At 34.4% G+C, this 72,089-nt stretch overlaps 4 protein-coding genes, 2 long non-coding RNA genes and 1 pseudogene across 13 annotated transcripts in view; 5 read left to right on the top strand and 2 right to left on the bottom strand.

The window, feature by feature from the left end:
- Positions 1 to 8,812, bottom strand: part of LOC122291513 — a 19,089-nt gene extending 10,277 nt beyond the window's left edge. Inside the window, exons 1-2 of one of the 2 annotated variants that reach the window (XR_006236661.1) lie at positions 8,386 to 8,812; positions 8,268 to 8,300 (exon numbers count right to left, since the gene is read on the bottom strand). This is a non-coding gene — a long non-coding RNA (uncharacterized LOC122291513). Of the gene's footprint in view, positions 1 to 8,267 lie in introns of both variants that reach the window. The other variant, XR_006236660.1, reaches the window with a different exon arrangement.
- Positions 8,813 to 15,020: 6,208 nt separating this feature from the next.
- On the top strand, positions 15,021 to 17,359 carry LOC122292787. Its single transcript, XR_006237023.1, has 2 exons — positions 15,021 to 15,317; positions 16,095 to 17,359. It is a non-coding gene; the product is annotated as an uncharacterized LOC122292787 (long non-coding RNA).
- Positions 17,360 to 18,734: 1,375 nt separating this feature from the next.
- On the top strand, positions 18,735 to 32,521 carry LOC122292779 (villin-1). Of its 5 annotated transcripts, none has more exons than XR_006237022.1 (22): positions 18,737 to 19,814; positions 20,212 to 20,311; positions 20,710 to 20,778; positions 21,223 to 21,459; positions 22,066 to 22,243; positions 22,338 to 22,470; positions 22,823 to 22,988; positions 23,997 to 24,147; positions 24,229 to 24,314; positions 24,411 to 24,566; positions 24,875 to 24,943; positions 25,246 to 25,314; positions 25,407 to 25,544; positions 26,186 to 26,323; positions 26,752 to 26,899; positions 27,024 to 27,034; positions 27,880 to 28,020; positions 28,335 to 28,460; positions 29,061 to 29,123; positions 30,588 to 30,795; positions 30,997 to 31,063; positions 31,195 to 31,328. XR_006237022.1 is itself a non-coding variant. In XM_043101285.1 (22 exons), the coding sequence occupies exons 1-22, from the start codon at positions 19,759 to 19,761 to the stop codon at positions 32,281 to 32,283; spliced, it is 2,736 nt and encodes a 911-aa protein (XP_042957219.1). In that variant the 5' UTR covers positions 18,737 to 19,758; the 3' UTR covers positions 32,284 to 32,521. The 5 variants fall into 5 exon arrangements, 4 of the variants coding, with proteins under 4 accessions (XP_042957222.1, XP_042957219.1, XP_042957220.1 ...); XM_043101285.1 differs by lacking the exon at positions 30,997 to 31,063 and adding an exon at positions 32,170 to 32,521 and having other exon boundaries at positions 31,174 to 31,352; XM_043101286.1 differs by lacking the exon at positions 30,997 to 31,063 and adding an exon at positions 32,170 to 32,521 and having other exon boundaries at positions 18,738 to 19,814; positions 26,195 to 26,323; positions 31,174 to 31,352.
- Positions 32,522 to 37,751: 5,230 nt separating this feature from the next.
- Positions 37,752 to 41,896, top strand: LOC122292782 (non-specific phospholipase C1-like). Its single transcript, XM_043101291.1, has 3 exons — positions 37,752 to 39,143; positions 40,464 to 40,640; positions 41,372 to 41,896. The coding sequence occupies exons 1-3, from the start codon at positions 38,045 to 38,047 to the stop codon at positions 41,692 to 41,694; spliced, it is 1,599 nt and encodes a 532-aa protein (XP_042957225.1). The 5' UTR covers positions 37,752 to 38,044; the 3' UTR covers positions 41,695 to 41,896.
- A 2,458-nt stretch (positions 41,897 to 44,354) lies between these two features.
- Positions 44,355 to 46,294, top strand: LOC122292783 (annotated as a pseudogene).
- Positions 46,295 to 53,159: 6,865 nt separating this feature from the next.
- On the top strand, positions 53,160 to 54,917 carry LOC122292784 (ammonium transporter 1 member 3-like). The gene has a single exon (XM_043101292.1). It carries the CDS (start codon positions 53,362 to 53,364, stop codon positions 54,757 to 54,759), a length of 1,398 nt encoding a protein of 465 aa, XP_042957226.1. The 5' UTR covers positions 53,160 to 53,361; the 3' UTR covers positions 54,760 to 54,917.
- A 35-nt stretch (positions 54,918 to 54,952) lies between these two features.
- On the bottom strand, positions 54,953 to 58,376 carry LOC122292786 (E3 ubiquitin-protein ligase AIRP2). Of its 3 annotated transcripts, none has more exons than XM_043101294.1 (5): positions 58,110 to 58,376; positions 56,548 to 56,698; positions 56,268 to 56,334; positions 55,803 to 56,037; positions 54,953 to 55,398 (listed from the first exon to the last, which is right to left on the bottom strand). In XM_043101294.1, exons 1-5 carry the CDS (start codon positions 58,175 to 58,177, stop codon positions 55,152 to 55,154), a joined length of 768 nt encoding a protein of 255 aa, XP_042957228.1. In that variant the 5' UTR covers positions 58,178 to 58,376; the 3' UTR covers positions 54,953 to 55,151. The 3 variants fall into 3 exon arrangements, with proteins under 3 accessions (XP_042957228.1, XP_042957230.1, XP_042957229.1); XM_043101296.1 differs by lacking the exon at positions 58,110 to 58,376 and adding an exon at positions 57,378 to 58,079; XM_043101295.1 differs by lacking the exon at positions 58,110 to 58,376 and adding an exon at positions 56,891 to 57,338.
- Positions 58,377 to 72,089: the final 13,713 nt, after the last annotated feature.

Raw genomic sequence — 72,089 nt, 5'->3', positions numbered from 1 at the left:
ATGCTCCATTTCCATTCCAAGATGAATCTTATCATCAATAATTTATAACAAGTATAAAAGGATAAATAAAACTTGTATCTTAGAGATTTCAAATAATATATTGAAAAACTTACTTGATATCCAGCATCATATAAATAGAAAAATTATTGATGAGAAGAAGAATTAATTCACCATCATCATCATCATCATCATCGCGTCTCAAAGGAAACCCGTACCAAAAAAGAAAAAGAAAAGAAAGACTTTTCTTGTAATCAAATTTGGTAATATATATTGTCTACGTTAAACCCCTATTATGCCAAATAGTTAGGAGTAATGGACAACTATTTTTGATTAAATAAGACTAATGTGGATGGTAAGCAACCATTTTTGACTGGAGGTTGGTAAGCAGTCATTTTTTACTTTGAAAAGGCTCCAAAACCTTTTTTATTTTATTATTATTGTTATTTTTTTTTTCAGGATCACGTGAATGTGTCTCTTTGACAGATACGTCGTCGCCCAAGTTGTCAGACCGAACTGATAGCTCATCCATCAGTTTGAGGATCTCGTAGAAATATTCTTGTAGCAAACATCGAGCAGAGTCATCCTATCATATTCAGTACTCCATGGTTCCTTCTTAGCTTTACATATGGGCCTCCCGATGAAGTGCTTTGACTTGTTACATAGTTTATAGACATGGAGACCTTCACTTGGTGCTCGGACAAGACATAGTTTGGCACCGAGGGAAACACTCCTATTGGTTCGACCGAGTACAGTAACGAAACTGACTTCACAATAACCTTCTCGTCTCGGTTGTACAAGCAACCCAACTAAAGCGCACGATCATCGGCACGTAATGCCTGCTTAAGCAGCACTTGAACCGAGTCTGCACTTGGAGGCTGTGCGAGCAGACAATAAGAGGGCTCAGACCGTTTCTCCCCGCTCTTGTGATCATCGGTCTCTGAACCATCACACTTGGATTGATCATTCTCTACCATATTCAAACTCGCGAGCTTCTCACTCATAGTGGGCTCATTAGGGTCCTCGTCAACAAGCACTCCACCCACCGTGAGCTCTCTGCGAATATAGTTTCAGATCAGGATAGAAGATCACTACCAGATCTGAACCTTTTGCATGGAGATTCTCCTTGATCGTCTCCGCGGATCGTGACAAGCTGGATCTATGAATCTTCTAGCTCAGTAAAGGGATCTTTAGATCTATATCGATCCATTAAGCTCGTGATGGAGAATCGGTCCTTCGACCACATGCTGGGTTCTGGGGCTATCGGCTTTGCTGTTTGTGTTTTGTAAAAACTTGGAGAATGAGGGAGAGATACGGGATTAGATCTGACCATGTCCGGTGTTGGCTGTAGCAAGACCCTAGCTCTGGTGATGATATCGAATTGACCAAGACCACCGAGAGCCCCAAAGAAAAACTGGGTTGATGCTGAGAGATGGCCTCTCTTCTGGGTTTGGATTCATGGCTGTGGTTCCATGAAATCTGCAGCTTTTTTTTTTTTTTTGTTCAGCAGCAAGGTGAAGAAGAAAAAAGAACAGAGAGATGGAGATAGAAAATCAAGAACCATGCGGCAGTAGAATTTTTTTTTTCTTGAGCATCGTGCTGATAACGTGTTATAAACTGAATGAAAAGAGAGAGAGAGTTTCAAGAGATTGAGAGAGAACGAGAGAAGAGATTCTCTTATTGATCTGTTATCAAACTTATGAATTTCTTAAAGAATTCAACGCTATATATAGGCGTACAAAGGGGACTATGCTAGCTCACTATGCTAGCACTATGCACTATGCATATGTCGGCCAACTCACTATGCTAGTACTATGCTAGCACTATGCACTATGCATTTGACGACTAGATAAATGTGGTCATACAATTCAAGATAGTTTATAACATAATTTGGTTTGTTTGTAAATATCCCAAATTCCTATTTCTTTTTTGTAATTATCCCACTTAGGCCCTTACGAAATCCTTGGACCCATTTCTTCTTCCCCTTACGAAATCACATTCACCTCAATGATTCAATGAAAAAAAAGGTGATGCAGCTGCGAGATTCTCCAATCTCCATTGATCCATACTCTAAGTCCACGAGCCATAGTCGCAAGTCCTCCACAACGACGCCACCTCCACAGCCAACGCCCACAGCGGCACATCCAATTACGTCAATCTCCACAACCAACGGTGCAGCTCCAACGACGCCAGAATCCCAAATCCCCTTTAAGGCTTTAATGTCACTATAGGTATCATTTACAATTTATCCTCTGTATCTCAACTCTTGAAAATTTTTGCTACTTTCTACATGGTTTCACCTCTTGACCCCATTCATATTAAAGCCATGTCTGCAGTGTTGCTTGTGAGTAATTTATTGATACAGTATGATTTTAACTATATAATAGATATGATTTTAACTATATAATAGATCTGATTTTAACTATATAATAGATCTGATTTTAACTATATAATAGATCTGATTTGATAATAGGTGATAGATCTGATAATGTTGGTATTGATATTGATGATGAAGGTGGTGATATTGAAGAAAATATTTTGAATAACATCTCAAATGTTGATCCTTATTTTATTGATGAAGATGAATGATTATTTGTTTTAGATCTCAGAATAGACAGGTTGCAACACATATCCAATTTTGATAATTTAACTATTCCATACTCAAACTTTATAATGTTAACAATAGAATATTCTCTTTGGGCATTTAAAACCAACTTTTTTTTATCATAACTTCTCATTGAAACTGATCTTGGTCCAAGCTCAAAATATATAAAACTAAATTAAACAATACCTTAAATCAAAACTTTTGACCATGCAAACAAGCCATGATTTGATAAGTACTACATTCTATAATCAAAACTTGTGTTCATGTTTTTAAATCAGTTTGTGAACAAGTTGGCGTTAGATCGGCTGTGTTTTTGCTGTGAATCTATCTAACTATTTTAATCATTCACTAAACCATTATTTCATAAGTCTTTTATATGTTTTACCACTGACATTGGCTGCTTGTTTTTTGGATTGTAAGTATTGGAGTAATTTGCCATCACTACCATTTGCTTGTTTGGACATTTTTTGTAAATGAATAAAAAATAGGACTCTTTCACCAATTTTCTGTGGTATGCATTAGGGCCTTAGGCCATCACTTGGTTGGTCCTAATAGATCAATGCTAAATAGATTTGTATCGCTTGAGTTGAGATTGTGTTTAAAAGTAAATTTGAGTGGAGAAATGGATATATAGTCAATTGCATTTTGTGGTAGTTTCATCAATTCAATATGTTATACACTTCAAAAAAACCATTACCCACATCGTGTGACCTGGTGCTTGGATATCCCATAGAAATAGGATATTTCTACTCTCCATCAACTTTTGTATCGAATTGAAAAGTATTGTATTCTCCAAAGCCCTTTAAAGCTAGCTATTAATTTCTATATACACTGGTTGAACAGAGTGTTATATTGGTTATGCGATGTATTGAGATTTTATTTTTATCATAGGCTAGTGCACTGTGCAAATGTGTCTTCTTGATTATTTTTATATTGGTTATGTGATGTATTGAGATTTATTTTTCAAAGTTTGCATGATTTTTTTTTCTTGTTCTCCTTTTGTTTTCTCACTCTTATCCTTTCTTCACAGAAGCTCTCAACTAAGGACCTTAATTTTATGGGTCACGTATAATTGTATTTCCAATTCTACCCTAAAATATTATGTAACAGCCCGCTTGAAATTCAATTGTGAAATTTCTATTAACTTTAAGAACCTCGTGAAAACCCCATAAGTTTTCACGAATCCATTAATCATATAGGTTTTTGTCTAACTACATAGTTAGTGTTATTATTTACTATGGTATCAGAAGTGTGTTTTGATTATTGGAGATAGTTAGAAGTGTCAAAATGTATTATGGTTTGTGCCATTAGACTCGGAGGGTTATTTAAAGTCTTATGGCGCAATAACATTTTTTCATATTTTCGGTCAAAACGTCTGTTTAAAACTGTAGATATTATTGGATAAAAAGAAATATCTTGAGGTAATTTTCATGAATATTATTGGGTAAAAATATTTTGAGTTGATTTTTATAGATATTATTAGATAAAATATTATGAGATAATCTTTTATAGATATTTTGGGTAGGAGAAAACTACACTCAACTCTCAACTCCAGCCTCATCTCTTCCATATCTCATCCATAATTATCTCCAGCCACCTCTCCCCACGAAATTATCTAATTACACCTTCCAATAAAAGATTATCAAACACTCTCTCTCGGACAGCTTTTAGGAGGTCTTTTGTACACCCATTTCGAAGCTTTTGTAAGTGTTTTATCATAAAGTCTCCTTCATATAAGTTGTTCCTTTTTTAGTCTAGTTTACATGGATATCTTATTTGCCCCATTTGAAGATCATTTGGTCAGTCAAATATTGTGTAAACTATAGAAAGGTCATTCTGGGAGATAAACTGGAGAATATGTTATAGTTTGGAGTTTTTGACCAAGCTAATGGATAGATATTGGTCCGAAATTTTTATGGAGTATTGTTAACATGTATATATGACTATTGGTTGAGGATTTTTGCATGATTAAAGGTTTTGATGAAAGATTTTCTTAGATTTAGAAACTTAGAAACTGGAAGAGGAAAAACAGTTTCTGTTTTGAGAAAGTTTAACTCTTTGGTGGTCTAAACCTATTCTAATGACTTTGATAATTTTATTGGAGGATCCTAAACATCTTATATACATGTTATATTATTATTTTGAAGATATTTGATGTTAGTTTCAAAGATATGAAATTTTATGCAAAGAGATATTCAAATAAGCCAAAGTGTGGATATTCTTGGCTAAATTTATGTTTTGGTTAATTTCTAACCATGTGATCTTGAATTAGAAACTTATATATGTTTTAGGACATCTTTTTAAACCATGTGATGGTTTGGTTTGAAGATCATATATTTATAAGTCATAGATCAAGAGATTTATCAAAACTAGTTGAGGAAAAAGTTTCTGTTTTTGGACTAAGTGTAAAACCAAAAACTCCAAATGTTATTTTGTGATTTTGGTGACTTTAGTTTGATGATTTAAAGCATGGTTGATGTTAGGATGATATTATGAATATGTTAGAAGTAAGATTTTATTTTTGAAATTCTTGGAGATGTTTTGATTTAAGGTCAAAACTTGTGATTCAAGTGCTTGGATCTTTTTACAAAAAAAGTTTGGTGTTGATTATTAACTTTTTCTAAATGGATGTTTTAAGTATGGTTTTGAACTTAGGATTGGAAGATGTTTGTTGCAAAATTTTGGTTTAAGCATGAGTTTTGAAGTTGGAAGGAATTGCAACAAAAATAAAGGGAAATGACCTATGGATGTTTCAACCATAGTGTGTTCTTCATAGTTGTGTTTTGTTTTAAATTTTTCTGAGTTGATATTTAAGTTTAGGATAAAATTTACATGAGGAATGTAAATTTTAGAAACTTTTAGAGTTAGTATGCAAAATCCTTAAGTTATGGGTAAAACGGTCATTTTCCCACATGTAGAGAGTAAAATGAAAATTTTACTCTTTAAGTTAGTATTTTCCATATTTCAAATTATTAGTGATTTAGTTCTAACTTTTAGAATCACTAATTACAGTTCCTCGTGATCGCACTTGAAGTTTTATAAGAAACGCGGAGATCGAGGTAAGTTAGCTTTTAACTTACTAGCAGTCTACTGTGTATGTGTGCTAAGTAAAAGAACTACAGTGTATGTATGTATGTTATCATATGTGTCATGACATGTCAAGTTATCATGTAATTGTCTATTATACAGAATTTATTCTATCATCAATTTTTATCTGTTACATAATATATTCTGTTATGTATTACTGTACATTACAAGTACGTCATGCTAAGTATGTCATCTATTACATGTGAGTCAAGTCATGTAATATTCACTGTTGCAAGTATGTCATGTTAAATATGTTGTCTATTATATGTTATGCCATGTTACGAAATGTTTCTATCTCAAGTTGGTCATGTATTCTAAGTTATGTTCAAGTCACGTTATGTTACGTCAGGACTTCATTCCTTTCGTATTCCAGTCACATTTCATCTTGAGTACATTATGATGTGTAAAATACATGGGGCCACAACAACTGTGGAGTATGTATTTTTCATGTTAAGTCAAGTTTTTGTAGAATACATGGGGCCACAACAACTGTGGAGTATGTATTTTTAATGTTAAGTCAAGTTTGTGTAGAATACATGGGGCCACAACAACTGTGGAGTATGTATTTAACTACAATTGTGATGCGTAAAATACATGGGACCACAACAACTGTGGAGTATGTATTTTTCATGTTAAGTCAAGTTTTTGTAGAATACATGGGGCCACAACAACTGTGGAGTATGTATTTTTAATGTTAAGTCAAGTTTGTGTAGAATACATGGGGCCACAACAACTGTGGAGTATGTATTTAACTACAATTGTGATGCGTAAAATACATGGGGCCACAACAACTGTGGAGTATGTATTTTTCATGTTAAGTCAAGTTTTTGTAGAATACATGGGGCCACAACAACTGTGGAGTATGTATTTAACTACAATTGTGATGCGTAAAATACATGGGGCCACAACAACTGTGGAGTATGTATTTTTCATGTTAAGTCAAGTTTGTGTAGAATACATGGGGCCACAACAACTGTGGAGTATGTATTTTTAATGTTAAGTCAAGTTTGTATGGAATACATGGGGCCACAACAACTGTGGAGTATGTATTTACACGTAGAATACATGGGGCCACAACAACTGTAGAGTATGTATTTTTCATGTTAATTCAAGTTTCAGAGCAAGTTCATGCTAAGTCAAGTTCAGTTCATGATTCAATTTAAGCTATGTCAATTATGTTATGTTGTACGCTAAGTTATGCTTTAATTACTTATGAATTTGATTATGCATTTATGCTTTTACTGTCATACATGCATCATTAGTCTGTATGTAAGTTTTTTTTTAACTTGCTGAGATTTGTAATCAAATCTCACTGTGGTAGTCCCAACTACCATTCCCCCCGAATGGTAGATCTTGTTACAGGACCTGAAGGAGGATCAGGAGCTGACCAACTAGACACAGTCGACTGAACGACGGTGCGTCGTTAATGTTAATATAGTAGTTAAATTACTACTTGTACGATGGAGTTGCATCTCCAGTACTATTGGATCATAACTATTTTGGAATAGTGCTGTGATCTTAGTTATTCAATGGATCTTTATGTATGAAGTATGTTTCAAGTATTGGGATATTTTCAGTTTGGTGCATAGTATTGCTAAAGAAAAAAATTATCCGCTGCGAATATTGCATAATGTTAGATGCATGTTAGGATTATTGCATCTTATATGTCATGAACGGGGGCAGGTAACCTTGTGTTGCATGTCTCGACGCTTCAAATGTCCATCCGATCCCAAACGGAATTTGGGGGCGTCACATATTAAGTGTCCAGTCTTACCTCTGCTCCTATATGTTTTCTATTATCCTATACTTACTAATCTTTTCATTTTTTTTTTGGGCACAACTTGGAAGTAGGGTTGTTTGGAAGTTTGGTACATTTACTTTATTGTTGTTTGGAACATTTGTTAAGCATTCATAGGTTTGTAAATTTAGTAGGAAGTTTGTAATTTAACTTATTTTGGTGCATTTGTAAGTTTGTAATTTGTTGTTATAATCAAAAGTGAATTATTTAGTTCAGATTGTAATTTTTGAAAAAATTGAAATTTGAAAACTCACACAAAGTTTTTCTATTTTTTTTAAGTGGGTCTAATATGAAGTAAAAAAAACAAACAAAAAGGGGCCAAAATCTGACTCTGCTCCACCTCCACTCCTACAAGTCAGAGCGAAGTATGTATAGATCAGAGTCGGATGTTGGATATAGTCTCCGACTAAGTCGAAGTCAAAGGTTGGCAATTCCAACTCTAATCTGGTTGGTGCTCAGCCCTAGGCGAAGATTCCATTAGTAAAAATTCTGAAGCCTCTGAACAGAGTTTCCGTCGAGCTGGCCGTCTTCGAGCATGAAGAGGTGATTTCTGTCGAGCCCTAGGAATACATTAGGAAGCCTCTCATTCTTTCTATCTATGAGCTTTGGTTTCTATTGGAGAAAGAAGCATCAGACTTTGAGTCATCTATGAGAACATGCAAAAATAAATCTATTTTTTCATAAATCAGCAAAACACACAATTAAAAAAATGCTAGAACTTGGAAAAGAAATCAACTTCAACTAAATGAAAGGGAAAAAAATGAGTGGGAAAAAACAAACCTTTTTCATCTTGTCTTGCATTTTCATGTGTCTCTGAGCATCAGATCAAAACTAGATCAAACAAAAACCAAAAAGAAAAAAAAAAATAGAGAGAGAAATAACATGGTGAGAGAGAAACCCTAGGTGAAGATTCCTTCGTAAAAATTCTGAAGCCTCTGAGCATAGCTTCCATCGAGCTGGCCGTCATCAACCGTGAAGAGGTGATTTCCGTCAAGCACTAAGAATACATTTGAAAGCCTCACATTCTCTCTCTCTATGGGCTTTGGTTTCTATTGGATAAAGAAGCATCAGACTTTGAATCACCTACAAGAACATGCAAAAAAAAAAAAAAAATCTATTTTCACAAATCTGCAAATCACACAATTAAAAAAAATGCTACGACTTGGAACAAAATCAGATTCAACCAAATGAAAGAGAAAAAAAAAATCAATGTGAAAAAAACAAACGTGAAGAGAGAAAATGAAGACACAAAAACCAAAAGAATAGAGAAGATGCATAGAAGAGAGAAGACAAAGAGAAGGGAAAAGAAGTTTGCTTTAAGAGAGAAGAAGAAAAAGAAGATGCGAAGAGGAAAGAGATTTTGGAGACCAAAGTGAAAAGATTGAGAGAGAAAAAGAAGAAGAGAAATTGAAAAGCTAACCATCAGCCGACCCCTGATGTAGCCACAAGAAGACCAAAATGCCCTCACTTAAACGAATACAAAACAACATAACAAAAGGATAAAATAGATACAACATGACTCACACAGAATACACACGCTGCTCATTCTTGTTCATATTCAATAGATGCTAATTATTATAGAGTAGATATATAAATTATTATTAGACAAGATGGAGTTGAAATAGGTGTCAGACATTAGCTAACATGAAAAATGTTTTGACAAGAAGAGTCTCGCACGGAAAGGGTAGATGACAAGATGGGATTGTTAAATGGGTAATAAAATTTCAATTTTGTCCCTTATTCTTCAGCTTATTTACAAAAAACCATTATTTTAATGTTTGACTTAATTTCGAATTGGAATTACCATTCTGGATGGAATATCAGAATCCGACCGAAATTGATTGAAATTGGTCAGAATGGCTGGAATTTGATTCGAAACGGAACAAGTACCTACTCTTTTGTACTATCACACTCACCCATGGCTCTCTTACTCTCCTCAAGCCCTAGCCAAATATCACTACTCACCATAATCGCATCCTACTTCCTCGTGGTTAAGAAACAGCACATACCTTCTCCTTCTACAATTCTCTATCAAGGTAAGTGCTCATCTTGTGACATCCTTTATTTCCTTGTATTTTTAATTACTTATTTTACTAATTATTTTATTAGTTCCTTTATTTTAAAATAATTATTTTTATAGTATTTTATCCCTTTTACTGTTTGAGTTGTGTAATTTATTTTAATGTGCTTTTTCTTGTTATCAATTATTGCCTATTATTTATAGGCTCTTTATTTCAAATAATTTTTATTGTTGATTTTACTATTTTCTTTTACTAAGTTGTTGGTTTTTAATTGTCCTCTTATGTATCTATTCTTTTTAAGTTAGTTAATTATATGTTTAAATCCTCACCGTTGGATCAATTTGAAGACCCCAAGATGAAGGGGTTGGACTAAAACCCAAGTCCATTTCTTTATGTCTCATTTCTCTCTCTCTCTCTCTCTCTCTCTCTCTCTCTCTCTCTCTCTCTCTCTCTCTCTCTCTCTCTCTCTCTCTCTCTCTCTCTCTCTCTCTCTCTCTCTCTCTCTCTCTCTCTCTCTCTCTCTGTGCCCGTTTAGCACCCCCTTCCCTCACTGAATCCCTTCTCTTAGCCCAGCCTCGTCGTGCATCACCGAGCCTCATCGTGCATCGTCCAACCTCATCACCGCCCACCTCACCGGTTCACCCTCACGTTGGTTACCATCACCCACCAAGCCCAGCCTCCATCTCGCTACCATCCTCTCCCACGTACACACACAACTCCTCACAAGGCTCCATCGTGCACAGCTCCTAGCGCCGCCTTGAGCTAACCCCTGGCCACCACCTTACACTGGCAGCTTCCCTCTTTGGAGCACCTCCAGCCCATACCCAGCCCCACGCGTAGCTCCCTCCCTCTTTCTCAAAACGGGTCTTTTCCTCTACATGGCTTCACCATCACATGGCCATAGTGCTATTGTACACCGGTCCTAGCCCTACCGAGCACCACCACTAGCCTCCCTCCTCCCTTCCCCAGCTCCCCTCAAAGCCGCATGGCCTCCCTCAACCACACGCTCCTTCACTCTCTATCACACGAGTTTCACCCCTTAAGCCTAGATTTGCAATCGTAGCACCACCGTACATCTTTCCCAATGCCAACACTTGCCTCTCAATGCCTCCATTAGCCCCCTCGATGCCCTGCCATAGCTATCCAAGTTCTCCCTCCATTTCCCTTGCTTCAAACCCACTGCTATCACTCAAAAAATCATCGTTTCACTGCTGCTCCGCCATTTTTGGCATCACTCTTGATCTTCTAGAATTTCAATTATGCTATTGTAAGTAATTTTCGAAATAATTTTATGAGATTTACATATATTTTTACGTTAACATATTTCTACAATCTATTTGGTTGTGCCGGACCTTGGGTATGAAGAGTGAATTTTTTAGTCGGATTAGAGGTTGGATATAATTATGGAGTTTGGCAGTGTTTGGATTTTTAGATGTTGTGTATTGTGTCATGACATCTATTATTATGCTTCATGCATTTTCATGTGTTAAGAGTGAAACCTGGATTTTCATATTGAGAAATGATTTTTGGGTGCGTGCGTGTCATGACCCTAAGTCGAGATGGAGCATTATCTCGATGAAACTTCTCTGGTCATTCGGTAGTAGATAAAACTGAGTGACGCCCCATGGGTTATCGCCTGGCGACAATGGGATCGGACGAGATGGTAATGCTCTCGTGCCGACTCTGTGACCCCTCTGCTAGCGAGGACTCGAGGATGTTTGGTCATGAACGTGCTGGGCGCAGAGCTAAGCAACACTCATTACGAAATTACACGTACGATCGTTACCCATGGTGTAACGAAGGAAGTCAGGGTGTGCGGATAGTCCACATGGGAGATCATAACGCATACATGATAATCGGATATGTGGCCCATTTTATAGAAAAATTGTAGATTTTGATAAATGGATATGTGGATCATTTTCTGGAAAAATGATGGCTTATTACTTTGGTCATTTGCTGGCAAAATGACGTTTGTTTCTTTAATGGACTTGTTTTGGGCCAAATGGGATTTTTGGCGTACGTTGGAAGAATGATAATTTTCTGGACAAATGATGTTTTGGTCTCATGCATATTTCAGCATGTGCATACATACATGTTGGTTGTTTAAATGTATTTTTATCTCTTGGATTGTTTGGTTGGTTACATACTGAAATTCATAATCTCACATGGTATTTCCTGCGGTTCCGTTTTATAAAATCGTAAATTTTGATGTAGATGAGAACGTCGAGCCTGAGGCTTTGGTTTATTTTCCCTTTTGTTTATGTATTTTGGCTAGTATTGTATTTTGCTAGATAACTGTAAAACTTAGTTAAGGATATTTTACTATTGTGGTTTTGTTTTAACATTATGGTACTTAATTGTCTATCTTTTATTAATCCGTTGCGACCTTTTGTTGTATACTTTTTGAATCTACACACACTTAGCACTTGTCGATTAGGGTGCGTGACCCGTGTTGTCATTATCTCGGTGCTCACAATTCCTATGTTTCCGTACATGGGAGTCGAGGGCGTCACACCTCTCATCTCTCTCCTTTTTCATTTTCATTTAAGGGTTTGGCACACATGAAATTTGGGGATTGTTGATATTTTTGTTTGATTTGAGATTTTGATTTAAAGTTTTCGATGTCTAGATGTAAAGAAGTGTAGTTGGTGAAGTGGGTTTGATTTGGCAATGTATTAAGGGTAGATTTTGGTTACAATATTATGCCTTTCGGTTCTCAAGATAAGCTTGCAAAGTGTCTGTCTTTATGTCTCAATCAAACTATTTTATTCATTTGGTCATGATTTTACTTGCATTAATGCTCATACATTAGGTGCATCTAAAATCATGAAAAGTTGAGGCACGAGGGATTGTTTATCATGTCTTTTCCTTTGCTTTCTCTTAGCCCATCTAGGTTTAATATTGATTCTTTTGACATTGGGTATGTGATTCTTCATATGAGATTTCAAGAGAGAGCAAAGATGATGAAATGTGCTTAGGTACCCTCACCTAAGCACATTTGAGGGTACTTCAGCCCCTCCACCTACGACTCCATAGACTAGAGCATCATTTGAGCACTTCACTTCGCTTGAAGCTGAAGTAGCTTATAGAACTATCTTTTCTCTCAAGCCGATGCTTGGTAAGTGTGAAGTGAGTATAAATGATTTTCTTATTACTAAATTTGAAATCATCCATCGTATCTTTGTGGTATGACATTGGAAAAAGTTAACACACCCCTTACCCACTCTGTGTTGAAGTGGTGTGAGAGTTTTACTCAAACATTACTCACTTCAATCATGATGATTATAATATCACCTCTAGTGTTAGGGGAACCCACATGGAGATTTCCCCATCCATTATTTGAGATTTATATGAGTTACCTGAAATGGATGCACCGCTATATCCATATAAGAGCATGGGGGCCTTAACAAAGGTAGCAATGTGCAACCTCTTTGTTGGACCTCAAGGCTCGAAATGAAATCCTAAAGTTAATCGTCTTCCACTTCATGTAATTCTCCCTCAATTTAGATTGCTGGCTAAAATAGTGTTGTCCAATCTTTGGCCAATAAGCTGCCACTCTGAACTTCCTTTAGAACGTGCTTATTTTATGTATGCCTTGGCCACAAGTGTCTTTATTGATTTTCTACGACATGTTATTGATATTATACATTTCTCATGTGGAAAAAAAAAAAAAACTACACCTACCTTTTAGAAGTTTAATCACAAAATTAGCTATTAAAACCAAGGTCCCTTTTAGAGACAATGAGCCTACTATGAAGATGGATGGTTCCATTTCAGCCCATATTGTGGTTAAATATGAGGCACTTTTAACAAAAAAGAGACTCCAAACAATCAAATCAGCATGCTCTCCTCCAGAGCCATCTATTCCCATCTCTCAAGTCCGGGAAAAGATTAATCTTCTCTCCCAGAAGATTGACACTTTTACTACAAAGTGGGAGGCCAACCAGTCAAAACTAGAGCAACAGGTTGCTATTGTATGTTTTGATTGTGTACAAGCAATGACAGACTAGTCCAACTCTCTTTGGATGTGCAGCAAGTGATGGAGAGTGTTATGGATTTCGATGTGGAGTAGGCATCCCTTGACTGATCGATGATAGAAAGGGGGGAGTACAAGTAAGGGGGTGCAGCAGAGCAGTAGTTGAGGGGGAGCAGCAGTAGCCGTAGACAATCCAATCCTTGTTTTCTTCATTTCGATTTTAGTTTTTTTAATTAATATGGAATGTAATTTGAACAATGTTTTTTTTTTCTTGCATGCCTTGATTCAATTTGGTTTACTGAACATATTTTGATCGGAACTAGTACATTAGTAGACTTAGTTTATTTCTAACTTTGTGATATTGTTGAAACTAATTTTAGTCAATGTTCTAAGTCAATATGTATTTTCTTTTTAGATTATTTTCTTGAATTTTCTACTCGGTTTCTTAGTCTGCTATTTATGCTCTTTGACAGGTTTATTTTACATTTATCAAGTGGGTTTTGTCATCAATCTACTAAATAGGGAGATTGTAAATGTAAGAGTTTGGTTAGAACTAGGTGACTAAGATGATAGAGTTTATCTTATGATTGATTTTGTATTTTGGATGAATATAAATTATCTTGACTTTATCTATAACTATTCTGAGTTTATCTAGAAATTGTTTTAAATAAGTCAAGAGTGTGAAAATCGAGTCCCAAGGAGTTTATAATTATCCAGAGAAAAGTTTGACTAAGAAACTGCTACTGTTGAAAAGATTTAGTGCTAGGTGTCAACATCCTATCAGGAGAGTTCTTCGCGACAGAGTCACTCTGTCAGCAGAGTTCTATTGCAACTCAAATTGCTTCTAGATTTTTTTATTTAAAGGGTTCAATTGGATAACAAACTAAGAGATTTTGGTCAGGAAATATTGAAGAGTATATTTCGAGCACTTGTGTGCGAGAAAATTCACTTGAAAATTTTCTAGTTATTTTTCTCTCGTCTAGTGTGATCGTGCTCCATATTGGAGGTTGAGTAATTGTGATTCAACCACTAGAGTTTCAAGAGAAAAGCCAATGCTTGAAAATTGTCAAATATTCTGACTGCTACTGCAATAGAAATAAATTAATCATTTGTTATGTCAAGTAAATAAGTCAATGAGTAATACTACATACAGTCATGGAATTGCAAACGCCGCGCAATCGTTTTGAAAAAGAATGGAGTCCATGATTAAAAAGTTAGTTTTTTTTTTCATGTGAGTCCCATATTAATTCATTTTTTTCAAAGCGACTGCACGCCGCTTGCACAACCACGACTGCGAATATCATTTCTCTAAGTCAATTGACAAATATTTTGTAATTAAGACTTACTTGTACTTATTTTCAAATAATAAAATTGAATTTTATAGATTCAATTTTCCTGTAAGGTTTTACCTTTGAAGAGTTTCCCTTCTTTATTAATTTTGATGTTATGCAATTTATTTACATTATGTTATTACTTAATTATTAAATAATTACATGATTGATGATTAACCAATTTGTTAAGTAAATTGGTAGATCTAGGGCTGTGCATAACCTGCCTTGGGCCCGATCTGTCCGTAATATATCCAATATGGTCCACCCGAATAAAGTCAGTTTCATCGGGTCAAACTCAAATACAAGTTTAAACACCACATTATCGGTCAAAACCGATCACCGAAAACACCCCAGCTCTCTAGTCTCTTCTCGTCAAACCCTATCCATCGACTCCATTCCTCCCCTCTGTTAGACATCGTCATTTTTATTCGCCGTTGACCTTCCATTGCTGCTCCCATCTGTTGCTGCTCCACCTTGCATCCAGATCTGCAGGCTCTCACAGGTACTTCTCCCCTCTGGTACTTATCCCCTCTATTACTCTCTCTTCCCGTTATTTCTTTTTCACCGATCCTCAACCTTTGCGAGTTTGTAGCAATTTTTTGTTACTCCCTCTCTCTCTCTCTCTCTCATTTTAGAAAAATTCAATAATCAATCATTCATTTTGAGCGTTTCACTGCTCTCTTCATCTCTCATAGATTTTTGTAAGTTTGGCCTAGCCCCCAATTTTTTGGGCTCTCCTTGTTCTTTTGTCTACTGCAGATTTTGTTGTCTGGGAAAGTGTTTACTGTTGTTTCCTGAGAGTGTTTCTTTTTGGGTTCCTTCATTCCGGTTCTATATCTGTAATGCTGCTCTTGTTTATGCTTTGTTGTGTGCTTTTTAGGTGTTGCATGTGTGTGAGCTTGATCTGTGATTGTTGTCTCTGTTTACGCTTTTGAGATTATAGAAATCTCCCTGCTTTAAGGCTTTAACTATAATCGACTTGTTTTTTGTTTTTGTTATTTTTAAAAATTTTAGAGGCTTTACGAGAAGATTCAGTCACTATTTTTTTTTTTCGTTTTGCCCTGATTTTTGTCTCTACTGGGCATTGAGTCTTTCTTTTCTTTGTCGTGCTCTTTTTATTTTTTTCCCTTTCTTAACTGTTTGTTTAGGTAATTTTGTTGTGTTTTTTATCCTGTCTTTTGAACTTGGTTCCTGCAGTGTTTTTGCTTTTATTCTTTCTAGGACAGTTTATTTGGGTATATAACGTTCTAGCAGTTCTTTTGCCCTCTTTTGCTTGCAGCGTTACTGGAATCTCCAAGGCTTGCTCTTTCAACAGTGTTACTGGAATCTCCTTTGTTTCTCTCACCTGCAAAGTTCCTAGATCTACCAACCTGCCTCATTATTCTACCCTTTTTTCTTTACCGTCAAAACAAGGAAATGAAAAAAGAAACCCCAACAGTAATGATCATATAAACCAAAGAACCCGTCAACTTGATAGACTTGCCAACAGATGGAGTACTTGATAGACTTGAACGTGTCAAAAGCAGAGTAAAGAACGAGTTCGACCCGACCCATAATTTTTGGGTTGGGTCGATCCGCATTCACAATGCTTTTCCTGCAGGTCGGGTCTGATTGGACCAAAATCTGGGCAGGCCGGGTTGCTGTGCAGGCCTAGGTAGATCTTTATATTACAATACAAAGACATTTAGGGAATTTCATTAGGGAAGGTCATGAGAGATTCTGATGTAAAGAAAGAACCTAGTTGTAGCAATCGAGGTCAACGGTATTGTTCATGAGTTTCTGGCAAGTGATAGTTCTCATCCTTTATCCTTGGAGATCTACTATAAGTTGGATGAGGTTGCAGCAAGATTGAAATCAATTGGTTACATACCAAACAAGTCTTACCTCCTGCAACTTGTTGAAGAAGAAGACATCAAGGAGCAGGCCCTAAACCTTCACAGTGAGAAGTTAGCAATTGACTTTGGGCTTATTACTATGGTCTCATCTCAACCATTCAGGTTGTGAAGAATCTCTGTATTTGTGGGGACTGCCACTCAGTTGTTCAGCTCATATCTAGGCTTTACAGTAGAGAGATTTTTATGAGAGATCATTATCGATTTCATTTCACCATTTTAGAGAAGGGTATTGCTCATGTATGGATTATTGGTGAATATGGAAAGCATTTGTTGTGATCATTACTTCATCTAGGGCTGTACAGAAAATCAAAAAATCAGCCGAAACTGATCAGACCGGCCCTTGGAGCAAGGAACCGGCCAAAACCATCAAGAACCGGTCAACCGGCGATAGGATTTAAGTCAAATTGATGTCAGGCGGTTCGGTTGGCGGTCCGACCCAGGGAAAAACTGCCGAACCGGCCGACATCAACTATATATATTTTTTTCAAGTACATGGAAATGTAACGACGTGTCGTTTCACTTAAGTGAAATGGCGTCATTTTAAGTGAAGTGAAACGGTGTCATTTTGATGACGCAGGATACCAAAAAAAAAATACAACGGCCTCACTAAACGACATTGTTTAGTTTAGGGTTAGCCTTCGAAGAAAAATCCCCCTTCTTCTCTTTTCTTCCTTCGCCAGCACCTCTCTCTCTCTCTCTCTCTCTCTCAAACTCTCTTCTCTATTCTGTCTTTGGTGAGACCACAACCTCGCACGCGGGCATGAGCCACCACCTCCTTCTCCCTTGTCGTTGAAGTCCCACTACACCAATGGAAAGTGAAAACTGATCCCCCAACCGTCGAACTGACAGGTGCCGACCGATCAAACTCCTGCCGGTTCTCATCTTCCTTATCAATCAATTTCGGTTGAGATTGTTGGATATTTAAAGTGTCAATAGGATGGTCTCGGTTTGCTACCAAAACCGACGCCGAACCTTCGGTTTTTAACCCTAACTTCATCACAACAATAACTTTTAAATTTCAAATTTTTAAATTTTTTATATAATCATTATAATTTTTTAAATTTCAAAACAAAATACAAAAAATAATATAATTTTTTAAAGTTTCAAAATAAAAATAATATTAAAAATTATAATATAATAATATTTTAACTTTATAATATTTTTATTCAAGTTTTACTCTCATATTTTTTAAAATTCAATAAAATATATTAATTCAAATTATTTCACTCATATTCACAAATTATTTCACTCATATTCACAAATTATTTTATTATTATTTAATTTTTTTATCTGGTATCATTCTTCAAACATTCTAAATATATATATATATATATATATCAGTTAAATATACTTTATTTTTGTTATTGAGATAAAAAGATGATTTAATAAATATTTAGATACATATGTGCGCGCGCGAGAAATGAGATAATTCCTACTTCTTAATATTTTTATTTTTCTAAAAAAAGCATAGATTATAGAATAATCAAAATGCATAAAAAAGAGTCATTGTCTAATACTAAACGATCCTGCAAAGGAAAAGCAAAGATTGTCTTCTCTTTGAGATGTATTAAATAATTATAGTAAAAAGTCTTCATAATTTTAATTATTGTCAGTACTAAAAATAATTTGAATTTGTGATAGTTTAGAATATAATATAGTGATGTATTTTAAGAAATTATATTTTATAAATAAATAATACTAAAACGACAGAATATGAATTATTCAATTAGAATTATTTATTTCCCTTATATCCCCGGTTAGATACCATCCAAGTCGGAGTCCAAAGGAGCGGGAAAACACTATTCTGACACGCCACTCTGGGCAGTGGGCACAAAGCAAGAAGCACTGAGGAACAGCAAAAGCTTGTCTTTCGTGGGTCCCTTTTGTTAGCTGGACGATAAAGCCAAGCATGCCTCTCTCTCTCTCTCTCTCTCTCTCTCTCTCTGTTCCTTTCGGTTACAAACATTTTCAATTCTCCACTTTTTCAAGTATGTACAAATTCCCCCGGCATTTTTCCTTTTTTTTTTTTTTATTTGTTTTTTTTTTTCAAAGGGCCAGTAGAAACGGGAATATCCCAGTTTTGATCCTTCCCTGTTTATGACAGAGGATATTGGTAAGATTTACTTACTGAATTCTGCTTATTATTTTTTCAATTTATCTTGAACTTGATCAGACTTTCAGTGCTCTACCGTTTCATTCAGACCCACAACGATTCCACGGATCCTTGGAAATTTGTTGGCGTTGGCAAAACTGGGGTTTTCTGTATTGTCTTTCAAATTCTGTTTGTTTGTGCATGATTGCTTATGTAGATAGGGTAGTAATTCCATGCTGAAACATTGGGTCTCTGCCCGTTTCTATAACTTGCTTCTATGAATTTGGAGGAATATGATAACAGTTTTTTTTCGCAGGCTGACCTTTTGTTGGGATATGTTATTTCTGCTCACACTCCTTAATTGATGCTTAGGTTTCTTTTCGAAGATGGGTGATATCAAGGTGTAAAATATAGGAGCTACGTTGCTAAGAGAACATATGACTTCAGATATGTGGGTTATCATATACACGATGATAACCCAAAAAGTATTAAGTAGATTCAAAGTTTAAGACGGGGTTATGATGCAAATTGCGATGTATTATCATTGCTCTACTTTACATTTCTACATTGTCCAATCTCGAGATGATGATCTAGCTTTGATACTATGTTAAAGCCATAAAACCCAAGAACTTCAGGGTCCAAGTGATTGTATCATGCTTGGGCAACATATCAGAATCTTTTTGTATAATTCCGAACTCGTAGATAGACTAATCTAATTGCCATATTTGACAAATTTAGTTGATTTTCATTTCATCTAAGATGAGTTAACGCTTATCATTTGATTGGATTATAAATGAGAAAAAGCATTAACGTTTTCTCATAAAAAATATTATTGATGTAAAAAGGCGAACCTCATATCTGCATTTGCAATAGTGAAACTCAAAGCCTGGACTGCAGAACTAATTGCAAGTTTCCAGTTGTCATTTTGTGGAGTAACAAGATCTTTGTGAAAGACGATGTCTCTTCTCAGTAAAGACATCGACTCAGCATTCGAGGGTGCAGGATCAAAGGCGTATCCTTACAAGCAATTTATTTTTGCATTTCTTTATAATAAAATTCGTTTATTTTATAAGTTATAATAGAATCCATGACTTGACTTTGATAACACTTCTTTGTTTCTGATCGAAGCTTTTGAATTGTGCGACATGGTGACTTTTCTTTTCTGCTCTTATAAGAGATGCCAATTAATACTTAAATTATTTTTTAGCTTGTGCATTTGTAAAAAATACTTGCTCATGTGTCAAAGATGGGCACTTTCTTCCTAATCAAAGCAGATACAACTTCAGTTCTTGAATTTTCATTGGAGCTCTTGAAAAGGAAAATTGGCGTGGAATATGTTTTACCAACTGATTGTGCATTATGTTTCATCATTCAAGTTTATTTCTGTATCCTTGACTTTCTTATTTTAGGGGTTTAGAGATCTGGTGTATCGAGAACCTTCGGCTGGTTCGCATCCCAAAATCTTCTCATGGAAAGTTTTATGCTGGAAATGCATATGTAGTTTTGAATGTAAGTCATTGCATGCTTTGTCCATTTTATTTCTTTATAGATATTTTAGAAGCCATCATATGGAACATGCCCGCTTAATCAAGACTTGTATCGCCTTGGAGTAAGTCTAGCTTTCATACTCAACGATGTTTCTGCCCGAACTGCCAAATCCCTCAATCGTACACACTGAAATAACTTCAAAAAACTCGATCTTTTCCACAACATTTGAAGATTCAAGTTTTTCTCCCATAAATTACTACTTCTATCTTCAGTTAAAGTTCATTCCACTGGTGATTGAATTCTTTTCCAGAGTATTGTAACTTTAGTGCTGGCATATGTAAACACTGGACAAGAATATTCTTTTCTTTCATTTAGCGTGCAATGAACTTGACCTTTTCATTTATTTGTGCTTGATTCAGACAATTTTGCCCAAAAACGGCCCTCCTTGGCACGACGTGCATTATTGGCTGGGAAATGATACAAAGGAGGTATTCACACCATCCTCTCACTTTATCCATTGACTTGGTAACGTTCAACATTGCACCTACTGCTCTCCTGAGTCACATTAAAGAAATTTATTAGGTTAAACAAAATGTCAGTCGACAGTCAGAATTTAATTCCATCAATTTTGTTCCCCATTTAGACATAAAAGGGGAAGGCAGAGCAAACGTGGGTGTAAGAAATATCTGCTAAGAAGACTGCCTAAAATTTAAGAAATGTTGGTGCATACATGAGAATTATTTTTTCTGAATTTGACCTAGGAGATTGTTGAGAATTTATCGCCAATTGTTGTCCAGATGATCTTCATGTACATTATATGTAATTGGCAATATATTCGAAGGCAGTAATGGTAGAGAAAAATCAGAAAATACTTTGGATATGATGACAGATATTGGTTCTGAGTCTTTTGCTCTTGCATGCTGTAATGGCAGGTGGACTTAGCAATGGCATCTGACAAGGCACTCGAATTGGATGCTGCTCTAGGGTCCTGCACTGTCCAATATAAGGAGCTTCAAGGCCTGGAAACGCAAAAGTTTTTGTCATACTTCAAACCTTGTATTATACCTCTTGAAGGAGCATACTCTTCACAAGAAGCACACTTAAATGGTGATACGTACAAAGTCAGCTTGTTAACTTGCAAGGGAGACCATGTTGTTCACATTAAAGAAGTAAGCTTTATTTGAAGCTAATGAATGACCCATCATAATTTTTTCACTGAAGGAGCCTTCTTCTTTGCCTTAAAAGGGCCAAATCATTCTCATGACCAACTCATTTGAAGTAAATTCTTTAGTTGTGTTATGATGCATACAAAGTCAGCTTGACCATGTTGTTCACAGTAAAGAAGTAAGCTTCACTTGAAGCTAATGAATGACCCATCATAATTTTTTTGCTGAAAGATCCTACTATACCTTAAAGGGCCAAATCATTATCATGGACAACTCATTAAAAGTAAATAAATCCTTTAGTGTTTGTGATGCTCTATATCACCATTTTAATAATTCAATATGATGTAACATTGGTGACTATTATAGTATGTTTTTTATATTGAGTAATGGTTTGTCTGTGTGTTATGTACTTTAATTATGCATGTAATTTAGTTAATTTGCATGAAATCGATTTATGTGATCAAGATAAGTCTAAATAATCTGTTCTAGTTGTTGAAATTGTTTAACTTTCCAATTTTATTTTCTTAACAGATCCCAACTGTTTCTTTATTCTATGTGTCTAGTTGAAAAATGTCACGAGTATACTCTCTATGGTATGCTTGTTCGCAGGTGCCTTTTTCTAGATCATCTTTGAACCATGATGATGTATTCATTCTTGACACTGCATCAAAAGTTTTCCTCTTCAGCGGGTGCAACTCTACCATACAAGAAAGGGCTAAAGGTTTGGAGGTTGTTCAGTATATCAAAGAGAATAAGCATGGCGGAAAATGTGAGGTGGCGACTATAGGTCGGGATCTTTTTGTCTCTTTTCTTCTTTCCTTTTCTTTTTTTCCCCTTTCAATGAAAAGATATTCCATCTGCCAATTGTTCAAATGCTGCAGAGGATGGAAAGTTTGTCGGTGATTCTGATGTCGGGGAATTCTGGAGTTTATTTGGTGGTTTTGCTCCCATCCCTCGGGATTCTCCTTCTTCTTTTCAGAAACAGTCTGATACTCCTCCTGTGAAACTATCATGGTGAGTTTGCCTTAACATTTCAACATTCATTTGCTGGTTCAATCTCTTTTAATTCGATATTTAAAAAACCCAGCAATTTTTCTTAGGCCTAAGAGGAGTGAGATGTAAATATTCATACTAGTAGTGAATGTATAGTATATTCTTTGAATACTGAAAAAACAGTATACAAAATACAAAATACCTTATACTTCAGACTTAGGACTTTCTTAATATCAATCACGACTCAGAAAATGTGCTTCGTTCAGATTGCAGATGATAGAAAGTTGTTCTTGTGCGTCTTTGTCTTCTCTTAATTGATTTTGCATCGAATAGCATGCTTCTGAGTAATATTCTAAGGTATTCTTATCTACAGGATAACCATACAGGGCAAACTATGTCAAACTGGAACAGATTCATTGCATAAGAAAATGCTTGAGACAGACAAGTGCTACTTGTTGGACTGTGGTGCCGAGGTTTTTGTTTGGATGGGAAGACACAGTTCGATTTCAGAACGGAAGATATCAATCTCAGCAGCAGAGGTAAGAATTAGTTCTCCATCCTCTATCCCTCTCCCCCTCTTATGGGAGTTTCACTCATGAAAGACAGATCATTGAGTTGTTCTGAAAAGTCAACGCTTACTGAGAGAGGAAAGCTGATCAGAAAGGACAATGGTACAATAATTTAGTGAAATTGATTTGAAGCTATTGATTTAATGATGACATAGCTTTCAATAGGATGGCGTGGCCGAACAGATTTGTCATTGCATCCAAGAAATTTTTAATATATATAAACTGTTAAATTACAACTAGCTATCATCATTGTTCAGTAGTTTAACATTACGTGTTATTTGAATTCATACAATTTATCTGTGAAGTGATTGGGAATACAAGGATTTATCTTTATCATCAAAGAAAGCTTTCCTTATCATTTTTGTAAGTCAGCAAGTTGCACATTTGATGCACATGCTCAAGTTGTCACTGTTGGTTATATGTTAGCAGTCAAGAGAATTATGAAAAAAATTTGTTATGTCGTCTTCTCTGCTAATTGGCAAAAAAATAGGAAAGTAAAAGAAGTAAAAAGGAAACTGCTTCATTGGGAATTGAAATTTTAAAGAGAGGCATGGAACCGTTAGTTGGCCCTCACTTGGATTATGTGGAGCCAACTTTGTCCTAACCTATGTCATACGCTACTCTAGTCTTTTCATAAATTACTAATATATCCTGTGCTGAGATAACTGTTTTGGTCTAGACAGCAACTTAAGAATTTGAAGGCAAGTTCACAACCTTGTTAACAACAGATGGGGCTGGTTACACTTGTCCTATATCATGATATGGTTCCATCAAGGCTGATATAAAATAAGAATTTTGTACCGATACAATGGCACAATAACTACAACAAAATCAGTTGAAATAATTAAAAGCGCTTTAAAAGTGAAATCGTTGAGCATCTGTAAGTAATGTCATTGGGTACAAGGAAATTTTGTTGCATACACTTGGAAGGCTTCTTTTTCAATGAATGCTTACTGATTGCTGGTTTATTCCTTGCAGGGTTTCCTCAGAGATCAGAACAGGTCAACTGGGACCCATTTAACCTTTTTAACTGAAGGATTAGAAAGTTCCATATTTAGGTCATACTTTGATGATTGGCCTCAAAAAGTGGAACCCAAGCTATATGAGGAAGGTCGAGGGAAAGTAGCAGGTCTGGTACCTTTAGCCAATTTGCGAAAAAGTAGTATTTCTGTAGTTGTATTATTTATAATCTTCAATTTATCTTTTGCAGCAATATTCAAGCAACAGGGTTATGATGTGAAAGAACTTCCTGAAGAAGACTGCGAGCCTTTTATAAATTGCAGAGGCACACTAAAAGTAGCTTCTCAAATAAAACTGTGCTGCTCTCTTTGAATTATGGATGTCAGCTCAAGAGATCGTGTAGGTTGTGTTGATGTAGTCTTAATATTTCAGGTTTGGAGGGTAAATGGTGATGAGTTATCCCTTCTTCCAGTTCCAGAACAGACAAAACTCTTCAGTGGGGATTGCTATTTGGTGCAGTTTACATATGCTGGAAATGATAGGGATGAGAATCTGTTTTTTGCATGGCTTGGTTGCAGCAGTGTAATGGTAAACATGGCGTATCATTTATTCCTAGGTGTTTTTTGTTTAATTGAAACTAATGGCTATTATAACTGGTGTTAATGGGTTGCAACTTGAAAGACCAGTGACATACTCTGGTTTGTCTTGCAAACATTTTCTAAGTAGCAAGCTATATCTTCTCCCAGACTAGCTCTAAATTTTCTTTCCTGACTTTTTCTGGCAAAACTCTATAATGCATCTGAGTCAATAATTTCGTTTCTAATAACGAACAAGCATATGAATTATATCATCATCATCTCATCATTACTATTTTTTGTTTCTTGTCATGCTTTCAGGAAGATAGAAAGGCCACCATCTCCCATATGAATGCAATTGCTGATTCAACCAAGGGAAATCCAGTTTTGGTTAGTTCTAATTTTCATTGTTCTGCACATGATCTATTGAATTGCCAACAAAAAAAACATAATAGTAGCTTATTTAAGTGGCTAACCTGGTATGCTGCATGTGAATTGTGAATTAAGATACTTGCAAGTATTAATATTCCTCAGCTGTGCTACTTATCAATAATAATGATAATAATAATCTCTCGACTTTGCTACCTTCTTTTGATCATTTTCATATGCTGCACATGTAGATTATTGACATATTGACCATCTTCCATTGCTTGGACAAAGATTTTTTATTTACCTCAAATGTTTTAATTCAGGCTCAAGTGGTTGGAGATAATGAGCCAGTTCAATTTTTCTCGATTATCCAGAAATTGATCATTTTCAAGGTTAATTCCTCACTTTTTAAGTCATATAGTTTTTCTCCCAAGATAATCTGTTGTAAGTGTGAGATGGTTTTTCCATCTTTCCTCTTTTGTAGGGAGGGATGAGTAAAGGATACAAGAAATTTATCGCAGAGAATGGTTTGACGGATGAAACTTATGGTGAAAACAAAACAGCTCTTTTCCGAGTTCAAGGGACAAGTCCACACAATATGCAAGCCATCCAACTTGATCCAGTGAGTTTGAACAAATTAATGTATCTAATGGGGACACCTTTGACTCACTTATAAGCGAGTTGCAATCTATCTAATTATTGACTTCAAACTTGCTCTCTCATCCCTCATGCTAATGCATGCATTCTTAAGCATCCTTTTGGGTTATGACACTTGTTGCTGTTTATTTTGAGGTCACGTTTTATTTTTTTTTTATTTTTTATTTTTTTTAATGACAGGGGAGCCACCCCATGGCAAAGCCCTTAGGACTCACCCATGGAACCTAAACCCCTAGGGAGACTAGCATAGCAACCCATTGCCATGGCCTCCCACTTAAATTGCAGTTTGATCTCAGGGGGAATCAAACCTGTGACATGGGGCTCATGCACACAAGTTCGCCCTTACCACTTGGGCTACCCACGGGTGGGTAGGTCACTTTTTTTAGATCCTCTATCTGCTTCTGAGCCCCCACAAAAAGTGTCCTAGACATATTTATATCTTTAATACAAACATTGGATGTTATGTGTCGTGCACAACTTTGTTTTCTCTTACCATGATGGAATTAGAATCTATAGTGAATTTGTCTCTTTCCTCAGTGCTTTATTAGCACTGCACCAGAAGTGCATAGCCCCTTGATTTGAGTATCTTTTGACTACGGAGTGAAGCTGTTGCAGGTTTCAAGCTCGCTGAACTCATCCTATTGTTACATTCTGCAAACTGAAACATTTATCTTCACTTGGATTGGGAATCTCTCTTCGACCCAAGACCATGATCTCCTTGACAGAATGCTGGAGCTGATAGATGTATGTAATGACATGTCTGAACGTGGATGTGGTTTTGCAATCTTTATTTACATTAAAATTATGAATTAAGACCATGAAAATAAATGCAATTATTTAAATGGCACTTCTTTTACTGAACTTTATGCTGCCCTTCGCAGCTCTTAGCCTTTAGCAAGGCTCTTTGTATACCCCCTGTGTACTCGGGCCTTGCCCTTTTCTTGCTCTAATATATCTTCTTTTACTTATCAAAAAAATAAATAAATGCAATTATTTTCATTGGAGGACTTGGCCTTCCATAGGTGAATGTCGCATGATTAATCTGGAGATTGATAGATTTTCTCTATTTTTTTCTTTTATGTATTTTGTGATATTTGTTTATCGAAACTTCATTTATCTTGTTTCTGTTACTTATAAAAAAAAAAAAAATATTATCTTGTTTCTGTTTGCAGCCAACATGGCAACCCACTTCTGTGAGGGAAGGGACTGAACCTGATACTTTCTGGAATGCACTTGGTGGGAAGGCAGAGTATCCAAGGGAAAAAGAGATGAAAGGATACACAGAAGATCCACATCTGTTTGTGGTGAACGTCAGTGAAGGTAGGCAAAACACCCATGTCCAGAGATAATGTCACTCTGCCTTGGTTCAGAATATCTCAGCTGTAAAAATTTCTAACGGCGGGTTCTGGTTCCTTTGCTACATGGTTGGAATTTCTCATTTCAGATGAATTCAAGGTACACTTAGCATACCCTTCATAAGCATTCATACACCGCTAAAATATAAACTTTTCAAGATGCTTTCTGGAAAAAAAATTCATTTCTCCTTGGAAGTAAAATTTAAATTTGATTGTATGATTTATCAAATTCTTGGGAGTTCAGAACCAGTTACAAGAAAGCCAGGACCAGTATACTTTTTCTGGAAAAGTGACTTTCATCAAATCCCTCGGAATGTTATTAGGAGAATCTTTGATGTGAAATTCAGTCTAAAGGCCTTTCAGAAAGTTCTAGGAACTAAATAGAATAAGTGAAGCATAAACAGAAAAGGACTGCTACCTTACACAAGGTAACAAAAGACCCCCCAGCTAAATAAATACAAAAGTAGAAATAACCGCCCATGAATTTAAGAGGATCAATGCTTCTGAAGGTGAACATGAAATATCCATATGAAGGATGAATCAAACCCAGCTAGTAGTTCCTCAAGAAAACCCATTTTGACTCCTATGGAACTTTTTACCTCTGAGTACCTCTTGTTCTTCTCCAACTAGATCCTCCACATTAAATAAGAAAGCACGGTTCTTCAGGCTGCTTATTCTGTAAAATTCAATTAGTATTGTATTCATAACCTCCACAGAAAATTCCAACTAAAAATAAAGAAGCTGCGTTCAGGATCTAGGCTAGATTTTTGTTATTTATATATAGGAACTGTAATGGTTCTTACAGACAATTACTCTCATATGGTTTTATGATGTCTGTAAATATTCCTCAATACCCCTTTCATTCTGTTTAAGAAATTCTATGTTTAGTGTGGCCTGATTTTTTTCTTTTTTCTTTTTTCTTTTTTCTTTTTTTCCTTTTTTCAGGTGAAAGAGATATACAATTTTTCACAGGATGATTTAACTACTGAAGACGTATTAGTACTAGACTGTCACAGAGAAATATATGTCTGGATTGGATGCCACTCAAATATTAGATCAAAGCAACAAGCTCTTACTCTTGGTCTGGTAAATTTTTTTGCTTTAAACTATTTATATATCATTTTCCAGCACTAAAGGTCATTGTCTTGGAACGATATGTAACCCACCAACACCCAACTTAAATATTTTTCTCCACACTCGCATATATATGAATCCAGATTACTCATATAGTTTCAGAGGGTATGCCTGTAATGCAAGGGTGCCATATATTTAGTATACCGGGAAATTTAGTTAGCCCATATGCCTCTTAAGTAAAAGTTTAAAGTTCAATCAACAATGCCTTGATGCCCTTCACTTGTCTCTAGATTCCCATCTATTAAAGTCTCACTCAAATTTGGCAGAAATTTCTTGAGATGGACATTCTCGTTGAAGGGCTATCTCTGGAGACCCCTATCTTTATTGTCACGGAAGGGCATGAGCCACCGTTTTTCACTCATTTCTTCGAATGGGATTCCTCAAAGGCAAATGTAAGATCACAACCTTCCTAAAATGATACGTGGTGATCCCATACTGAGTTCTTTTGTATGTATATCTTGCCAACTGTTCATGGTCTTGCCAACTACTTTCATGAGGCAGCAGAAAGATTTCACAAATTACTTGATTCAGGCTTTGTTTTGGACATGCATGAGTTTGAGATGTTTTGGGCATGTGCTCTTTTAATGCATGAGATGCCTTAAAATATTTTTGAACTTGACTCTTCTTAGAAAATGTCTTGGAAAATGTATATAACAAGCATGTTCACAGAGAGAGAGAGAGAGAGAGAGAGAGAGAGACAGTCCCCAATTTGCTAGAGGGTCATATTTGTAATGATTTTTTTTCCAATTTTCAACATGCTGTGTTACGTAGTCGTAGATACGAACTGGAACTTGAAAGCCGTTTTGGATGTTTGTTCATCTGAATGTGAGGATGATTGTAAAACTAAATATCCTGGCACCTGACATAATTTGTTGAGTCCTGGGTCCATGTAAAATAGAGAATGTATCTATGATATTACCTTGACCTCTGCTTGCAGTTTAGTAGTGCCATCAGGTTTGGTTAACAATTTCAGCTGAATTGTTGCCTTGTAGATGCATGGGAACTCATTTGAACGGAAGCTTGCTCTTCTGAAGGGAAAGCCACAGAATTTAGAAGTGAGTGAATCCACTGAAGGTTACTTTCGTTTAATACGAGGTGTTTTAAGTCTTTTATGTTTAATCATCCTGTTCTATTGGTTTGGCAATGAATTTCTTTTGTCCATTTCCTGAAAGCACATTAATACATTATATCATCAAACCACAAGAATGTCACTTGGTCACTGTAATATAGTCGTCATGCCAGTGTCACTGATGGGAAACAGCTACTTCCATTACGGTAACATAGAGCCTGATTCAGTGAACAGTCTAAGCACGACATTGTCAAGTGATGTGGCGTGCATCAACATAATACTTGAGGTGTCTATCATTTTATAGCCTATAAATACTGTTATTAGCACACATTTATGACTTTTGGCATGAGGTAATATTCCGATCTTTTGGAATGCCAATACCCAAGTATCACAACTGTCCGCTCAAGTACTATATGCTTGGGTTGCTCCATTGACTCTAAAAAATTTAGTTTTAGTGACTGCTCTAGTGGTGTCTGGGACAAAAACCAAAGTTTTGAAATCCGTTCCGGAGATCATTCCGGTTGAGGGACTGGAATGGAATATTTCGGTACCGGTACTTTTTGGTGTACCGTTTCGGAATTAATTATATATTATATATAAATATTTATATGTATATATAAACTAACAATTAATAAAATAAATACATATATATGTAAGTGTGATATGTATATGTGTATATATAGAAGAATTAAAGATTTATACAATGAATATATATTGAAAAAAATCACAAACTTGAGTTAAGATACAAAAATAAAGGAAAAAAAATTAAAGAATGGACAGATTATTAAAAGTAACAATACTTCTAGTGCACGAAAAGGGGTATTTGAATTCTAAAAGTACAATTTTATCTATTATTTTTCAACTTATTTACAAAAGAGCTATTTTTTATTTTTTTTTAATTTTAATTTTAATTTCGGACCGGAATTACTATTCCGGCCGGAATACCGGAATTCCGGCCGGAATTTGACCGGAACGGCCGGAATTTGACCCGGAACGGAATAGATACCTATCCCATTCCGGTCACTGTTCCGGTATGAAAAATTCCGGCCATTCCGGCCGGAATGGAACGATTCTTAAAACATTGACAAAAACCCAAGATCTCTAATTCACCAACTGGGTTAATTTTCAATCAAGTGATCAAATTATTGGTTATATCACCTTCAGTGGTTGGCCAGAATTATTACTGATGTGGCACCTAATATTGTCGTACTTTCATGGACAGTGAAGCTTGCCTCTGCATCAGGCAGATGATTCATTTGCAGGAATTCTTTAAATATGTAATTAATAAGCCCAGCAATCTTGGTAGAAGACTCATTTTTTTTTTAACTTGATCTTTTATATTTTTAGTAGTGAGCTTTGAAATTTTCAAAATATTAGAATTTTTTAAGTGGATCAACTCAAGGACATTTTTTCCCTTTTTTCTTTTTAACTCCTTTGCATGAGCGTTCAGGTATCTAGAAGAAACTCGTGGAAGGCATACTCCAGGGAGACTACACCAGATAGTTCGAGAAGCCAGTCTGTGAGTTCCAATGGACAGGGAAGAAGTGTATCTCCAGCATCAATGGTTTCAGGCTCAAATTCAATGTCTTCAAGCAATCATCTGTTTTCTAGACCAGCCCCAATTGCCCGGAAGCTCTTTTCAGGATCTTCTCTTCATGGTAATGATCATATTGGAGAACTCTTAAATTTACTCATGGAGTGATACAAAAACCAGTGAAATATATTTTTCTGCACAAATTGGATGAGTTTAATAGCCCAATATGTAGCGTTCAATCAATAAGATACACATAAGATGATTGGGTTAAGAGCTGTGTAAATATTGGGTTTGGTTGTCCAGTTTAACCATTTGTTTCTATTAGTCATAGGCAGAATTTGAACAACTGAAGTGGTGTAAGATGTTGTGCATCCCTGCCTTTGAATTGGAAGGTGGGTTGCATGGCTTCTTTTTGGGCTACCTTTGCAGTAAATAGTTTCTGGGACTTTCGTATCCGTGTTTTATTCCCTTGCTTTTATCTTCTTGCAACTTCACTGGGCAGATGAATCTCTGGTGTCTTCAGGTTCTCCAGCAGCAGAGCAAAGGTCACCTTCTCAGAGTGCGAGTTACATCCAAGTTGATGGAAGTGGGGATTGTGTAAATTTCTTGATATATCCATATGAACGGTTGAAAGTGATGTCTAATGACCCAGTAGCAGGCATAAATGTGACCAAAAGAGAGGTACATACATCTTCCTTCTTTACAGAGAGAAGTCTGGCCAATTTTAATGTTCCAGATTACACTTCAAAACCAATTGAAAAAAATTCTCTATCTTTCTACCAATCACGCCATTGCAGCATAATGGCAACTGTAGGAGTAGAACTAGGATTCGAACTTAACTTATAAAAAATAATAATAACAATTAAAAAAAAAAAAAAGGATTTGAACTTAAGATCACTGCCCTAAAACTATGTTATTCATAGAAAATTTGATGTCTCTTTATTATAATGGAAGGGCTGTGAAATCTATGATTCATTCTTTTATTTCACACTTCTAGGATAGACAGTAACATAATTGTTGGAAAATGACACCGCATGACTGTACCTAAGGTTCTAGAATCGAGAAAGGATGCATATTATAGCAGCTTATTATTTTGATCAAGGGTCCCTTTTTGGTTACAGAAAGTCCACATCTTTTTTCCATAACCCGGTCATAGTACTTTTTAAGTTGCGCTAGACTGGATCTAAAAATATGTTAAATCCAAAATCTGAAAATCTTGGAGTAAACCGGTTTCCCTTGCCATGATGTTCACCATCATTCCTTTCCCCCCAACAACAAAAAAAAAAAAAAAAAAAAAAGGTCCGGCTGCGCCATTGTGCCAGGAATGTTTTCCGAAATTTCAGTGTATAATCATTATTATATACCCTGCAACAGAAATTTCATGCAGTTATGCTGTAGTTTGATTATATGGATTTTACATTCATACGTATATCATCACTCTCTACACTACGATCAATCTTTTAAACTGGAGATCTTCCCTTATATCTTGTGGCTTCAGGCATATTTATCAGACGAAGAGTTTCAAGGCAAATTTGGAATGACAAAAGGTGCTTTCTACGAGCTTCCTAAATGGAGACAAAACAAGCTCAAGATGTCTCTTAATCTATTTTAGGCATGCTAGTTGCTATGTTGAGAATAGAACAAGATGCTGATTGGACCATGGGAGTTTTACAAACCCAAAGGTCAATGAATGCCTTACTTTATGTCCGATGTAAGCTTGAATCCCTGTTCTGCTGTGAAATCCGTGATTGTAGTACTTGCTCTCTCTTGTCAATTTTTTTTTAGAGTTATTATATTTTCGAGTCGGTGTGAATACAGAGACTTATAAATAGAATTTTTATTTTCGGTTATTTTTTTGGTTGATATTATTCAGTACCGGCCTGAATTTCAATGCTGGGTTGCTACTAGCTGGCCTATGCTCAACACCATGAGCGCATGAATATAGGAACACCCAGCGGGAAAAGTAATTAAGATATGGGTGTCAAAGCTGGGAGGAACTGCATGCAACCCTCAACAGTGTTATGAGCTGCTGTATAATATTATGACAGCAATAAGTGAACGTGAAAGTAAGGAAGAATAAAATTCTACTCATTATTCTTATATAGTATATTTATTTTGATTTTGATTTTTTTATTTTTTTTTCCTTAGTAAGTATGTAGTATAGAGATGATGATTTTAAGAACTCAATTAATTTAATAGTAATAAATAAATTTAAAATTAAAATTAATATAGTGTGTGGTGTATGCGGCTAGATAGCAACTAAGAAAAATATATCTCTAAATTTTATTGGAATTAGTAGGTTTTAAGTAGGTGAGAGATAATAGTGATGTTACAGGCAGGAAGTTGGTGCAGGAATTGCGCACATCTCCCATTGCTTTATTTTTTACATCTCCTTTTGTGCGCAATTCCTGCATCAAAACACTTACATCAATCATTTTTTTTAATAAGAGTGATGTTATATACTATATTAATAATTTAATATATCATTTTTTTTCTATAGATACAAAATGTGATATATCTATGTATATATATGAAAAAAAATTTATAACTCAGTATAGATAACACAATTAATAAAATGCTTATATGAAATTATTTAATTTAAAAGATAATTTTTAAAATTTAAATCTTACAAATTAAATCTTATAATTTAAATAAAGTAAATAATATATTCTACATATCAGTATAAAAATAGAATAATCAATCTCTTGTATCATACACCTTCATTCTCGATCCATTCGGTTAATGTGATACCATAAATTATTATTTTTATTTACTTGTATCTTTTAATAAAATAAATTAATAATTTTCTAAACATTATCTCGTGGAGTTAAAAAGATGTAAAGATAATAATGAACATTTAACATACGTAATCTTTCATATATATATATTAGATGGAAGCAACGTGCAAAGTACATTTATCTAGTTTTATGAAATGATTATTTATAAAAAATTATATATATTTTATAAAAATGATTGATTTTACTTATTAATTTTAGACATATTGGAAAAAATAAAAAATTAGTTCGAAATATCATATAATCCAATACATGTTTATAACATCTATAATTTTAACAAAGATGCATATAAAAAATTTAATAAAAGTCTAACACAAACGGTAGTTCAAAATATGTGTCATTTGATATTTGTATTATAACTCATCAATTTGTGTCATCCTGAAGATGATCAATAGAGAATACATTAAAATTTTTACGTTTCTGTTGGTTGAGTCGATCAGGGTCAACATAAAGTTAAATCATCCATTCTTTTTATAAAATTTATACTATAATATTTTCTATATATAGCATATATATAAATCATAAAATATATTTTGAAATTGTTGGCCAAATTTACTCTATCTTGATTAGCTCAAGGATCACGGCCTTTGTCACGTGCCCATCATAGCAAGTCCATGTGTGGAATATGACTTAACGAAAGCTACATCCTACTAATATTAAAAATAAATAAATTAAAAAAAACTTTGATTAAACACACTTGTATTATATGTGATTTTTAAATTTGGAATACTCAATAATATGAGTTAAGGAAACGTATAATACACGTGTATTTTATTTAGGGATTCACATCTTATGCACCTAATACATGTGTATATGTTAAGGAGAAAGAGAAATATAATAACTAATCTTTAATTACTTATTATTATATAAACTATATTCATTATTGTAATTATTGTGATTAATAAATTATATTATAAAATAAATTCAGAATATATATTTGTATTGTTATTATTCTCGGCTTTAAACTAACATTAAATAAATAAAAATCATGTAACTTTTTAATATAAAAATTATGATCTATATAAAATTTGTATGTCTTTTATTAAAAATTTGTATACGTTCATTAATCACTCATGACTCCCTAAACAAGTGGTTCACCTAGCCATCCATATATATTTAGACACTCTATCTCTGTTAGCATCTTGAGCCCCGCTACCTACAGTCAACTTGTGCACTCAAAATGTGAACGAATCTGATGTCAGCATTATTTATTTTTTATTTTTCAAAAGAAAAATAATGAAGATGAAGAACAAAACTTCGGCCTCCGGCATAAATCTAAATCTCTTTTCTACCTTTCCAGAAAGAATTACTCATCTACTACTCATGACTTCATTTTTTATTTTATTTTTTATTAATTTGCCTTGTCCCCTTATTTCAACATTTCTACCCTTTCAAAAAGAATTACGATCTCTACAAAGAATTACAGAGCTCATTTCCGAGAGAAAACATGCCCAAAGATTAAACTTGAGTCATTTCCTCCAACGAAAAGTCACCGTAAACGGCATCGACGAGTGTATTCTCGCACACAAATTCTCTCTCTCTCTCTCACTCTCTCTCTCTCTCTTGAAGATAGTTAAAGAGAGATGCACATTGCCTTCTACGATTGATAATTTTATTTTAGAGCAAAAGGAATCAAAAAAAGATGAAAGAGAAATTTCTAGAGGCTTCTTACATTTCTTTTTTAATCAAGGTAGTAAAAGAGGAGAAAAAAAAAATCCACGTGAATGCCATTGGGAAGTTTGGTTTTTCTTGAATCTTAGAGCAAACTTTTACGATTTTGTGCTTAAGCTTCTGGACCGTGGATGAATCATCTATTTTATTCAAGGGCATGAAAAATAGAATGGAAAAAAAAAATTAAAAAAAAAATGAAAAAGAAGAGATTTGGGAAAGGGGAGACGAAGGGTGGATCGAAAAAAAAATTCTAAACATAAGTTCATACACCAAATATAATCTATTATTTTAATTTTTAAAATTTTTTTCTTTTATCAAATGTTTGGCATATGCATAATAAATAGAAAAATTGAATTAATTTAAAAAGAATAAATCTAAAAAAAATTTTAAAAAAATAAAAAATATTAAATATGTAATATATAGGACTTATGAGTATAATGCTCGATCGAAAATGGATCTGAAAAGCCGATGCTTTATTTTTCTTTATATATATATTTTTTAATATAACAAAACTGACTGCAACAAGCCACTTCCGCTTCGTATGCAGATTAATCCCCAAAACGTAGTGTAACTTTTTTATCTTGAAATATTCTCCATGTAACTTTTCATCTTATATCATTGAATGTCATTTATGTATTCATTCCATACGCTAGTTACATTCACACGAATTTAAACAAACAATGTTAATTTTAACAGAAAAATATGAAAAACCGTTAAAACAAGATTTTCCGTTACATACACATTTTTTATATATAAAGATAAAGATATATGATCCATAAGCTATTTGGGCAATCCAATCGACTAGGAGTGTAAAGGAACTAATAGAACCGGCTAGTATTGATTGAAATTGGTAGAGAACTAGTCGAAACCACTGAAGAACCAATCAATAAAAGATGGAAATTTGAAAAAATCGACGTTGATCCGGTTTGGTCTCGGTTTGAACTAAGCAAATCGGTTGATATAATATATATATTAAATAAAACGATGGCATCACTTTGTACAAATTGTTTAGAAAAAAATTTAAATTGAAACTACGTCATTTGGTTTATTTGGTTTAATAAATCAAATGGGTTGTAGTTTAGATTTAATTTTCACAGCGTCTTCTCTTCTTCTTCATTTTACTCTCTCTCTCTGCCACCTACTGTTCATCTCTCTCTCATTGAACTTTCATTCTCTTTCCTATCGAGATGCCGACCCATCTCTCTCTCTTTGCACGGTCGCTATTCTATCAATTAAGTGAATTAACATATCTATTTTTCGATTTCTAGCCATTTGCGACGCTGAAGGGTTAGTAACGATTGATTGAGATTGAGAAATTATTCTCATCAGTTATTATTTATCATTATATACCACATATCTTATAAAAAATATTTATATATTTTATAAAAATATAAAAAGTGTGTATGAAACGGAAAATCTTGTTTTAACGGTTTTTCTTGTTTTTTCCGTTAAAGTTAACACCGTTTGTTTTAACGGTTTGACACATAAAATGAAGACATAAATATTGAGAGAGATAGCATTCAATGTTGTTATATGATTTATTAATCTCATTAATTATAATACTTAATAGTTTATATAATAATAAGTAATTAAAGATTAGTTATTATATTTTTCTCTTTTTCCTTAACATATACACGTGTATTAGGTGCATAAGACGTGAATCCCTAAGTATAATATACGTATATTATACATTTCATTAACTCAGATTATAGAGTATTTTAAATTTAAAAATCTCATATAATATATAATACAAGTGTATTTAATCAAAGTGTTTTTTTTCCATGGTAGTAGGACGTAGCTTCCGCTAAGTCATATTCCATACGTGGGCTTGCTATGATAGGCACGTGGTAAAGGCCGTGATCCTTGAACTAATCAAGAAAGAGTAAATTTAGCCAACAATTTCAAAATATATTTTATGATTTATATATATGCTATATATAGAAAATATTATACCACAAATTTTATAAAAAGATTATGTTTTAACTTTATGTTGTCCCTGATCGACTCAACCAACAGCAAAATAAGAATTTCAATGTTGTCTCTATTGATTGTCTACAGGATGACATAAATTGATGAATTATAATACAAACATCAAACGACACATATTTTGAACTACCGTTTGTGTTAGACTTTTATTAAATTTTTCGTATATATCTTTGCTAAAATTATAGATGTTATAAATATGTATTGGATTATATGATACTTTGAACTAATTTTTTTATTTTCTCCAATATGCCTTAAATTATTAAGTGACATCAATAATTTTTATAAAATATATATTATTTTTTACAAATAATCATTTCATAAAATTAGATAAACGTGCTTTGCACGTTACTCCCACCTAGTTTTATAAAAAGTATCTACATTCTATAAAAAGTATCCCTACATTTTATGAAAAAGTTAGAATTATAAAGTGTAAAATTGAATAGTAACTTATGTATATCACTTCTCGGATTATATCAAAATCGACGTTACCGGTTTTCTCCTCCTTTACCAGCCGATTTGGACCGATTCTATCAATATGTAGTAGCTATTGGTGTGGTTTCGGTCCGATAGCATCGGATAAGACCCCTACAACCGACTCACATGAACAAGAAAACCATTTACATTCATAGGATAGGAATGATCGCTTGGCTCTTGCAAAGAGACAAAAGATTCAACACTAACAATCACTTAATAATATAGAAAACACAAATTCAACCCAAAAAAAAAAAAAAACGTAGATAACTGTCTTCTAATTCCTTATTACCTGCCATAAGCCTTCATTACGATTTTTTACAAATTTATACAAAGTTACAAAATCAGAATACTTTTGTTGTCCCGATTCAAAGCAAAAACCTTTGATTGAGAGATTGATAGATACCCGTCTTCCACAAGAGACAACCTTCCTTTTCCGATCACCGGGAAATGGCTTCCCGGCGAGTACCCAACGCCTTGTTTTTCTTCCTCTACCTCATAGTCTCTTCCCAATCTCTGGACTTCAAGCCACACAAAGAGAAGCACAAAATCGACGGACCCATCAAGACCTTAGTCGTCCTGGTCATGGAAAACCGCTCCTTTGACCACGTTCTAGGATGGCTCAAGTCGACCAGGCCCGAGATCGATGGCCTGACAGGCGAAGAATCAAACCGGATTCTAGTCTCCGACCCGGAATCCCCGGAAGTCTTCGTCTCAGATGACGCCCTGTTCGTGGACTCGGATCCGGGTCACTCGTTTCAGGCGATCCGTGAGCAGATTTTCGGGTCAGACGACAGCTCGAAACCGCCGTTGATGAACGGGTTCGTTCAGCAGGCGGAGAACATGAGTGAAGGCATGCCAAGAATCGTCATGAGTGGGTTCAAACCGGCCGTGTTACCGGTTTACACCGAGTTGGCGAACGAGTTCGCAGTGTTCGACCGGTGGTTCGCCTCGGTACCCGCGTCGACTCAGCCGAACCGGTTCTACGTCCACTCGGCGACTTCACACGGCGCCATGAGTAACGTACGGAAGGACCTTATCCACGGGTTCCCCCAGCGGACGATCTTCGATTCTCTGGACGAAAACGGCCTTACCTTCGGTATTTATTACCAAAACATCCCCGCCACTCTCTTCTTCAGAAGCTTGAGGAAGCTGAAGCACACGAAGAATTTCCATAGCTATTCCCTGAAGTTTAAGCTCGATGCTAAGATGGGTAAGCTTCCCAACTATGTGGTGTTGGAGCAGAGGTACTTCGACGTGGATTTGATGCCGGCCAACGACGACCACCCGTCTCACGACGTGGCGATCGGGCAGAGGTTCGTGAAGGAGGTGTACGAGACTCTGAGGGCTAGCCCGCAGTGGAACGAGATGGCTCTGTTGATAACTTACGACGAGCATGGGGGGTTCTATGACCACGTGCCTACACCTGTATCTGGTGTGCCTAACCCTGACGGGATAGTTGGGCCTGACCCCTATTACTTCCGTTTCGACCGGTTGGGTGTTCGGGTCCCCACCATTCTGGTCTCACCGTGGGTCGAGAAGGGCACCGGTGAGTTTTTTCTTTTTCTGACCCCCATATTAGATTATTTTGCTTCGAAGTTGCAGGATATTGTTGTTGGGTTTTTGGTTTCTAAGATGATATATGCTATAGATGGTATTTTGTTTGTTGTATATAACCTCCTATGGCTTCTTTTAGTTACTTTAAAGCTTCTTGTGCTGGCTTGGCATCCCATACTTTGAAGGATTCAGAACTTGTGGTATACTGAGTAATTGTGATTTGGCTCTGAATATTTGTGGCGGATGTGTAGAATTATGTGGATATTAAGAAACTGTTTTGGCAGCATTTACTTACAGACCTCCCATACATCTTGATATCTGCAATGTAACTATATGTAATTTTTTTTATGGACATTGTAACTATATGCATGACCTTTGGGTTCGGTAAGATCCTTTTTCCCAGCTAACCGAGTCATTTTAATTCCAAGTCTGCCATAACATAGACTCTCGTGGCCATGCATAGTTGTTGCTCTTGTATATGCCCCGTGTACTTGGCTTCGCCTATTTTAATCAAATTCTTATTTACTGATAAAAACAAACATAGACTCATGGCAACACTCCTTTTGATAAATCCTAAGCCAGAAAGTGCTTCACCCCCGATTGACATATCATATATAGGCAAACAAAAGACGCTCTGTCACACACTGACACGGTTTAGGAACATTGTGAAATGAAATGGATTTGAAATTTATGCTTTCTGATGATGAGTCGTGAATAAGATTACTTTGTTATTTATGCAAATGAGTCAAACAGATGAAAACTGCCATGCTGAGATATTACCACTAATCCCCCTACCCTCTATTAAAAAAGAGAACTTTGTCCTGCTGTAATTTAGTGCTTGTGTCACCTCTTTGTAGGTTAGACCAAGCTTGAACTCTACATTGGCTTCTTTGTCAGTCTTTTATTGGCTGACAAACCAACCAAATATCTGGGTTCAGAAAGACCTTGAACTCTAGGTTCATGTACAGTTGGTCTAAAGGCATTATCTATCTCTATGGCCTGATTTTAACTGTTATCTTTTTTTGGTCATGCTTGGCTAAAGAAACCTGCAGCATTTTCATTTTTCCATACTTCTGTGAAGCTTCTTTATGATATACATTGTGCATTGTGCCGAAGTTATAGTTTTCAGGGAGGTATATATTGTACAAGTCATAAGTTTTTTATTTTGCAGCGTACAAGTAACAGAGGTTAATTCTAAAGAGTTATCATTATTTAGCGGCATCCATTATGCACCTCTGACCTTTCCATCTTTTACTACATATTGGGCCTGAATAATTTGACCTGCAGACTGACTCTTGATTGTTTGTTGCAGTGATTCATGAGCCAGATGGACCAAAACAACATTCGCAATACGAGCATTCTTCTATTGCCGCAACTGTAAAAAAGCTTTTCAATTTGGAATCAAACTTCCTGACCAAAAGGGATGCATGGGCGGGTACTTTTGAGGATTACTTTTACATTCTTGATACTCCCCGTGATGATTGTCCAGGTTTGCACCACACTCCTTTATTGTATCAAATTACTTTTGCTTAGTGATTTTGATTCTCACATTTTCACTGCATTTTTTAAGTAGTTGACATAATGTGAAAGATATAATAGAAAAAAATGGCCTTTCTGTGGTACAATGGTGGAACTTGCCTCTCACAAGTTGATCTAGATCTTTACTTGGATTACCACACTTAGGTGATGCTTATTGTGTGGCAGCGTCATGACCATCATCATTTGTCTTTCCTTTTCTTTGGGTTGGGAGGGTAGTATGATGTACCTATAGAGAAGAGTATGCAGCTGCACATTCCCTTTCGAGAATGGTGCTTTTTTTATTGGTAAAAAAAAAAAAAAAAAAGAGACATCCACTTTGGCGAACTGTGAGCATAAAACTGTCCTTTTGAATGGTATGGCAAGTCTGGAAAATGTTCATCAGAACTGTTCATAAGAACTTAAGGAGATGTGAAAGATATAATCTAGCATGTGGCTGCTTATTGTAGTTGAAGAAGCCAAGGATTGGACCCAAAGGTTTTATGCTATTCTTTTTGCTTCCCTATTTTATAAGACGGAAACGCATACCTTTGTTAGGAATTCTCACTTATGGCAGAGGAAAACAAGCTTATATGCAATTCACATACTTAATTTTAGCACTGTTAGAGCGTTTTAGTTACTTCCTCGCAATAGATTATTTTGAAAGGAAGGGATAAAAAAAACAATCTTGGAATCTGGTTGCAGAAACCCTTCCTGAGGTTAAGATATCCCTTAGGCCACGGGGACCAAAAGAAGATGCTAGCCTCTCAGAATTTCAAGTTGAACTGATCCAGCTCGCATCCCAGCTCAATGGTGACTATGTCCTGAATACATACCCAGATATCGGCAAAAGCATGACAGTGGGTGAAGCCAACCGGTACGCAGAGGAGGCAGTCAAGAGATTCTTGGAAGCGGGAAAGGCTGCTCTTAAAGCTGGAGCCAACGAGTCTGCAATTGTTACAATGAGACCTTCCCTGACCAGCCGAGTTATGCTTAGAGACCACAGTCTCTACGTAGGGAGCCGCTGATTGTTTTTTCTTCAGAAATGCTGGGTTGTAAAAAATTTGGGTTACAATTCCGTTGCATCTCTCTCTCTCTCTCTCTCTCTCTCTCTCTCTCTCTCTCTCTCTATATATATATATATATATATACTTGTACATCTTTAACTCTGACATTGACGGCAACCCATTTAGCTACAAGCTTTACAAAAGAAACATATTCTTTGTTCAACGATTTCTTATCTCTAAAGAATTTTTGATATAAGTGATGATTTGATATGAGTACAGGACAAGTTTGAATCTTAACTTTACACTTAGTGGTGATTTTAGAAGTTTCCATTAATACCGTTGAACGTGATTGAGCATAGGGAAATTGTGGATAGAATAATGTTAGTTCGTCTACTAAATTTGTTCATTTATTTTGACTATCATGTATTTTAATTTTTTATTATTACTATTGTTTTACTTAATGGTTAAGAAAGTAAATATTAGTGTATTAAAATATATTTTTTTATTTTTTAAAAATATTTATGTATGTTTAGAAAATGTGAAAAAAAAAAGAAAAAGAAAAAAAAACGAGAAAGTGTTATTTGGCGGCAGAGTAGAACGACTCTTGTGAATAACCATTTAACAACCGAACCAAAGAAAAATACTTTAAAAAGAAAAAAACAAATTCAAAGTTTTTAAATTTTCTAGAATGAAAAAGCTTTTATGTAAGAGAATCAAAAGTTTAAAAAATTTGTTATAAAAAAAGTTTAAAATTTTTTAATTTTTTTTTTAATAATTCGGCCAAAAAGGATTATTAAATTTGAGTGAGTGCTTTCCATAAGGATGAAAAAATCTACATAACTTCTTTAGTCACACAATTTTCATGCATCATATTTTTTCTAATTTTTATTTTTTTTCTTTTATCAAATATTTAATATATAAATAATGAATAAAAGAATTGAATTAATTTAAGAAGAATAAATTTAAAAAAATTTTAAAAAAATATTAAAAAAAATAATGTGTGGAGATTGAGAAGTTGTGTAACATTGCTTCAAAATAATTCTCGTGAGGGAACCAACTACTGTAAGATACTAACTCCAACTAGGGCTGAGCAACTGGGTACCGGGTCGGGTATAACCCAGATTTCAAATCTGGGCCGAAATCCGGCCCGGATATACCCGGGTTATGACCTGGTCTGGAACCCGGATTGATCCGGGTTTTTACAACCCAGAAATCCGGGTTCTGGCCTCTACCCGGATTGATCGGACTCTCTCACCTCTCTCCCCGTTCTCACTCTTTCGCACCACACCCAGAAACCCAACCACCATGACCACCTCCTCCGCTTCCTCATAGCCCATCTTAAACCGCCCTTCAATCTCACCCACCTCCTCCAATTCCTCAAGTCCAAGCTCCACCGCCACCCCGGATTGATCGGACTCTCTCACCCCTCTCCCTGTTCTTACTCTTTTGCACCACACGCAAAAACCCAACCACCATGACCACCTCCTCCGCTTCCTCATGGCCCATCTTAAACCGCCCTTCAATCCCACCCACCTCCTCCAATTCCTCAAGTCCAAGCTCCACCGCCACCCTGGATTGATCGGACTTCTCACCCCTCTCCCCGTTCTCACTCTTTCGCACCACACCCAGAAACCCAACCACCATGACCACCTCCTCCACTTCCTCATGGCCCGTCTTAAACCGCCCTTCAATCCCACCCACCTCCTCCAATTCCTCAAGTCCAAGCTCCACCGCCACCCTGCTTTCACTCACTACGACTTCCACGTCTTCAACTGGGCCTCCACCGTCGACTCGTTCCGTCACGACCACTCTACGTTCGAATGGATGGCCCGCACTCTCGCTATCACCGACCGCTTCGACGACCTTAGATCCCTACTCCGGTTCATGGCTTCTAACCCCTGCCCCTGCTCTGACGGTATCTTCTCGTGCCCTCGAATCGAACCCATCTTTAGATTTTCAATCAATGCTTATTCTAGAGTTGGAAAATTAAATGATGCTGCGGTTGCCTTTGAATGTATGAAAAAAATGATTGACGGGAGGCCTAATGTGGATGACGGCGACGACTAGATAAGGCTGGGGTTTCAGGAAGTTGAGAGAGAGAGAGAGAGAGAGAGAGAGAGAGTCAGATGGGGGGGAATCGGGATGTTGCATATAACCCAGTGCCAAAACGGCGTCGTTTTGGTACCCGGCCCGGGTTCCAGACCGGGCCAAAAAAAAATCCAGCCCGGTTGCCCAGCCCTAACTCCAACTCTAGGTATGATCTTTAATGCTAGCAACAATAGATTGCGAAAATAAAATCCACCAAATAAAAAATTGAAATATTTTGAAAGTAAGTTGAAATGAGATAAAAATTTAATAAAATATTATTTTTATTTTAAAATTTTTAAAAAAATTTAAATTATTTATTATACTTTATTTAAAAATTTAGAAAGAAGGTAATAATTAGTTAAAATGAATTGATAATTCTTTATCGAGACAAATGCTTAATGCATCCCACTATCAATTCGTGAGGCATATGCTTCAACATTAAGAGTTTAAAACCGAGATTCAGATCCACGAAAAGGAATAAACAAAGCACAACTTGCACGTGAAGTTCGTACAGAAGTACGGTTTTGAATCGCGTGCTTTATAAATAATAAGAGCAAGTACCCGCGCATGAATGGCATGAAAGTCTACCCATTCACCATGAATCGCTCAAGTAGAGCTCCATGAACAGGTGACCCAAAGATTCATCAGCTACTTTTTCTTACAGCTACCGTTCAACGTCATATCTTCGATCTACCTCCGCATTGTTATCAAAGCTATATATATTGCCTCGGCGCCCTTGACCACCATTAACGTCCATCTCTCTCTCTCTCTCTCTCCAAATACCGCATGGAGATGGAGGCCTCATGGGAACAAAGTGTCACGGCTTCTATCAACACCGTTTACCTCCTGTTTTCTGCGTACCTCGTCTTTGTGATGCAGCTTGGCTTTGCCATGCTCTGTGCAGGCTCAGTCCGAGCCAAGAACACCATGAACATAATGCTTACGAACGTAGTTGACGCGGTTGTTGGTAGCATCTCTTATTATCTCTTTGGCTTTGCTTTTGCCTTTGGTGACGGTTCCGGTGCCAACCCTTTCATTGGTACGAACTTCTTTGCTCTGTTCAGCATTCCCAATAGCTCTTACGACTACAGCTTCTTTCTTTATCAATGGGCTTTCGCCATAGCCGCCGCAGGTATTACGAGTGGCTCCATAGCAGAAAGAACCCAGTTCACTGCTTACCTTATTTTCTCCTTTTTCCTCACTGGATTTGTGTACCCAATCGTCGCTCACTGGGTTTGGTCATCCAGTGGCTGGCTCAGTCCTAGTTCCAGTTCGTTGCTATTTGGTTCAGGTGCAATTGACTTTGCTGGGAGTGGTGTCGTGCATTTAGTTGGTGGGATTGCAGGGCTCTGGGGCTGTTTCATCGAAGGTCCGAGGTTCGGCCGCTTCGATGCGTCCGGTAAGCCAGTAGAAATGCGAGGCCACAACGCAACTCTGGTTGTTCTAGGGACATTTTTGTTGTGGTTTGGGTGGTACGGATTCAACCCCGGCTCGTTTGATAAGATTCTTGTCGCCTATCCAACAACAACGGACCAAGGTAATTGGACTGCTGTGGGAAGAACTGCAGTCACAACTACTTTAGCCGGATCAACTGCCGGAATCGTGACCCTTTTTGGCCGGCGATTACTCGTCGGTCATTGGGATGCATTGGATGTTTGCAATGGGGTGCTAGGTGGGTTTGTTGCAATCACATCGGGTTGCTCGGTTGTTGAGCCATGGGCCGCAATTGTGTGTGGATTTTTTGCTGCATGGGTTTTGATTGGGCTCAATATCTTGGCCCTAAAACTGAGATTTGATGACCCATTAGAGGCAGCCCAGTTGCACAGAGGTTGTGGTGCTTGGGGTTTGATATTCACTGGATTGTTTGCTAAAGAAGAATTTGTGATTCAAACCTAGGATTCAGGGGAGTCAGGGGTGGTGAGATCCTATGGTGTCTTGATGGGTGGAGGGTGGGGTTTGCTTGGAGCCCAAGTGGTCGAGGTTTTGGCAATTGTGATCTGGGTTAGTTTGACAATGGGGCTTCTTTTCTTTGCCCTACACAAGCTTGGGGTTTTGAGAATCTCCGTGGATGAGGAAATTGCAGGCCTTGATATCTCTAGGCATGGAGGTCATGCCTATTCTAACTACGAAGAAAACCAACTTTTGTTTTACGCAGATTATGTGCGTATGCAAAGTGACCGGTCCTGACCCAATCTCATGATTCATCTGCTTGATATTTAACTCCTTATTCAATTGTCATTAGGTTTTTAATTTGGCAATGGCTCCGCAATTGGTTTCATTTTGATTGTAATTCTTGGTGTTGCTGCATCATTACATTCTTGTAAGGTTGGGATCAGATTCAAATACTCTTTGGGGAAGTATATGCGGTTTTCCTACATCGAATTAGCATTCCTCAACTGGATCCAAATTGTATCGAAGTCTCTATTTAGACTAAAACCACCAAATCCCCAGTATTTCTAGTACGTCCAGTTTCTAGCCTTGTAACTCATCCACACGTATAAAACTAACTTCCTCTTACCTTATTTTCCAAGTATTATCATTATTTGGCTGTTTGATTTTTTATTTTTATTTATTTTTTAATTTTTGTTTTAAAATTCCCAACATACTCCTGTAAAATTACGAAATTGTCTACCAATTTATTTGAACAAATAGTTTAGATCTCAATTATCAAGATTATGAAACGAATCAAATACTTTAAAATAAATAATCAAACTTGTAAGACACAACGATTGGTTACGAAGGGAAACTCTTTAAAGAACTCTTTAAAGGTAAAACCCTACGGGGCAGCCAAACTCAGGAAAGTCAATCTTATTATTTGAAGAACAATTACACGCAATAATCAATTATAAAACTTTTACAATTCGACTTTCTTACTTGTCTAGACAAACGACCCGTTTGTCTTCTACCGCAATAGCAGTTAGAACCTTTGGTGATCTTCAAATGTTGACTTCCCTTCTGGAACTCAAGAGGCTAAAATCCAATCGATATTCCTTCACACTCAAAGTATGATTACATTCAAGAAGATATGAAAAATCTCATGAAAATTCTCAAGTGAATTTTCTCTCATAAATGCTCAGAATATCTTCTCTAAAATTCATAGCTCAAAGTCCTTGAAAAAGATGTAAAACCGAATTCTTTTAAATAGAAAGTCTGGAAAGAGTTCTAGTCACAGTAGGACTCTGCTGACGGTTAGCAACAGTCGAAAATGTGTTCCGACGGACTGCTAACATTTCGGGATAACATCTTCTATTATTGACTAAACTCTGTTCAGTTTTCTTCTGGATAAATACCAATCTTCTAAAACTCGATTTTAACCTCAAAGACTTATCTAAACAACACCTAAGACTTCTAGATAGATTCAACATTGTTTAAATACAAATCAATACTTATTTTACATTCATCCAACTTTAATCAAATAATGATAAGATAAACCTTATCATTTAGTCATCTAATTCTAACCAATTTTTACCTTTACAATCTTCCCCTTTGGCGGATTGGTGACAAAACTAACTTGATGAATGTCTTGCATATACAATCTTCCCTTTGGCAGATCGGTCACGAAACCAACTTGATGAATGTAGTGTGTACCTAAGACAAAAACGACCAGCAGACCAAGATCTCGTAAAAAATATCTTAATACAGTAATGATAAGAAATGACATAGAACATTCATTGGCACTAGTTTCAATAATAATTAAAGGTTAAGATGTAATGTAAATCTATAAAAAGAAAGTGTTCTAGTCACCATCAATAATCATGTTCAATACTTAGTTTTCTCCCTCAATATTATGCTGCTCCCCCTAAAGTATATGGTTCTCCATTTTTTTATTTTTAGCAAATTTATTAAATTCCCACTTACTCGACTCTCTGTAAATTTTACAATATCAAGATATTCCAATTTGCTCTTCCAATACTCTCCCTTTTTGTCACTAATTTGACAAGATACAAAATAGAGTAAATATCATTTATGTGTGCCAAGATAAAGACACTAAGAAAGGACATGATGAACAACTCTCATGTGTCTCAATTTTTCATAGATTAAATGCACATGATGTACGAGTATGAATGTATGTTAAACAATGAGCAAAAGATTGAGACAATTTGGTTGAGAAAAAAAAAACACTTGGTAGACATACTATGAAAACCGAATGACAAAGATTAAGAACTCACTCAAAAGTCGCCCTCAATACATGTATAGAGTAGATATAACAAAAAATAACTCATTTACGGGCAACTCAGCTCAACAAAACAGCCCAATGCTTCTTAAAATCAAAACCATCCACACATACTTCATCTATCCATATGCCGAACATGAAACTGGAAAAAGAAAAAAAATCAGTCCACACAGACTTCATCTATCCATATGCCAAACATAAAACTGGAATTGGAAAAAAAAAAACAATGAATTCGAGTATACTTACCTTGATGATGGAAAATAAAGAGAGGAAAATAAAGAGAAGAAAATGAAAGGGACATCATGAAATGGGTCTTGAATGAAGGAGCCAAGAGACCGTAAAAATGGGTATAGAGAAGTACTTAGTTAAGGGGGCTGGGAGCAAATAAAAGATGCAAGAGATGGATTTTAAGTCTTTAACGCTTGACTCTTCAGTGCACGTGCTAGATCAAAAAGTCTCACTAGGACTTATACACTTTGTTTTAAAAAAAAAAACACAATACCATCTAGGGGTGCTACCCGCACCATACGGTGCGGGGTAGCCCCCTCCCCGCACCCCGCCCCGCACCATGCGGGGGTGGGGTTTTCCTCCCCGCCACCCGCCCTCGCATCCCCGGGGCGGGGTACCCCGCCCCGCTAGGCGGGGTGCGGGGCGGATACCCAATCCGCCCCGCTTTATTTTCACTTCAAATATTAACTATATTTTATTATTTTAAAAAATTATTTCTAGATCTAAAAGTGATAAAAAATATATGTTTAGATCTAAATTGTAAATTTAAATTTTGTAAATATGACTATAATTTAAAAATTATGTCATTTTTAAATTTACTAATGCATATTTTGTGTAAGTTGTAGTGTAGTAATTTTTAAACTATATAGTTTTTAAATTTGCTAATGCATAATTTGTGAACAAGTCTAACAAATTATAATATATATTTATATATACACAATTTGTAAAATATAAATATATATTTATATATATAAACATATATTTATGTTTTTGTAAATATAAATATTTATGTTTATATATATATAATATATATATATATAGGTGAGGGCGGGGCGGGGGAAATGCGGGGCGGGGTTGGGCTCTCCCCGCCCCCCGCCCCCGCTAGGGGGACTAGATGCTGGGCGGGGGCCCCCGCCCCGACCCATGCAGGGCGGTGTTGGCCGCCCCGTCGTGCAGGGGCGGGGCGAACGGGGGCGGGGTAGCGGGGTGCGGGGCCCCGTTGCCCACCCCTAATACCATCTTGACCAAAAAAAAAATAACAAAAAAATTTATATTTCTATTTTTGTATTTATTTTATATAAACCCAAAAAAAAAAATAAAGATTAGAAAAAAAATAACAAAAAAAATTGAAATTTAAAAAAAAAAAATAGGACAAGTAACATGCATAGATGCATCCTAATTCAAACATAGTGTAACTCACAAAACAAATTCAATAGAGTACACCCTCTTATTTGCAACAATCACTATGGATGTTTACTTCTTATAAGATCATCAATGTCAAAGTTCATGTGAGTGTGTGAGTGAGTATACTTATAACATAACTTTTTTATGAACTCCTTTCTTCAATATATTTTTTTGATACCTTTATTCATGAAAGATTGCTTCTTATAGATGCTCAGAAGAGTTTGTTATTTCACCTTAAAAGTCTAACTTTTTGCTAGGGCCTAGATACATGAGCATCTCCTCTAAACATTAGTTTGTACACTCTTTTTTTGTATTTACGTTTGTTGCTCATCCTTTTCCATAATAATTAGAGCAACGATTTTTTCTATAAAAACTTAAGGTGGTAGATCCGTGTAGGGTGTTTATCTTTTTCCGCAATGAATTAACACCAACTTTTTTTATATGGATCAACTCTTTGTATTTGGCAAGAGGAGAGCCCTTTATTGATATACTAGGTTCAACTAGTATTAGTTAATTCAAGGCATGAACTCCCTTTTTGATGAGCATATCATTAAATGATGTGAACATTAATTATAAAATACATATATATAAGTTTCTCACTGTACATTGAAAATGAACTTTGCCAAGATAATCCATAGGGTTAATATGCACAAAGTGAATCGCACAAAATAGAGAGATGTATAGGTTCAAGAATTTATTAAGTGATAACACAAGTGCTCAAATTTTGACATATCAAACATGTACTTTCCTTAAAGAAAAGTTTTGAACCAAATCAGAATTTTTTTTTATATATTATATTTTTCTTATTTAAAAATGAAAAACAAAAATATAAAAGCAAAACAGAAAAATAAAATGCATGCCATAGACTAATGCAATAATATAAAGAATGCAAGAACATGCAAGTAGTCCTATAAATTAATGTGACATGGCATCTTCTTTGACCATCCATTTTAGTTTAAATTTTGGTCTATTTCTTTTATCATCACTTTGTATGATCTTTTCTTTATTTTGAAAGAAAAAATCTGCTAGTTCACTAATTTTGATACTTAAAAAATTGATTTGTTGACTTATATCATAAACTTGATTTTCTAGACTATTTCCTTTTCTTTTTAGATTTCTTTCACATCCATTTTTCTTTACTTTATTCAAGTTAAAGCAATTTGACCTTATATGACCAACAACACCACAATAATAACAAGTAGGAATAAATCTACCATGCAGATTTTTTGAATAAACTAGCTTAGGTTCAGCGTAATTTTGAAAACTCTTACCTTGACTTCCTTTAACAAAAACAATATCTTTGGAAGTTGTGGTAGCGGATGATGAGACCATTTTTTCTTTCTCTCCTTTGAAGTCGTGTACCTTAGGCCAGTTCTATCACTACTCATCTTTTGAACACTCAACAACTCTTCTAACTTTTGTGTTGCTGTTTTTTCTTGAATCTTTTCCAATTCATTTTCTAATGCAATCTTTTGATCCCTTAATCTTACTATTTTAATATCAGAAATTTTGAATGCCTCAGACAAGTTATCTTTCTCTCTTTATATCAGGGAATTTCTTGTACGGCTTCTTGTTGAGTTTCTTTAATTTGATCACTTCTTCACACATCATTGTAAGCTTCTTGTAAACTCAACTCATGATCATCCACAATTAGAGCAATCTCTGAATCACTATTGTTATCATCACTTTCAGATTTTGTTAGCTCAATATCAGAAAAATCATTAACAACAGTAGAAAAAGCCACAAAAGTATTGTCATAATCAGATGATGAACTTGAAGTTTCAGATTCTGAACTATCACTAAGTGTGACATTCAATACTTTTCCTTTACTTTTCTTGAAATTTGGACATTCAATTCTTATATGACCATAACCAGAACATTCATGACACTTTACTTTATCAGATTTTTCTTTATTCCATTTTTCAAAATAATTTTTCTTTGCAGAAAATTCTTTACCTCTTTTTTCTTTCCACTATACTTTTTATTAAACATGAGTTTTCTAAATTTTCTTACTATGAGATCTATATCCTCATTGTTAAGATTTTCTTCATCAAAAAAATCATCTTGATTTTCTTCTATAGTTTTTAAGGCAATAGACTTACATTTTCTTGCTTGAGAAAGCGAAGATTCATAGGTTTGTAAAGAACCTACCAGTTCTTCTACCCTTATTGCATCAAGATCTTTACTTTCTTCAATGACAGTAATTTTGGGTCGAAATCTTTCAGGTAAAGACCTTAGAATCTTCCTCACGATCCTTGAATCCTCCACCTTCTCGCCGAGATTAAATCTGAAATTCACAATATCATTCAGTTTAGCATAAAAATTATTAAAATTTTCGTCTTTCAACATTTTAATCTCTTCAAATTTTGAGGTTAGCATTTACAATTTCAAATTTTTTTACTATTCTTGTGCCTTCATGTGTAATTTTCAAAATATCCCAAACTTATTTAGCAATCTTACACATGGAGATTCTTTAAAATTCTTCGAAGGATACCGCCATGAAAATAGCGTTAAGTCCTTTGCTATTCAAATTGCAATTATTGATTTTATCTTTTGTCTAAGCATTTATGGATGTCTCGGATTTAATCCATCCTCATTCAACCGAATGCCATACACGTTCATCTAAAGACTTGAGAAAAACCTTTATACGAACTTTACAATAAGCATAGTTTTCCCCATTGAAGTATAGTGGAACGTATAATGATGTCGACATGATCTATAAGGACACAGATCACACTCGAATGAGTGAATCACGCTCTGATATCAATTGAAATTCCAAACGCACCCTTGTAAAACTATGAAATTGTCTACTAATTTTTTTGAACAAATATGTTAGATCACAATTATCAAAATTATGAAACGAATCAAGTATTTAAAATAAATAATCAAACTTGTAAGACACAACGATTGGTTACGAAGAGAAACTCTTTAAAAAACTCTTTAAAGGTAAAACCCTACGGGGCAGCTAAATTTAGGAAAGTCAATCTTATTATTTGAAGAAAAATTACAAGCAATAATCAATTACAAAACCTTTGCAATTCGACTATCTTACTTGCCTACACAAATGACCCGTTTGTTTTTTACCACAGTAGCAGTCAGAACTTCTGGCGATTTTCAAATGTTAACTTCCCTTCTGGAACTCCAGAGGTTGAAATCCAATCGATATTCCTTCACACTCAAAGCATGATCACACTCAAGAAGATATAAAAAACCCCATGAAAATTCTTAAGTGAATTTTCTCTCATAAATGTTCAGAATATCTTCTCTGAAATTCGTGGCTCAAAGTCATTGAAAAGATACAAAACAAAATCCCTTTAAATAGAAAGTCTGGAAGAATTCTAGTCACTGTAATTAAGACTTTGCAGACGGTTAGCAACAGTCACGAAAACGTATTCCGACGGAATGCTAACATTTCGTGATAACATTTTCTGTTATTGACTAAACTCTGTTCAGCTTTCTTATGGATAAATACCAATATTCCAGAACTCAATTTTAACCTCAAAGACTTATCTAAACAACACCTAAAACTTCTAGATAGACTCAACATTGTTTAGATACAAATCAATAATTATTTTACATTCATCTAATATTAATCAAATAATGATAAGATAAACCTTATTATTTAGTCATCTAATTATAGTCAATTTTTACCCTTATATGTTTAGTAGCAAGGCACTAAAACAGTATAGTTTAACTCCATTGGGCAGTGAAACGTCCAAATATCAAGCACTTTAGGAACCCAAGACTTGAGTAGGAATTAAGATGGCAGGCTTCTTAGCCTATCCATTCTACCGGGAGTCATTGAAGTAGAATGCACAACCAGTCAACACCGCATATCCGAACGACCAAGCTACCCCACCCCGAGTAATACAGCTAACATTCAACGTCCTAGCATCTACATACAACTACGAAAAGTTGTATCTTCCCTCTCCTTCCACCACCAACCATTTCCCCTCCCCAAAACCCCTCTCTCTCTCTCTCTCTCTCTCTCTCTCTCTCTCTCAAGGTACAGCATGGAGGTCTCGTCATGGGAAGAAAGTGTCACGGCTTCAATCAACACCATTTACCTCCTGTTTTCGGCGTATCTCGTCTTCGTAATGCAACTTGGCTTTGCCATGCTCTGTGCTGGCTCAGTCCGAGCCAAGAACGCCATGAACATAATGCTCACCAACGTTGTCGATGCCGTTGTTGGTAGCATCTCTTACTACCTCTTCGGTTTCGCTTTTGCCTTTGGTGAAGGCTCCAATTCCAATCCTTTCATCGGTACGAGCTTCTTTGCGCTGTTCAGCATACCCAACGACACATACGACTACAGCTTCTTTCTTTACCAATGGGCTTTCGCCATAGCCGTCGCAGGTATTACCAGTGGCTCAATAGCAGAAAGAACTCAGTTCACTGCCTACCTAATCTTCTCCTTTTTCCTCACTGGGTTCGTTTACCCAATCGTTGCTCATTGGGTTTGGTCTTCGAGTGGTTGGCTTAGCGCCAGTTCCAGTGCGTTGCTATTTGGGTCCGGTGCTATCGACTTTGCTGGGAGCGGTGTCGTGCATTTAGTTGGTGGGATTGCTGGGCTTTGGGGCTCCTTCATTGAAGGTCCGAGAGTAGGCCGGTTCGATGCATTTGGCAGGCCCGTACAAATGCGAGGCCATAATGCAACCCTAGTTGTACTGGGAACATTTCTGCTGTGGTTTGGGTGGTTTGGGTTCAATCCCGGTTCTTTCGATAAGATTCTTGTGGCTTATCCCAATACAACAGACCAAGGAAATTGGACTGGAGTGGGCCGGACTGCAGTCACCACTACGTTAGCGGGGTCAACCGCAGGAATCGTAACCCTATTCGGCCGACGATTGCTAATCGGCCATTGGGATGCATTGGATGTTTGTAATGGGGTGCTCGGTGGATTTGTTGCAATCACATCAGGCTGCTCAGTTGTTGAGCCATGGGCTGCTATCGTGTGTGGGTTCTTTGCTGCATGGGTCTTGATTGGGCTCAATATTCTGGCCCTAAAACTGCAGTTTGACGACCCGTTAGAGGCAACCCAGTTGCACGGTGGATGTGGTGCTTGGGGTGTGATATTTACCGGCTTGTTTGCTAAAGAAGAATTTGTAGTCCAAGCCTACAATTCCGGTGAGTCCGGCGTGGAGAGGCCCTATGGTGTCTTGATGGGTGGAGGATGGGGCTTGCTTGGAGCCCAAGTGGTTGAGGTTTTGGTGATTGTGGCCTGGGTTAGTTTGACAATGGGGCCTCTTTTCTATGCCTTACACAAGCTTAGGGTTTTGAGAATCTCTACAGAAGAGGAAGTTGCAGGCCTTGATATCTCTAGCCATGGAGGCTATGCCTATGCTCACCAAGAAGAAAACCAACCTCGCTTTTACGCAGATTACGTACGGATCCAAAATGATCAGTCCTGACCCAAATGGCATGATTCATCTGTGCTGCATATACATGTGTCTATTCCATTCTCATATATTCTAGTGATTTGGCATGTGGTCCATGAATTATTATTTATTTTTAATTTATTGTACAAAATCATCTCAGCAAATAAGGGATAGTCCACGAGTTCAAATTCTATTGTTTAATCAGAAATTTGTTTTGAAAGAGAAGTACATAGGAAAATCATACAATATTATGAAACTAGCAAATATAAGGTACATTCAATTTTGTGCTTACTATAATATTGGAGAAATTGGAACTGAATTTATAGATCAATATCTCCAACTAGAAACCTATAAAAACTACGGACAGGCGAAAGAAACTTCTAGATTTCAGTATTTTGGTCCCAAAACAAATACAACCCAGCTTATCATATATACAGTTCACAAAGCCTATGCATTGCATCCCACCTAAGATGAGGATCATAGTGAACAAGCACATTATCAGGAATTACAAGGGGCAATTTATCTATGTACATGAACAGCCTCTTATTATTCTCTCTCAATATGGATGGTAAGTCAACAACATCACACTTATCTGTATAGATCCAAAGGTCACCGGACATTACTCTTTTGAGGCTGTCTCGACAAAAGGGGCATGACTTCGATCGTCCATGCCTAGAGAAAACAGTAAGGAATTGCAATATTAGAATTTAGATCCCAATTATTATTAGGAAAGATAGAAAGTAAGTCATGACTCATGAGTCTAATATAATACGCATTAATCAATAGAAATTTAAAGACCGGGTAAGGATTTGCCAAATTTCAAAGTATGTAACTTTCCATGTAAATCTCATCCATGGGACCAAAGAGATAGCTTACCAACTTAGTGGTGGAGAAATGGCCATATCCAATGAGGGTAAGACCCCATGTTTGAGGACTCAGAAAATGGTCCTCCCCAGCCCAGTTTTTCAAGAAAGAAGAATGAAAGGCTACAAACTTCAATTGTCATATTTTCTTTCCTGCTTACGTCATTTATATTTATAATACAGAATGAGTTCAGAGAAGGAAAGATGGCTTACCAATTCCTGTAACAATTTAAACACAAAGAATGGCTGCAATTGGGCAACACGACCTTGCTGTTCACCTCCATGCAAATACTACACTCCTCTTCTCTTTCTATGTCAATTTCAGAGAGTTTCCCCCTTTCCAACTCATCATTTCTTCTGAATCTAAGAGTACATGCCTCTCTCTGTTTCCGATCCTCCAAATCTGTGATGCCTCTTTGAAGTTGCAACAAAGAAGGAAATATCACCGCTGTTGACAGAAAGCCATCCTCATAAGGTCTTTTTTTTTTTGTGCTGAGGAGAGGGGGGGAGGGGGGGAGAGAGAGAGAGAGAGAGATAGAAAGAGAGAGAGAGCTGAACAGCCTTTCCACCAGAAAGAATTAGTCACATCAATGCACAAAATTTAAGTATTTTTTTCACCTGTGAATTCTTTTTGACAAGTAAAAAACAACAGAGAGATTTCGAGAAGGTGAAACTCACCATAAAATTGTCTGATGCTTGCTTTCCTTTCATAAACAGACATAGTGGTCTTGCCATCTGCATCGGTCTGCACCAATCCATCACATTGCCACAACCAACAAGGAATCATAGTCATATTATAGAATTACTACATCGTTGAAGGGAATGGGGCGCAAAGTAACACAGATAAGTACAAGGACAGCTGAAAAAGAACCAAAAAGGCGGAGGGAGAGAGAGTATGTACACATAACTATGAAAGCAGAAACTAACAGAAACGAGAAGGATAAACAGAGAAATATACCATATATATAAGAATTCTAAGCAACCCAAGTGCACCGGCAAGGTGACAATCAGTCCATTGAACAAGGCAAAGAAAGAGGTGAGCCAGTGGACTATAGGACAGCCTCATCTGAACCCGTGCTCCATCATTCTCCCTTGGAAAATCTAAAGCCCTGGAATAACATGAGGCAAAGAAGGCAGCACAGCACACAATTAACATATATCCAGCAAAGATCATCTGAGATTATATAAGCTCAACGTCAACTGAACAAGTAGAACTTGTTAAAGACCATAATGCAGACTAAAAACAAGCTAACAATGCAGAAAGAATTTTTCATTCATCATGTAGCGACCACAAGCCTTACAATGCATTGATGATCTAGTATCTCAACATCACCGCCATCATAAGAGTTCCAATTCTTCAAATCATAACCCAGTAGAATTTTTATGCAAGCAGCTAAGTTCTAAAGCAGTCAATTGGCAGAAAAACAGATAGGCATTGAGTTGATGACTATTAACTAGAGTTGGCAACAAGGATCCTTCTGCACCACTTGGCCCTATCTAGGCCGCATCTCAATGTACCTCTCTAGTAACCATGTTTTTTCTCCTAGGACTGTCGACATTCCGAATACAATTTTGAATCCTAGATAAGCTAGGTTATTTAGAGCCTTTTATTTAATATGGAATGTATAAAAGACTATTTGAATAGCATGGTAGACACACTTTTACGATATGTAATATTTGCAACTCACGGTTCCGCTTAACCACTACATTATTTCTATGGTAAATGACAAACCAACCTCAAAACACATGTAACATAACTGGGCAGACAGAATATTATTCTGCATATACCATAAAGAATACTAAATACGACTCAACAAAGCTTCATCATAATCGAGTTTGCTGTCAATCGAACTGAATCATCCTTTATCCAGTCTGAAAAAATAAAATTGGTGAAATTTTTCTTTCTCATTCATTGTTATTTTGAAAACTAAATAAGAACAAAAAAGTACAGATTCATGCCATCGTGCTTTCAAAAAGTTACACCCAAAGCAGCAAGCTTTAGCTTCTTTAAAAAAGTTCCATGTCACATCATACATAATTGAGGAAGATAATTGAGCACAATGAGCAGCCTAGTCTTGCAATTTTCGAAGTCCAAAAAGTGAAGCTAAAAAGCAAAAAAGAAAAAAAAAAAAAGAGAAAATTATCATCATCGATGGCATATGCAGATAAGTTTACTTTAATTGCGCGCGTCTATAGGCATTAGAGAGTGGGCCCACAAAGGTCCACCTGAAAGAACGGGTTCCTCACGATTAGAACAAGTCAACAAACAGATGAGATTCTTTATCAGGTCCCATTTCTATCTCAAAACAAGAAAACTCTACGATTTGCTTTCGCATACCAAGAAGGCCAGAATCTGAATTTCCAATACTCGATCATTGCTATTTACTTTTGAAAATCCCACCATGTATACAAACAGCACAAGAGCAAAAGTAGCCCTTTCAATTCACAGAGGTAACAAAAGAAAATAGCAATTAATGGGAATCTGAAAATTCTTATCTCAAATAGAAAGAGAGAGATTACAGAGTATTTGCGTGCTGAATATCGGCTTCCAGCGCTTTCAGAGAATCCTTGAACGAAGACTTTCCCATGGGCGGGTATTTTCCCGGAAAATAAAGCCCATCCAAGAAAGAGAAAACCAGAGAGAACAAAACAATGAACAAGAAGAAAGAGAGAGAGAGAATGGAATCGTCGTTGTTTCGTTGCCCCTCGTTGAAACCACCACGTAATAAGACAATACCCTCCACTCCAGTGTCTCCACCCACTACACTCCGTTCTAAGTTTTCCGTCACCTCCAGCCCTCCTTATAGGCCCAAAAAACAAAAAATGCAAAATGGCAATTATATCCTTCTCCAATGTCTTAAATTATTATTTTTTTAAATATACAATTGTTTCCTATAATTAAATAATGCAGAATTTTCTTTTCTTAATATATATTCCGAAAATCTTATCCATAATCTGTGAATATCTCAAAACATCTCACATCTCTCTGATTGATCCAAATCATCTCAAAACTAATAAATAATTATTAAAAAAGAGGAAATATTTAAAAAGGAGAAATATTGTTTATCTCAAATGAGTGTCTCAAATTTTTTTATTTAATGATTAAAAAAATACTTTTAAATAATATTATGATTTTATTATTTTTTTAAAAAATATTTATAATGATTAAAAAATACATAAAATATAATATTGTTCGAGACACTTTTTCAAGTAAATTATTCGGTACCTGACTCTTAAAAAGTTGGTAATGTTCATTTTAATGTTGAATTTTCAAAATAACCAACGGCTTGAATTGGAAGTAGTACTATATATATAACTTCACGCATAATATTATACGTGTTGAGTAGTAGTCTCATTTTATTTTTTAATTTTTTGTTAATTTGAATTTTAAATTTAAAATTTTAAAAATATTCTAATCATAAAAAAATTATATAAAAATAATTTCATAAACTGACCTATCTTAATAATATGCACAACAACACCTATAATTATGTAGGTAAAATTATAAGTATAAATTTCATTATTCTTAAATAAATGATAAGCATATAATTCTTTTTATAATTATACAATCTTGTAGTAGGTAGTATTTTAATAAAATAACTTATAAAAATAATATCGTTTTAATAAGTACCTTCAATTTAAAATATAATTTTATAAAAAAAAATTATAATAGTATACTCATCATGCCTTTTATCATTATATTTTTTTTATCATTTTATGATGTAATATTAAATAATTTAAGACTATTTATCATATTTTACTTGTAAATTTATCATTTAATAACATATTAATAGATATTGAGAAAATAATAATAAATAGATTTATCCTTTATAATACAAATTGTAAGTTGAAAATTTCTATTTTATTTTTTATCCTTTATCATACACCACACGCCAATAATTATTGACAATATTTTTAGTGTTTAGCCTTTTAGGTAGGTTACTCTGACTGTTGAAGCCAAAACGGAAAATGATTGGATGACTTTCAAATATATCTTTTATGTATTTTAATTTTTTTAATAATTAAAAAAGTGATTATTAATGAATTAAATATTATTTTAATAATTAAAAATATTTAAAAAGTGTTTTTTAAAGAAAAAGAAAATAAAATAAAATAAAATTTACGCTACATATTGTCATATTTGAGATGCACATGAAAATCATCATTGTCCAGCCAAAACTGCTAGCGCGTTCCCCATGGTTTTGCTTGGAAAGTGGGGAGGGTGGCGGCTTTACGCTCGGAAAGGCAACCTTATCCTTTTACCCGATGTATGCTTATAATAATGGTATTTTTATGATTATTTTACTAACACGATACATTTAATGAGATGAATTATTATTAAAAAAAATATAAAAATTTAAATATTATTAGATGGTTGAAATAGAAATAATGACACAATAGCGGTATAATTTCTAACATTATTTTTAATAAAATTCATAGCGAATTTATTATTCACAATTATGTCAATTAATGTAACTTAAATTGAAAGCCATTATAAAAAAAATTAAAAGAAAAAAAAAAAAAAACATCATCCGGTGTATCGAAATGAATTATCTCTAGTGTTTTAAGTAAGGATAAGATCAAGGAAAAAAATAACCTTCTTCTTGTTGTTATTGTGCTGTTGTTGTCCTTATCATATCTAATCCGTGTAATTAATTAGGTATCTACCACCAATTATTCCGGCTAATCATTGTGAGAAATACCTTAACCAATACCGACCCATTTCGTAGCCTAAGCGTAGGTGGGTTGGATGCTACCTCGGCCACTTAGTCAAACTCTATTGTTTTTGTTCTTATTATAATCTCCTTTTATATCATCATAGTCATCGTCATTATCGTCGTTGTCATTATTATTATTATTATTATTATTATTATTATTATTAGATTAAAGTGTATATTAGTCCTTGAAAAATGTTTGTCCCTTTTATGGTCGAAACTTATCATTCATCTCATTTCGATCTTTTGATCGAGTGTTCTTCGAATGTCGATCAATTTATTATGAACCATTTTGCCATCATCTGATATTAGTTGTCTGAAAGTTGCTCACATTAATTAACGTAAAAGAATTGTTTTAATTTTTTTTGTAATTGTAATAGATTTTATTGTAAGAAAGATGCCCTACCGACATTTGATCCCGATTGGGTCTTGATAAATTTTTTTATTATTTAGTGATTAATAAAGTATTTTTTAATAATATTATAAATTTTTTTAAAAAAAAATTAAAGAATATAAAAATTAAAAAATTAAAAAACTTTTTGCTCTTATCAGGACAAGTCTCGTGCTACATCCTTAGTAGCAGACCTCTCATAATGCTAGACAGTCTAGACTCATAAATACTAAAATTCTTTTTTTATTTAAAACAAAAAAAAAATTAATTGATTGTCAATGATGTCTAAGAATTTGTTTGGAGAGTAAGATAAGATAAGAATTTTGTAAATAATAATAAAATAATTTATTAATACAATAAGATATTTTGAATTAAGTATTTCTTAAATTTTAAAAAATAAGAAAGAAAAAATTAAATAAAAGATATTATAAAATTATAATATTATTTTTATTTAAAAATTTAAAAAATTTAAATTATTTTTTATTTAAAAGTTTGATAAAATTCTAATAATTAATTTAAAAATTTTATATTTAAATTATATTTTAAAAAATAAGATAAAATAAAATAAAATAAAAATTTTTAAATAAAATCTATTTTCAAACAAGATGATTAATAGATTGAAGACCTCCTCGTTATCAGCATCCTTGTCCATTGTGAGTCAGGAGATGATTAATCCCAAAGCAATAGTCAAGGCTTGGCACGAAACGGCCACATCAGACAACAGTAACCCTATTTAACCTCTTAAATATTAAAATTATTTTAACTATAAAAAATTACATAAAAATAATAATATTATTATATAGAGTTATTTTTATATATTTTATTAATATAATTGATTACATTAAATTATTTTAATATCTAATTAATCATATTAATAAAAAAATATAAAAAAGTGATTGTATATAAAATTTTTATATAAATAAAACTATAAATTAATATAATTTAACGTAATATATTAAATTATAAAATTATTTTTATTATAAAATATATTTAATAAATTTTATAAAACTATATCACGTGATAATTTATTTTATAGAATTTTTTTATGTCCAAAGTAATTCTTTAAATATTTTTATTATATATAAGCACAGTCGCGTACTAATCTGTGTATTAATATTGATTCATTCATATTTAAAATTTAAATTAACATTTTTTTTAATAAAATTTATTTTTTGATCAATTATATCATATTAATACATAAATTAGTACATAATTTTACTTATAATTAGATATATATATTTTTTAAATATTATATATATTATATGTATGATAATAAATGACATGCAGCTGTCATGATTGCGGGCTTCATCGTTACTCGCTGCCTTTGTAGTTGGTTCAACCACCTGCAGAAAATGACCTTACAACAAATGCGATCGAGGAGCAGCCACCCAGGACTAGAGAGAAATTATGGAATACAATTAATGATATTCTTTATGTACTGTTGATAAATATAATTATAAATAAAATAATATTATATATAATTATTTTTATATATTTTTTATACATTTTATATTAATTTTTTTAATATATAACTAATTATATTAATAAAATGAATAAAAAATTACGTAAAAATGATTACATATAAAATTTTTATTATAAATTATTTCATTTTCTGGCCACGTAGAAAAAAAATTTGGTGAAAAAAAAATCAATAAATAAATAATAAAATTCATGGATGGGAGATAAGAGGTATATCATTATAAGCACAACAATGTTTCTTTATGTTACTGTAAAATGTTATTTTTTTATATTATATTTTATATATATTTAAAAAAATTATATATAAAATTATTTTTATGTATTTTTTTATATATTTTATTAATATAATTAATTATGTATTAAAAAATTTAATACAGTTAATTATATCAATAAAATATATAAAAAATATTTTTTTAAAAAAAATTAATGCAAATGTTAAGTCCGTTAAATTAACGATTAAAAAATAAATAAATAAATTTCATTATGGAAGGATGGAAGAGAAAAAGAGAGGATCCGACGATTACAAGGACTTGTTCAACACTGGTTCGTAGTAGTGCGTCAGGGTAGAGAAACTGATGTGACACCACACTCGTGTACATAGGTTTTCATATCAATTCAAAGAGCACTTATGATTAAAGTAGGTCATCAATAGGTTAAACTATTTTTACGTACCAATCCCATTATTACTCAAGATAAAGTAGTGTCACATCTTTCTTTTCTTTTCTTTTCTTCTTTTCTTCTTTTCTTATACTCTAGTCCGGCCAAAATATGAAGAGTTTTATGATAAAATCGCTGCATTGGCCAGGCAAACAATTGAAGTTCGGACTTTGAGTTATAATATTTGAGAAATCTTGAGTACAGTTATAAAATTATAAATATCATATAATCATTTTAAAAAAGAATAAAATTTACGATTAAAAAGTTAATTTTTTTTATATGGGTTCCATATTAATTTATTTTTTTCAAAACAATTGTATGCCGCTTACACAACCACAACTACAAATATTATTTCTCATAATATTTATAAAAAATTTTGAAAAACACTGAATATAATCAATAGATGAAAACGGCTCACAAACGGCGCACGCGGCTGCTGATGTGGTAGCCTTCTTGAATTAAACGACGTCATTTTTGGAATTGGAGAAACCCAACTGTCGATCACAATTCTCAATTCAACAAGCATTTTCCCTTGTCGATAATGTTTTTCACTAATGGTAAGACAACAAGATATTTAATTATAAGTAATGTTACTATGCCTCATAATTTAGACCATTTACTTTGTCATTTCTTGATGTGGCATCACAATAAATAGATTATTAAAAAAATTAAAAACACAAATATAAAAGAGTAAAAGAAATCTAAGGTTTTAATCTTCATCTTTTTGTATTTTCAGGTGCCCTTTTATTTTAACTATATCTTCTTTTAATTTTTTTTAATAAGTCACGAGTGGTGCCATGTCAAAGGGTAAAGAAGCAATATGTTTCGTTTTTATATTAAATAATTATTAATTTAATAATTTAAATTTAAATAGTTTTAGGCTATGTTTGGATATTGAGATGAGTTAAGTTATGAATAGTAGCATATTTTGTGGGTCCTATTGAGAGGTGTTTAACTTCTTTAGGTTGAGATATTTTAACTTTTTAAGTTGAAATGCATGAAATATGTTGAAATATATGAATAGGTTGAAATGGGTTTTAACTTTTTTATGGGAAATTGATAAAGTAGTGGATCTCATCAATAATTTATTTTAGATGAGTTGAGTTTGGTTTAACGACCACTATCTTAAAGGTCTTATTAGGGTTGAAAACCGACTGGCCGATTTCAATTTTAGGCCTAAACCGAAACCGGCTGGTCCTTAAAAGAATAATGCATCAACCGGCCGAAACCGACCGTGCTGGGGGAAGAAAACCGGTCGATTCTGGTCTGTTCCCCTTGTTTGGGCCCGTGGGTTTTGGGCCCGGTTTTGGCCCTTTTATCCAATATGTTTGGGTTTTTTTTTTTTGTTATATATATATTTTTCCTGAATTCATTATCCAACATCTTTTTAATTTTTTGTTCTTAACTAATAATTCATCATTCATCATAATTCATATTATAAATAAATATAAATAATAAATAACCAAAGTATTCATCATATTAACTAACTAATTACTATATTACTTACTACATAATTAAAAATAAATAAAAACAACTTCTCTAGATATTTAGTATTACATATTACAAATTTGAAAAACAAACCAAATTATCTTAAGCATAGCAAAAATATAAGTACAACAAATAACATAAATAAATGAAAACAAATTGTCTTAAAGACTTAAACATAGCAACAATGCAAAAAATTAAGAATATCGATCTTCAAGTTCACTCATTATTGTTTCAAGCCTTCAATGTTCAATCCTCAATACTTGTCACGTTCGATTGTGCAGTCAACTCTATAAGAATAAATAAGAATAAAATATCAAATGTTAGTGAATTCATATTATGAAAAATATGTAAAATTAAATTACAATGAAAATTTGAAAACATTACCTGATTCTACTACAAAGCTCTCCACATTATCCATAGTCTCTCGGATATCAATGTGTGTTACCGGATGCCTTAACTAATTTTGAGTGCAAATAAGTCCCTCAACAGTTCTCGGAGCCAACGAACTCCGAAAAGGATCAAGCACACGACCTCTCGTACTAAATACTGACTCGGATGTAACTGTGGAAACAGGCATGATTAATAAGTCTCGTGCAATCCTCGCAAGTATAGGATAGTTAGCCTCATTTATTTTATACCAAGTCAACAAGTCAAACGATTCACTGAGTGCCTCACAACCATCTGATAAATATCGTTCCACTTCAGTTTTGGTAATATTAGATCCCATGGAGTAAGATGCCCTATACCACTCCTTAAACCATTTGGTCTCACGTTTGCCATCACTAACATTCATGGATCTAGATGTTGGAGGAGGTTGAGAAACTGGAGTACTCGTGGTGGAACCAAATATAACATTATACTCTGCATACAAATCTACTAATACCTATCTCGCATTCGAAACCAACTCTTCAGCACGAAACTCATCATGGATTTTCTTCAAATGAAAAGTGAGAAGTCCTAACTTGCTTTGTGGATCAAGCACAACATCGATTAATATGAACAAGTTCATCCTATCTAATGACCCACAATACTTATCATATTTGGTTCTCATGTTTATGGCCATACTCCTCAAACAAGTATTAGTACTCTCACTCAGCATAATCAATTCAGTTTGGAGATCACAAATCTCTAAAAAACTGGTATTAGCTGTCACATATAAAGATCCAAAAAATCTAGTAGTGGCTTCATAAAACATCTCTAAAAACTTGACAAACACCCGCACTGTCTCTCATTCTGTAGCTTTAGGAGGTCCCATGTGCCCATCATTAAAGTAAGAGAGGAAATTATAATCCTCACTCTTCATCCGCCTGAAAGCCTTCTCAAACTTCTCAACTGCCTCCAACATCAAATAGGTTGAGTTCTATCGTGTCTGTACATCAAGACACAACATTTTCTTACAATCAATTTTTTCTTTTTCTGCACATCTCTTAAACTTCTCTAATCTTGCGGGGGATGAACACACATATCTCACTGCATTTCTAACCATTGTAATTGCATAATTGCACTCATTCAAACCCTTACTCACAATAAGATTCAATACGTGGGCACAACATCTCATGTGCATATACTTACCCTCTAACAAATTCCCTGTCAAAAACTGTTTCAAATAGGGAATTGCAGTATCATTTGAACTTGCATTATCAACAGTTACAGTAAATATTTTATCAATACCCCAATCAAGTAAGCACGACTCAACATATATTCCAATGGTATCCCCTCGATGATTAGGGATTAAAAAAAATTAATTAATTTTTTCTACAATTTCCAATTCTTATCAATGAAATGTGCAGTCAGACACATATAATTCAAATTCTGTACTGATATCCATGTATTTGTCGTCAAGGAAATCCTCATGCCACCATCTCTAAACACTTTTTTTAGTTTCCCATTTTCTACTTCATACAACTTCATACAATCTCTTGCAATTGTGACTTGACATGGAACTTTAAACCGGGGTTCAAGAGACCAAGCAAGTTTTCTAAATCCTTATCCTTCAACAATCCTAAATGGCATTTCATCAACAATTACTATTTCTGCAATAGCCAACCTCGCAATCTCTTCACTAAATTTGTGGGTTACAAGAGTCCATAATATACTACCATCACTCTCTCCAACCCCCTCCTCAGGTGATGCCTCACCTGTCAATGTTTTTTTATACTATCCACAGGTCCACATTTATGAGGATTTTTATAACAAGAAGGCAAATGATTTTGCATCGTTGAAATTCCATTCCTCTTTGAGTGGCAAGCATACATCTTGCCACAATAATTACATTTAGCTTTTGGATAATCTACATGACAACCATCCACCTTCGTAAAATGATCCCATACAATCGACTTGTCCGTTTCTTAGGTAATGGACAAGTACTACTAGTAGGGGCACTAAGGGGTTTTGGGACATTGGTCTCTCTCACATCTTCTTCCAAATTAATGGTTGGTTGAGTTTCATTTGTATCAACATCAATAAGAGACGAAGAAGAATCCATCTAAATTATAAAACAAAATATAAATGTTATACAACATCACAAATTTGAAAATTGGCAAACATAACACAAAATATTCCAGCAGCTAGTTTGCAACATGGCAAACATCACAAGTTTAAGGCTCTAATCTAAGTTGTTCACACATCTTCTCTCAATTTATATAAATAATTAACAAGTTATATATATACACATTACACAACAAGTTATATAAGTTAATATATAACAAAGTATATACATATATATATATAACAAAATAGATACGATTTATATATATATATATATAATATATACATTATATATATAATATATATAACAGATTAAAATTTATAATTATATATCTATAAATCAGAATACTAATTATATATATAATATATATAACTGTTTATACGCATTATAACAGATTATATATATATACATTATACGATATATATACATTATAAAAGATTCAATATTAGATACGATTTATATATATAATATATATACATTATATATAATATATATAATAGATTAAAATTTATATACACTTATATCTATAAAACAGATTATATATATAATATATATAACAGATTAAAATTTATAATTATAATCATATATAACAGATTATATATAATATATATAACAGAAAAAACATCACAAGAATACTCACAGAGGCCGGCTTGCGAGGGAGTCACGGAGTGCTGCGGCGGTTCACCGGTTCAGCCTGCGGCGCCATTCAACAGAGATCGTCAGAGAGAGAGAGAGAGAGAATCGGGGGGGAGGGGGGCGGCATAAGAGAATAGGGAGAGGGAAGGGGGGAACTGGGAACGGGAAGGGTAATAACCCTAATCCATTCCCAACCAAACGACGTCGTTTGGTTGAGGCCAAACAGCGTCGTCCTACTTAAATTTTTTTGTTACTCACTTAAATAAAACGACGTCGTTTCATATGAAACGTCGTCGTTTTTATATAAGATATATATTTAAAATATATACGATTGGTCGGTCGGTTTACCGGTTTTCTGTGTGGGCGAACTGGGACCGAACCGATCGTGATCGGTTCCTATTTATTTCTACTGCCGGCCGACCGGTTCTTCACTAGTTCCGGCATCTGGCGGTCGGTTGCCGTCGGTGGAGGTCGGTTCTCCAGTTTCTTGTACACCCCTAGGTCTTATTATGAATATCAACGAGTTTTAAAGGTTATATTGCACAGAACATGACAAGTTCAGCTTAAAATTTGACTATGAAATCACTTATACATAAAATGACAAATCATATATTGATGTGCAGTGTAAGAGATGACAAGTAGAATTTTTCTTTCTTGAAATTGTCAAACCGCAATTATAATATCATGGTAACTTATTAAGTATCAGATATGTTACTATGTATCATTGTGATGATTATATGATGCGTCTAAATACCGGCGAAAGCATCTTCTTTTTCAAAAATAGGACGTACGATCTATGGGGTTAGAACCAACAATGTCACCCTCCCCTTGTTACGATAAAGGATAACATATTAGTTGGACGATAAATATTTTAATTATAAAGAGATTACATAAATTGATAAAAGTAACTTACAAATTGATATGTCTCGATGTGATATATTAGATTGTAAAATTACTTTTATTGTAAAATAGATATAATGTAACATATAAAGACATGTTAGTTTACAGATTCACTTTTATAGAATTGTTTTATGACTATAACACTTATCTAGTTGAATTACAAGTTAACCACTTCCAGTTCAATTACTTGCAAGTTAGCCTATAAACATGTAGTTTATTGTAGAATCACATTAGTTGTAATAACATTTCAAAATACAAATATTTTTTTTATACTAACTAATTGTGTGTTTGATGTGTCAATAATTATACTTAATTAAAAACTTTCTATGGATGAATTAGTGAGAACTAGTATGGACATAACCTTAATTATAACTTCACAATGAATAGATATATATATATATATATTTTAATTCAAATACACTACATGAGGTAAAGTAATAATCGATAACTTTTTAAAAAAATTAATACTTATTATGTGGTTATGTACTAATTATATATTGGTTGTGTCCCTAACATTTTTGTTAATTTATTGTATCTTGATTATTAATGCCGTAAGGCTTACCAACATGAATTCTCATAGCAAAATATATTCATCAGTGAAAGTATTAAACAAGGCAATGGAAGGTCAGCTTTGTAAATGAGATAATCAACATGGAAGAGGCAAAAGCTATATGGAATATCTAGGGGTGTCAAATCGTGTTAATGGGTCGTATTCGTGTCGTGTCAAATCGTGTTAACGGGTCATATAGGTCAACCCTAACCCGACCCGTTAAGCTTATCGTGTCAAAATCTCAAACCCTAACACGACCCGTTAACATAACGGGTCGTGTCGTGTCAACCCGTTTTGACCCATTAATAAATATTACGAAATATGTTTTTTTTTTATAAGTAAACAAATAAATTAAGAAAATATTACGAAATAGGTTAATACGACACAATACAACTCATTTTAAACTATTTATATAAATAGGTTGAATAGGCCTGAAATTAACCTTTTTAACCTGATTAAATTTAGCATAATTTTATATAAATGTTAAAATTACAATATCTATAAAAATTATAAAACTAATTATAAGTCCAAAACTACAATTCAAATAATAAAAATATCGAAATTGAAATTCTAACAATTTTATTTTTAGATATAAGGGTATAATTGTAACTTTAACTTTCTTAACGTGTCATAACGGGTCAAAACGGGTTAACCCGTTATCAACCCGTTAAGCAATCGTGTCTTAACGGGTCAACCCGTTTTGACCCGAACCCATTAAGGCTAAACCCTAACCCGCTATTATCGTGTCGTATTCGTGTTGGGTTAACGGGTCGTGTGACATATTGCCACCCCTAGGAATATCCCATTAAGTATGACTGCAGTTGAAGACATGAAGTATGGGGCACAAGTGAAAAAGGTATTTTATGTCTATTCGATGGGACATGAAGTATGCTTGGAGATTGCAAAGTCTATTCAATGTCGATAGTTGGCATTGATTTTATGAGTTTGTGGCAAAAGATCACTGAAAAACTAAAGCTAGAGGATATTGAACTGGTGGCATGTGTGATGAGGAGGCTTTGGCACAGGAGAAACTCTCTGATTTTTTAAGACAGATTTGAGAATCTGAGACAATTATACTGTTTTGCTAAGCAAAGACTATTGGAGTACCAGTCAGCTCAAAACAAGTTGCAGGTTGATTTATAGCAGCAAATCTCAGTGAGACAAAAAATCAAATGGAAGAAACCAAAAGGCAGTAATGTGAACGTAAATTGGGATGTTGCTGTGAATTCATATTAAAAAATGGCAAGTATTGGTGTGATTATAAGAAATGCAGAAGAGGAAGTATTGGCCTCATTATGTGACACTGTTAATGATTGTTCAAAACCTGCAATTGTAGAAGTTGTAGCAATGAGGAAGTCTATGACATTCTATATCGAGCTAGCCCGGACACAAGTATGTTTAGAGGGTGATACTCAGATACTAGTCAAAGCAGTTACAAGTAAAGAAGAAATATGCACTGAGTAAGGAGTTTTGATTGAAGATGCTAGAAGAATGCTTAATGGAAAGGAATGGGCAGTTAATTTTAGAGAAGCTAATTCAGTGGCTCATACACTTGCAAAGTTAGCTTTAAACATACGAGAGGACAGAGTTTTGTTAGAGGAATGTTCGAGTCAAGTTTTTTCTTCAGTTTCGAGGAAAAAAGATTGTAGAGAACATTCTACTTGATAATATTACAAGTAAAGTATTGACTTAAAAAAAAAAAAAAGAGTTTGGAAGAACTATATGTTTCTCTCTCTTCTTTCGAAAATTGGAAAGATGAGTGGTTAAAAGAAAAATAATATTTATATTTATAATTTTTACTTATATAAAAATATGTGTTGACGTATAAGTTATTGATAATTTAATATGGTAAAAATTATAAAATTTAAAATTTAAAATTTTAATATTTTAATAAAATTGATCTTGTATGTAAAATTGTAATTACATCTAGAACTACCCGATGTCAAAATAAGAGTATCACTACTAGGTTATCTTAAATTTATTGCTCAAATAACCTTTTTGACGTGGCAACCTAGTTTATCAAAAAGATCAAAACAAAAGGGCTTTTGGAAATAAAAAAGAAGAAGATTATAATCATAGATTTTCTCTATCTCTTTTGTATTTGTATTTTTAATAAACTATATGGTAACATATGATGGTACCATGTCGAGGGCTATATGAGCGTAAGATGACCAAGTAGCATTATTTCAAATAAAAAGATAAATATGAATCTCCCCAACCTTTTTTCCTCCTAAAATGGTGGTCGAAATGTGGAGGCTTTTGTTCAAGGTGCAGATTTTACTTTATCTAAGTTTTTAAAGCGAGTTATTATATTCTTAAATCGGAATATAAAACACATTATCTATATAATTTAAATAAAAAAATTTGATTTATAAAATTTAAAATTTAAAATTTATTTTTCAAATCAAATGATATCAAATAAGCACTTTACTAAATGTGTCATGCACATGCAGTACATCGGGTTGAGAACATAACTTTTATTTTAAAATAGTCCAAGATTCACTCATATTTTAAATCAGTGTAAATATTATTGGTATATATTTGTGAGTTATCGTATTCTCAAATCAAGAGTATATAATTTATATTATTTAAATGATAAGATTTGATTTATAAAATTTAGATTTTAAAATTTATTTTTTAAATTAAATTATATTATATAAATATACTTGATAATATATTTTTTCTATATTTATATATAATATATCGACTTTAGGGCCTCTCGTGAGGCAAGAAAAGAGCTGATGAATATTATGGGGGCCCAAGAAAGTAATGTACTACTAAAAGAAAAACAAATAGAAACATTGTAAGAGCATCTTTAATAGATTATTCATTTCTAAAAGATTAAAAGTTATTTCGCTTTTTATCTATTGAAAGAAAAAATCAGCTACATTGAATTATTTATATCTAAAGTTTTTAGCTTTGACTTACAGTAAATGAAAAATAAAAAGCAAATTTGATATTTACTATATACCAAGTAAATTTATATTTTATTATTTTTCTTTAACTCTCACTTTCGTATTTTCAAATCTTATTTTTTTTACTATATACCTGAACCAATACTTTCATTTTTTTTCTTTCTCTCGTCTCATATCTTATTTTACTTTATATCAAGAAAATCTGATGTAAAGATTTGATGTGAATTATTTATTACTATATTAATAATTATTATATAATAAATAAATAAATAATTTAATGT

The sequence above is a fragment of the Carya illinoinensis genome, chromosome 13 (genome assembly GCF_018687715.1).
Source record: "Carya illinoinensis cultivar Pawnee chromosome 13, C.illinoinensisPawnee_v1, whole genome shotgun sequence".
NCBI lineage: Eukaryota > Viridiplantae > Streptophyta > Magnoliopsida > Fagales > Juglandaceae > Carya > Carya illinoinensis.
This window is presented reverse-complemented; position numbering and strand designations above follow the sequence as displayed.

Excerpts from the sequence above, each read along its gene's own strand:
- LOC122292779 (XM_043101285.1), top strand. The coding sequence starts at position 19,759 with ATGTCTCTTCTCAGTAAAGACATCGACTCAGCATTCGAGGGTGCAGGA. Across the intron at positions 30,796-31,173 it reads TTCAGGATCTTCTCTTCATG|ATGAATCTCTGGTGTCTTCA; the intron begins GTAATGATCATA and ends TTCACTGGGCAG. Across the intron at positions 31,353-32,169 it reads TAAATGTGACCAAAAGAGAG|GCATATTTATCAGACGAAGA; the intron begins GTACATACATCT and ends TTGTGGCTTCAG.
- LOC122292782 (XM_043101291.1), top strand. The coding sequence starts at position 38,045 with ATGGCTTCCCGGCGAGTACCCAACGCCTTGTTTTTCTTCCTCTACCTC. Across the intron at positions 39,144-40,463 it reads GTGGGTCGAGAAGGGCACCG|TGATTCATGAGCCAGATGGA; the intron begins GTGAGTTTTTTC and ends TGTTTGTTGCAG. Across the intron at positions 40,641-41,371 it reads TCCCCGTGATGATTGTCCAG|AAACCCTTCCTGAGGTTAAG; the intron begins GTTTGCACCACA and ends ATCTGGTTGCAG.
- LOC122292784 (XM_043101292.1), top strand. The coding sequence starts at position 53,362 with ATGGAGGTCTCGTCATGGGAAGAAAGTGTCACGGCTTCAATCAACACC.
- LOC122292786 (XM_043101294.1), bottom strand. The coding sequence starts at position 58,177 with ATGGGAAAGTCTTCGTTCAAGGATTCTCTGAAAGCGCTGGAAGCCGAT. Across the intron at positions 56,699-58,109 it reads ATTCAGCACGCAAATACTCT|GGCTTTAGATTTTCCAAGGG; the intron begins GTAATCTCTCTC and ends ATGTTATTCCAG. Across the intron at positions 55,399-55,802 it reads TTAAATTGTTACAGGAATTG|GCATGGACGATCGAAGTCAT; the intron begins GTAAGCCATCTT and ends TGTTTTCTCTAG.